Source organism: Musca vetustissima, unplaced genomic scaffold (assembly GCF_032173495.1).
Source record: "Musca vetustissima isolate MV318-11 ecotype Yass unplaced genomic scaffold, APGP_CSIRO_Mvet_v1 utg7068, whole genome shotgun sequence".
Taxonomy (NCBI): domain Eukaryota; kingdom Metazoa; phylum Arthropoda; class Insecta; order Diptera; family Muscidae; genus Musca; species Musca vetustissima.
The window spans coordinates 5,026-77,114 of record NW_026886644.1 but is presented as its reverse complement, the minus strand read 5'-3'; the positions used below and the strand labels follow the sequence as shown (position 1 = coordinate 77,114).

General features: G+C 33.2%; 1 protein-coding gene across 1 annotated transcript; it reads right to left on the bottom strand.

Annotated features, from left to right (window-relative positions):
- Positions 1 to 27,842: 27,842 nt before the first annotated feature.
- On the bottom strand, positions 27,843 to 48,455 carry LOC133334110 (hepatic leukemia factor-like; the record flags this gene model as incomplete). The annotated part of the gene is made up of 5 exons (XM_061542405.1): positions 27,843 to 28,082; positions 28,153 to 28,394; positions 31,653 to 31,878; positions 37,758 to 37,912; positions 48,414 to 48,455. Coding segments are annotated over 5 exons (752 nt in total), but the record flags the coding sequence as incomplete, so codon positions are not given.
- Positions 48,456 to 72,089: the final 23,634 nt, after the last annotated feature.

Here is a 72,089-nt window from a genome sequence, read left to right as displayed (position 1 = left end):
ATATCAAATTAGAGCAAATTCTGTTAAAAATCGCGCTCATAATACCGGATAATTCTAAAATGGGGGTATCATTATATGGGGGCTAAAACGTGAGCCAATTTTAATAATTCTCGGAAGGAGGAATGTCCTGCCGAATGGTAATTCAAAATACAAAACAAAGTTCCAAAATCGGAGTTACTATTATATGGAGAAGTGGACAAATATTGAGAATTTTTGGTAGTGAGATTTGACAGCCAATAAGAATTCGAAAAAAAAACCAGTAAGGAAAGTAGTAAAGTCGGACGGGGCCGACTATATGATACCCTTCACCACTATGGGTATATTAAACAGGACTATTAAGATGAAATTGGATGAAATAAAATATGTGATATTTATCTAAATGTGAATCTACCTAAATCTATCCATAAAGTATGTAAATCGACTTCAAACAAATATAAATAGGTCATCCGTTGGGCTATGTCTGTACTTCTACAAAACGCAACTACGTAATTCTATGCTCAATTTTGTAAGTTGTACAAAATTTGATTTCAATCTGACTAACATGAGGAGTTTGATGCCCTATTTACTTGAAATCGGGCGAAAATATATATGGAAGCTCTATCGAAATATTAGGCGATTTCAAACAAACTTGTCACAGGTTAGGTTATACTAATTTCAGAAAGTTTTGTTCCTATCAGCCTATTGGTTCCTTGGTGCATCAATTACTTAAAATCAATCTATAATAAAAGGAAGCTCTATCTAAATCTGGACCGATTTTCACGAAACAAGACAGACATCACTCTAGGCTCAATTCAGTACGTTATGCCAAATTTCGTGCAAATCGAAGGATATATAGGGACTTTGGTGCACCATTTACCTAAAATCGGGCGAAACTATATATGGGAGCTATATCTAAATCAGGACAGATTTTCACGAAACTTGGCAGACATCATTCTAGGCTCAATTCAGTACGTTATGCCAAATGTCGTGCAAATCGAAAGATATATAGGGACTTTGGTGCATCATTTACATGAAATCGGACGAAACTATATATGGAAGCTATATCTAAATCTGGACCGATTTTCTCGGAACTTGGAAGACATCACTCTACGCTTAATTCAGAACGATTTCGTGCAAATCGAAAGATATATAGGGACTTTGGGGCACCATTTAAATGAAATCGGACGAAACTATATATGGGAGGTATATCTAAATCTGAACCGATTTTATCAAAACTTTGCAGACATTACTCTAGGCTCAATTCAGTACGTTATGCCAAATTTCGTGCAAATCGAAAGATATATAGGGACTTTGGGGCACCATTTAAATGAAATCGGACGAAACTATATATGGGAGGTATATCTAAATCTGAACCGATTTTATCAAAACTTGGCAGACATCATTCTAGGCTCAATTCAGTACGTTATGCCAAATTTCGTGCAAATCGAAAGATATATAGGGACTTTGGCGCACCATTTACATGAAATCGGACGAAAGTATATATGGGAGCTATATAGAAATCTGGACCGATTTTCTTGAAACTTGGCAGACATCACTCTAGGCTCACTTCAGTACGTTATGCCAAATTTCGTGCAAATCGAAGGATATATAGGGACTTTGGTGCACCATTTACCTAAAATCGGGAGAAACTATATATGGAAGCTATATCTAAATCACGACCGATTTTCACGAAACTTGGCAGACATCATTCTAGGCTCAATTCAGTACGTTATGCCAAATTTCGTGCAAATCGAAAGATATATAGGGACTTTGGGGCACCATTTACATGAAATCGGACGAAACTATATATGGGAGCTATATCTAAATCTGAACCGATTTTCTCGAAACTTGGCAGACATCACTCTAGGCTTAATTCATTACGTTATGCCAAATTTCGTGCAAATCGAAAGATATATAGGGACTTTGGGGCACAATTTACATGAAATCGGACGAAACTATATATGGGAGCTATATCTAAATCTGAACCGATTTTCTCGAAACTTGGCAGACATCACTCTAGGCTTAATTCATTACGTTATGCCAAATTTCGTGCAAATCGAATGATATATAGGGACTTTGGTGCACCATTTACATGAAATCGGACGAAACTATATATGGGAGCTATATCTAAATCTGGACCGATTTTCACGAAACTTGGCAGACATCATTCTAGACCTAAATGATTAGGCTGTACCAAGTTTCGTGCAAATCGAAAGATATATAGGGACCGTTTACATTAAATCGGTTAAATATATATATGGGAGCTATATCTAAATCTGAACCGATTTTTCCCAATTTCAATAGGGTTCGTCCTTGGGCCAAATAAGTGACTTGTGCCAAATTTCATCCAATTCGGATCATAAATGCGACCTGTACTTTGTTTACAATTTAACATGGACAGACAGACGGACAGACGGACAGACGGACAGACGGACGGACGGACGGACGGACATGCATAAATCGACTCAGAAAGTGATTCTATGCATATTCTCAAAAGGAACCATGGGTCTATCTCGATTATTTTTGCCTGTTACAAACATATGCACAAAGACATAATACCCTGTACCACAGTGTGGTGAAGGGTATAAAAACAAATAACAGCCAATTCCGATGAAGAACGCAACCAAGTTCCACCTTAAAAGTGAGCCTATATTGATATATTTTTGGTAGAATGTGATATGCTAAACAATGAACCAATATTAATAATTTTCAGAAGGAAGATTTGATACCCAAAGGAAACCAAACGAGTCAAAAAGTCCCAAAATGTCGAATATTTGGGGGTACTGTTATATGAGGACATACCTCAACATGATCAGATTTATACCATTTACAGTACCAAACATTCTAAGGTATTAAGTATTGTGAGCTCTAATTTCAAGAGGCAGAGGGACTAGAAGTTAATGCTGAATGAGTATATTTTAAGGCCTTCGGGGAATATTTCGATGTGTCTCAAAAGGAATGGCAAATTTATGGTGGAGGGTATAAATATACGAAATTAGAGTCAATTCGGTTGGAAAAAGTTTCCAAAATTCCGACAAATTGGAGGTAAGAATCCAAAATACAATCCAAATACAAAATACAAAGTTTCAGTTGAAAAACGTGCCCAAACTCCACAAAATACCGACATTTCGAGATGCTCTAAAAAGTGCAGCAAAATATCGATATTTTTGCACGACGATTTTCTATCTAATGAGAACCCAGCCAATATGGTTAAAACCCGTTCCCAAAGAAAATAATATGTGTAGGTATCGTTATAGGGAGACTATACCCAAACATGGACAGAATTTTCCATTTTCAGTACCAATCATTATAGGAATAATAGCAATGTTTGCACAAAATGTCTAAGCTCCATCTTAAATATTCAAGGATTCAGCAGGCGGACATGGCTAAATCGACGCTGGTACGATGTTGAAGATACAGAAATATTATGGGTATCGTATATTTAAATTCGTCGCCACATTAATATATGTATCTAATCACGGTATTTAGATGAAGATGCCACGCAAATGAACCTCTAAAACCGTTATTTTCATGTTTAATATATACAATAATTAGTTACGTATGTAAATTACACATATATTCCACTTCCACTTTACTCCATTCAATACACGGTGCAGTAAATGTTAGAGAGCGTTTTACAATATTGTTGCGGTTATAACACCAGACACACCAATTCGCTTGAGTTCGGTTTTTAATATGGCTGTTACGTCACACACTGAGCACAGCGTAGCTTTGAAAACACTTTCACAGTTACATACACGTTGTTACCACTCACTGCCCTCCGATGCGATGTGGTGGTGGTGTGATGCGTCATTGTTGTGTAAAACAAAGAGAACTGTAATGCGGTTGATTGTTAAGGCGGTAGGCAATCCCATTAGCATCGACTGTGAACGTCGAAACGAGTAGCATTGTGAAATATCATCGCAAGTAATTCACTTTGGCAACAATATTTCGCTTCACTATGTTTTCTCTTTGTAGCACTTTTGTGGGAGGAAATTGACAGAGTAATTGGTTTTGATCTCTTCTTTTGCAAAGTTTTTTTTTTTCTTTTCAATGACATTTACCGGTAAATATAGTAAATGACAGTTACTATCAATAATTATGTTATAGATTTTTTAAGTACGTGCTATATATGGGCTTCACATTGTAGTTGTTCGTATATAGTTATATTTACATATGGTAACATTTGAAAGTAGTTACATATCGGTGTGTGTATGTATATAAAAATAGTTTGACATTCATGTTCAATGAGTTGGATCAGTACTACATAATAATGATGATGTCCTAAAATAGGTTTGGCTATTACAGATAATAATATCGAAGTCATCTAAGGTATATGCAAGTTACGTTTTATTTTTCAAAGGGGTAGATGCTTTATATATCCTCCACCATAAGGTGTTGTGTCGATTTAGCCATGTGCGCCCGTCTGCATGTTGAAATTACGAAAGAGCTCGCAATAATCTAGATACAAAAATTTTGCACAGATATTGCTTGTACGTATTGGATGTTTTATATATCTGTCCACTTTTTATGGTAGCTCCCATAAAACTGTACCTCCCAAAACCGGTGTCGGTATTTGCCTACAAACAATAATTTATTATTTATGTTTCGTGGTAGCGCCCAATAGAGGGCATTTAGGGATTTTGGCGACGTCTTTTAAACAAATTAGACAGAAAATGTTTCTATCAAAAATGTTATATATTGGCCCATGTTTCCATATAATTGTGCTCCCAGTATCGCAGCAAAATATTGGTCTTAGGGCCTAGGCCCACCTCTTAGTATACCGATATCATATCTTGACTAGCTGAGCCGATCTAGATTACACTTCTGCTTAACGAAATCACTCCTTGTGCCGATAATAATATAGAACCACAATGGCAAATAAGTGTCGACTCCCTACAAACTATAGCAACAACAAAACTTGGGTATTAAAGACCACCATCAAGAAACCCATGGTACGATCAGGAGTGTCGTAGTTCTACTGATATGATATAACGCAGCAGACAACTATCGGGAGAACAGGAGAGAGGAGAAACGTAGAAAGAACTGGAAAAACTTGAGCTAGATGTACAGGTGTCAGAACGAAGTCCGAAAATTTTACCTATGAGTAAAACACCAAACCGAACGCATTGGTGCAGATACATTCTCGTATAGAGATGAATATGGAAACCTGGTGACAAATGCAGATAGCGCGTTGAGGATCTGGAAGGAGCATTTTGCAAAGCTTCTGGTATCAAATAGTGGCGGCGAAGAAGATACCCCAAAACCAATGAGAGATGACAGTATATAGTGCATACCAACTAGCCAAGATAAGGTCAGAGTAGCAATTAATCAGCAGAAGAATAATAAAGCAGCAGGGCCGATGGGTTACCAGCCGAACTATACAAGACCGGTGGTCAGATGCTGGTCAGGAGCATGTACCAGCTGATTCGTACAATTTGGATAGAGGAATGCATGCCCAATGATTTGAACCTCAGCATCCTGTGTCCTGTGCACAAGAGCGTGTGTCCTATGCGAGAGCCAAAGGTGAACATAAATGGCAGTCTGTGCACCAAACAACACATGTTATTCGCCTACGGCGAATAATGGGTCAAACATTGCGAACGGTAACAGCCACCTTTGAACGAACTGAGAATGAGTCTACCAAATTGGGACTGGCAATAAATGGCGAAAAGACCAAGACGTCCAGTGTACTCGGACCAACTGTGGAACTTGAAAACTACAGTTTCGAGGTAGTCAAAGATATTATATACCTCGGTACCGCCAAAAATAATATAAGGGTACTCCCAATTTTCAATATTTGGGGTTCTTGAGCTCTTTTTATAACTGAATTCTCTGAAATGTTATACATTGGGTTCTTATTGGGTACCAAATTACTCCACTAAAAATTATAAATATAGGTCCAGTTTTTCTGGTAGTCCCCATATAACGGTACCCCCAAATTTTTGGTATTTTGGGGGTTCTGATCGTATTTTTCGACCGAATTGACTGTAATTTAGTACGTCGAATTCTTATTAGGTAGCAAATCTCTCCATTATAAATTATAAATATAGGTCCATTTTTTCGGGTAGGCCCATATAAGGATACCCCCAATTTCCGGTATTTTGGGGTTCTTGAGCACGTTTTCAACCAAATTCTTTGTAATTTGGTTTTTGTAGTCGTATATATGGTAACAAACCTACCTCACAAAAATTATTAATATTCGCCCCCTTTTTAGGGGTAGTCCACATATAACCCCCTTTTTATACCCTTTACCACACTATGGTACAAGGTATTGTGTCTTTGTGCATATGTTTGTACCAGGAAAAAATCGAAACCATGGTTCCTTTTGAGAATATGCATAGAATCACTTTCTGAGTGGATTTATGCATGTCCGTCCGTCCGTGCATGTATTTTTGTTGACAAAGTACAGGTCCCATTTATGATCCGATTTGGATGAAATTTGGCACAGGTCACTTAATAGGCCCAAGGATGAACCCTATTGTAATTTGAGAAAATCGGTTCAGATTTAGATAAAACTCCCATATATATTTTCGTCCGATTTTAACTTATTCATGCACCAAACTCCCAATAGTGATCTGATTGAGACAAAATTTTGCACAGAGTATTGAATTAGGTCTAGATAGTTATATGCCAAATTTTGTTGAAATCGTTTCAAAGTTTCAAACTTTTGAACGAGACGGACGTGTGTTTTTTGTCAAAAAAATAAAATATAAAAATTGAATTTTTTTTCATTGAATTTTTGTTCTGAGCAAATTTTCATTGCGATTGGGAAATGAATATTTATCCATTGAGCAAGGACGCTCGCGTTCTTGCAGAGAATATTCCTCCCGATAAAGCTAGCAAAAAAGCGAAATCCAAGACAACTATTGGCAAGCTCTTGCACGATGCTTGTTTTAATGATAATGAATCTGATGATCGAATTGCGGGATATCGCGGTGAAGACATTGTTCAGCCAGACTCATCACATATGGCTTCCAAAAGCAACGATGCAAAACCCACTACCCTTGTAACCAATATTGAAGAATTGCCTTCAATTGACGTCAACAATTTAATGAATGCTAACTCGGAGCAAATTCGTGCAATACCTACTGCAGCAGAAACGGTGTGCAATATGGATCAGGAGGAAAATATCCCGACTGAAGACGAAGATTTTCAACTTGTGCAAAAGAAACGAAAAATTGCAACTATTACCAGAAAACCTAAGGTAGATATGTCCAATTTTGGACTTCATGTTCCAAAAAAATCATCCGAACAGTTGGTGCTGTCAAGCAACAGATTTTCCATATTAGGTGATTTGGATATTAAATCTGACAAAGCATATAATAGGCCTGCTCCTTTGAAAGAAGTAGTAGATAAACCTGATAGGAATAGAAAATCGTTCTGTCCCCCTATTTTTCTTTTTGGCATAGACTTGCATAGTTTGTTAAATGATTTAAAGGCTAGGAACATCGAATTTAGAATTATTAATAAAAGCAGACACAAAAGCAAACTTTATCTACAAGATCCAAATGTTCACACCGAATTAATGAGCCTTCTACGAGAAAAAAAGTTGGACTCGTTTTCTTATACTCCAAAAGAGTTGAAACGACAAACCATAGTTCTCCGCGGACTTCTTCATGAAACTCAAATTGATGATATTAAGGCAGACCTAGATATGTTAGTTCCAGATACGGTGCAAGACGTCTCTAAATTTACCACTTCTTACTCTAGAAAAAATGATATTGATACAGGGCTTTATCTTGTAACTCTACTGTCGGGTAAATCGGTATCAGAATTGAAGTCGCTGAGGTATGTATTGAAGCAAAGAGTCTATTGGGAATTGCCGAAAAGAAACTTGGGGGATGTCCAATGCTGGAGATGCCAAAAATGGGGTAATATGTCGCAAAATTGCAATAGAGAATCTGTTTGTGTCAAATGTGGTGAAAACCACGCCAAAGGCGAATGTAAAATCGTTCAAGGTGATGGGAATCTACCCTACTGTATCAACTGTGGGAATCGTGGTCATCCCGCAAGTTTTAGGGGTTGTCCTGAATATAAAAAGTATGTTGAACTGAAGAAGAGAGCTAAAACAGTTGCTTTGGAAAGAAAATCGAAAGTAAATAATAATGTTTTTAATGCTTTATCCTCTATTATACAGCCGGATATTTCTTATTCAGATGCATCCCGTAAGTGTTCCGCTAACCTAACTTCAGGCTCTTCACAGAGACCGAGACTTATTGAAGATTTTTTAAAAATCGCTAAAGAAATTTGTCCCCCTAAGACGATTTCATTAGAAGATAAAATTTTGAATTTCCTAAGAAATTATAAATCAATGTCAAAGGATGAGGCTATACAACAGTGTGTTAGTCTCTTGCACGAAGTTAATATCACTTATGGTCCGTAATATGTTAAATCTCATCACATTTAATGTTAGGTCATTAATTGAATATGGCCGTAAATACGAATTGTACAAGTTAGTCAACACCCATGATATAGACGTTGCATTCATTCAAGAAACGCACTTGCGACCTGGTGCAAATATTAATTTTGAGGGTTGTCAATTTCTCAGAGACAATACCTCACAAGGGGTAGCTATTTTGCTAAGGAAAAATTACAAGTTCAGTAAAGAGATTATTTCGGGTTTTAGTTTCCCTAGTTTATTTATCTCGATTGATGTTTATATTAATGGCGCCCTTAGAAAAATTTTGCTTGGCTCCATTTACTTACCGGGGAATTCTGATCAATCGCAGATTTCACGTTCTCTGATTTGTTTAGGTCAATATTCCAGGGATTTTGATCTTACCTTTGTTGGCGGCGACTTTAATGCCAGAAATGTTTCATGGGGGGATACCATGAATAACATAAATGGGAATAGTTTTTATGATCACCTCCAACAACATCCACATTTCTTTACCAGAATATCTTCTTCTTGTCCTACTTTTCCTAATGGTTCATCATATTTGGATCATTTTCTTATCAGTTCTAATGCTATAGACTTGCCCAATCCTATACATTCTACTTCCTGTTTACCAAGTTTTTCAGATCACTATCCACTCAAGCTTAGCGTTAATCTTCCAAGTGTCGAAATTATTTTAAAGCCACTACCTACTTTTATAAGCTACAAAAATACGAATTGGAATGATTTCAAATATGATGTAGCTCAAGGTATTTTGGACCATTATCCCAATGCTGATAGAAATTTGACTAACGATGAAATCGATCAGTATGTAGATCACTTTACTTCTGTGGTTAATTCGGTCTCTGAATTTCATTCTGAAAAATTTGACTTGAAAAAAAGACAATTTACAGTATCAGATAGGATAAAACAGCTGTTCAAAATAAAATATAATTGGCAAAAGGAGCTTAAACGGATTTACCGTATCTCCAATAACAGGCGCAGTCCGGAATATCTGAGATTATCGAAACAGATCCAATTATTAAGTATAATGATAAAGAGACAGGTAGAACTTGAGCAAGTTTCGAATTTCCAAGATAAACTTAAAAATATTAAACCGGGGCCAAAGGCGCATAAGGAAGTTTTTAAGATTATTGGTCATCACAGATCCCGTCCGATAGACAAACTTGCCGTAGATGGTACTGTTATAAGTGATGATTCTGAATGTCTTACGCTTTTAAAATCTTTTTTCTATAACATTTATAATAACGCTGCTAGCCTCCCTTCTGTAAGTGAAGATTTTGTAAACGGGTATATTGCAAACGTTCCACAGAACTGTCACGTATTTTCCAGTGATTCAGATGCTAGAAATCAAACGGAATAGACAAACTTTCTAATTTCACAATTCTTAAGCTTCCAACAAAGGCCTTTGAATTTCTTACCATTATCTTTAATAACTGCATTTCAAACGGCTATTTCCCAGAATCTTGGAAAGTCTCTAAAATTGTTCCCATAAAGAAAAAACCCAATAATGATGACATATCTAATTTGAGGCCTATATCCTTGTTATCTAACATTGGTAAACTTTTTGAAATGATTGTACGTATTAAAATGGATGTAGGAGTCACTTTACCGTATATACCTAATTCACAGTTCGGGTTTCAGAAAGGACATTCCACAGTTGATGCAATGACTAAATTCACAAATGATATCGTTCTGAACCTTCGTGAAAAGAAGTGTACCGTTGCAGTTTCCCTAGATGTTGAGAAGGCCTTTGATCATGCCTCCCACTATGGAATATTGACCAAAATGATAAGAATTGGATTCAGCCCTGAGGTTGTTAAATTATTTAAGAGCTTCGTAACAAACAGAAAATTTTGCGTTCTATATAAAAATCAAGTGTCCGAATTGTCACATATAAGCTCTGGCGTCCCGCAGGGATCTGTGCTAGCACCGCATTTGTACAACATCTTAATGTACGATTTCCCTCATACCCAAGAAAACGCTTCGGGTATTCTGTACGCTGACGACTCACTTTTGTACTCACACCACGAGTCACCAGTTTGTGCTACTGACAATATCTCACAATACCTGCATAATGTTAAGCAATTTTATGATGAATGGGGAATCAAAATTAACACTTCCAAGAGCGAAGCAATTTGCATTAGAAATGCATCTGGAAAATGTAAACGTTCTGTAGTTCCCGAGAGTAAGAATTTAAAACTGGCATTAAATGGCATTGAAATTCCCTTTAGAGACAAAATTACGTACTTGGGAGTAGAGTTTAACAAACTATTTAAATTTAATTCACATGCTAGAAAAGCATTAAATAAGGCCCGAGGAATTTTTATTTTATTTTTGAGAATTCTGAACAATAAAGCTTTGATTGCAAGTACAAAATTAATGTTGTACAAGACATGTATAAGGCCTGTTATTTTGTATGCCTTTCCTGTCTGGTTTAACATATCACCAATTGTTGTGAAAGAGCTAGAGGTTTTTGAGAGAAAAATTTTGAGACTTTGCATCGGAAAAAATTTTATATGTGTCAATAAGAGATATTCGAATAATTTTATTTATGAAAATTCAAAATTGCAACGTATGTCTACCTATATCTGTACGATCTTGGATAAGTTCAATGCAAGATTAGAGTTTCATGAAAATGTGCATATGAATGAAGCATGTAATAGTCAAGTGAACATTGGTTGGTATAACACAAATTATCCATCACCTATAGGGTATAAGTACGAGTCCGAAGCGGGTATTACCCAGTTTTACGAAAAGGCACTGACCGGTACGCATCGTGGGTAGTTATTGATTTACCTACTTTTACTTTTTTGTCTGTTCATTGTTTTGTTTTGTTTTTGTTTTGTATCATTAGTTTTAAGTTCATAAACCCTGGATAAATTATCCCTTCTTATTGTATTAGTCTCGGGAGCAAGGATTTACGTAACTTTAACTGATGTATACCCACATTTTATGTCTCATTTCATGTAAAAGCTAGGTGCTGTAATGTCTGTCACTGCATTACGATAATACATTATAGTCATAAGTCCTTCATATTATGTATCTTATTTATATATTAACATTGTTTAAAAAAAGACTCAATAAATATAAACTTAACTTAACTTAGATATAGCTCCGATTTATAGTTTCGTTCGATTTAATGTAAATAGTGCACCAAACTCCCAATAGTGGACGACTAATGCAAAATTTTGCACAGATTACTGAATGTATGTAAAATTTTGTTGTAATCGGTACAGATTTAGATATAGTTTTTATATATAGTTTCGTCCCATTTTATGTAAATGGTGAAGGGTATCATATATATATATATATATATATATCACATAATTAGGTTCTACCGATTTCCTATCCATGGTCTACCATCGATATCATAACCGTTATAAGTTACAACAAGAATCTTGAGAGCATATTTTGTATATACCCAAATATAAAACTGCCAAATGTCTTTAAACTTCGTTGAAAATGTTATTATTATAATTTCCTGTGTTAATATATTGAGTGTTTAAACTAAACTTAATTATTGTTTCTGTCTTTGTTGTTGTACAAACCAAGCAACTAACACTCTTTACTTGCAATTTTATACAAGTTTTTCTCTTTAAGACCTCTACCATGGGATGAATGGTATATTAATGCAGGTATTCTATTTGCAAACACAGTGTATATTACGCGATCTCGAATCATTTATTTAATTGAATCCTCAGATTTTTGTCTTTCTTGAATTGCAAGAATTGCTTAGCATCTATATCAACTTTCAACAAACCTTTCCATTTTTCCAAGATTTAAGTTCATCTCATAATGCAGGGCATTACAAATTCGTTGTTGCCTTTTTTACAGTTGACAAGCTTTTTTATTGCCCCTGTTTAGTTTCCTTGTTTTGTTACGACTGGTTGCGGTTGTCTGACTCTTAACAAATTCATCACCTTCATTATGTTTCTGCTTCTGTTTCAAGCTCAAGTTCAATATTTCCAGTCTGACAACAACTGTAACATGATGTTCAAGATGATGATGATGATGGACTTGTTGTTATAGTTGTTGTGATTACTACAGACATTGGCATTACATGCAAACTGTGTGTGCGTATTGCAAATAACAGTGTATGATGATATAATGCCAATTACAAGCTTGTGTTGTTTTTTGAGTAATTTTGTTGTTTTCCTCATTTTCCAAGGCTAACAACCTTATATTTTACAGACAGTAAATATGTATGAACAATGAAATGTTTGCAAACAAATCGGGAGATATACAACACTGTGACGAATATAAAATAAATCGAAAAATAAATAAATATTCTTGTTATATATTTGGAATTTTTCTTAATAACTAGGGAATTGTACTGTGTCATTCAACTTGTATAGATTTGGGTTGTGGCTTTTTTTAATGGGAAATACTCAATCCTTATAGCAAAACGCCTGGGATACTAATAATAATACTTAACCCAGATAACATCAGACGGTTTTTCTTTGAAATTTAAATTCAATTTCATATATAATTTTTGGTTTTGGCATGAAGCTAGGAGTGTATAGAACAAGATTCAACAATTAAATAATATAAGTTTTAGAAATTCATTGGGATAACCTAAAATAGTTCGGTACTTTCATATGTGGGATGCTTCCAAATAAGGACCAAAATTTACAACTTTCTTCTAAGAACCTGAAATACCAAATTCCAGCCACTTCTTCTACAAAATGTGACTGGGACTATGAATATCCATGTCAAAATATGGACCTATATTGACCAATTTTGGCGAAGATTTTCTTTAACTATCAAGATTCTGAAATGCAATCTTGCCTCACATCGATAACGAAATACGCATAGAAATATAGCATTACATATCTATATCAAAATATCGAAATGCCATACCCACTTTCATTGGGAAATGCACCTAGGATTGTGAAAATAACTAAAATGAGGAGATATTTTAACATGGACCCCATATAAAGGTACCGCCCCATTGTAGGTCCCCCATGTAAAGAGCCAAAATTCGGAATTACATTGGCAATATTGGGCGGAATCATTCTTTACCCGCCAAAAAACGTGTAATGCCTATAAAAATACCTGCAATGGGACGGGACCATTATATAGGATCCATGTTAAAATATGAACCCATATTTTTTGCACTGTTCCACACAAACAGCTATTTTCCTTTCAAGAGCCAGAACTGCGCCCAACTCGATTGACAAATTCAGATAAAATGTAACCAAAGAATAGTCCACCATTCTGGGCAAGCCAAAATTGAGTATTTGGAGATATCATAGTGTAGAAAATATTCTTATAAAAATTATGAATATTCGTCCACTTTTAAGGGAATGTCCCACCAAAAGTGGCGGTATGTCCCACCCAAAGTGGTTGTAATTATATTATATCTTAAATATTGTAAGATATGTAAATGGAGTGACTCATTTAATGTAGACACCGCCTTCGGTGTCAGGCCTGAGAGATTATGTAAGAATTTTTTTGGTACATTAAAAATAAGGCACGTTCTCAGAAGCTGTAAATTATATTCAACAATATATATCGTAAAATCCTTACATTGTTTAGCCAAATTCTTATCACAATGTTATTATTGATAAATTAAACATAGCGTAGAGATAACTGGAATACTAAACATTTGGGGGGCTAAGTTATTTGTACTATCTCTCTGGCGAAAATAAGTTTTGTTGACCAGCATTTTTCGGGTTTATTGCTGATAATGATTCTATAAAATAAACTATATCTTTGTTGTTGTTGTTGTATGCATACATCTTGACTACTAGAGAAAATGTAATAACAGTGTGGTTTTCCAGCAAATGTGTTTCTGACACACCCAGTACTTTTTATATACAGGGCCTAAAAGTATGCAATACTTTCATGTTGTCATTTAGGGGTTTTTAATTAAATAGTGTGTAGTTGTGGTTAAATTATTGAATTATTTATTGAGTTTTGTCATTTTGTTTACAATAACCCGAAATATTTACCGAAGACCATATATGCCGAATATTCCCAATTTTATAACATAGCTGAAGCCGAGGCTAACCCATTTAGGACTCCGGATTTATTAAAGTACATAAGAAAAATTGAATAATTTTGGATTTATTGATCTGTCGTTGCAAACTTTTCATGTTATTAACCTCCAAATGTAAAAAATTTGTAAAACATGAATTTCAGTTCCAAAGTGCTCTTGAAATTATTGAAGTAATCACGACGACTGGGAATGTCATCAATTTGTCTACTTCAGGAGATAGCACAGAGTATGGCAAATTGAGTATCTGACAAACATATCCTTAAAAAATTGGAACTCATTAACTTAATTTAATATTTGTAATTTTAATCATAACTGAACAGTTATCAGTCGTAAACCTGTTCATTATTTCAAGATAATGCAATCACATGCAATCTTTATCTGCATACTTTTGTCGGTCAAATCCATAACAAATTGTAATCCAAATATATATATATATATATCATGGTTTAATGAAGGATTGAAGTGGTCACCGGGGTACTACGCTACTTTTTTGTGTAAAAAGGTACTGAAAAAAGTGCTATTGTACTGAATTTCCCATCCCTGGTATGCGATAATTCTTTGGCGAATGTTCGTTTGGTAAAGAATTTATCGCCATAAATTCATTCTTAAAATGAGCACAAACGAAAATAATGTATTTTCAATCATTCGCGAGCGAATTTTGGCGCACCCTGTTTTTCAGGCTCTCCTAGAGAGTCAAATTTTCCTACCAAATAAAATTAATTTCAGTTTACGTTTTGGTAAAGCTCTCACATAACGATACTGACCATTTTTCGGAATTTTGAAGTACTTAGCATCATTTTCCACCGAAGTAGCTGTGATTTGGTACGGTTTCGGACTCTGTCGTCGAAGTCGCTATAATATGGTACGGCATCGGACTCTGTCATTGAAGTCGCTATAATTCGGTACAGTATCGGACTCTGTCATTGAAGTCGCTATAATTTAGCATATAGGATTCCTGGTGAAAATACAATCCACAAAAATCTTTAAAATAACCCTTGAAGTGTTTTGAATAAGATGAGTTTTGTCATTTTGTTTACAATAACCCGAAATATTTACCATATATGCGGAATATTCCCAATTTTATAACATAGCTGAAGCCGAGGTTAACCCATTTAGTACTCCGGATTTATTAAAGTACATAAGAAAAATTGAATAATTTTGGATTTATTGATCTGTCGTTGCAAACTTTTCATGTTATTAACCTCCAAATGTAAAAAATTTGTAAAAACTGGGTGAGGCAACCCAGATCTTTTATGTTTTTTCTCGATTTGCAACTAAGCCACTTATTTCCCGGCCTTCGTGCTAAAGAAAAAGTAGAAACCTACAAAATGAGGAGAATGTCCCTTGTGTATAGTTTTTCGAAAATTTATTTTCATCTAACGTTGAATGATGCTGACATTTTGAAGCTCGATTTTTTTATTTTCTTTTAGTTGCAATCACGAATTTCCAAAAATTAATGTTATGATTGTTGTAATCGCGAATCTGAGTAATTCGAGTAATAAATTTTGTGTATGCAGAGTAATATTCATCCGAAAGTGTAAATTTAGTGCAAACAAATTTCTAAACAACCTATTTTACCGACAAAAATGTTATATCTGTCATTTGATTCATATGGATACCTGCGATCAGTAAACTTTTTTACGTGCCGGATAAAATAAAATCTTTTTCGTTAATCATTTCTGTTTCAATAAAGGACCTGATACGGCTTTTGAACTTTTGCGAAAATAAGACTATAAAAACTTCAGCCGAGTGAGAGATATACCTAATTTATCACAAAAATAGTGTGAGCTGGGTCAACCATGGTTCTTATTTTTTAGGTGTACACCGAATTGGATGTGCGTTAAAAGCTTATGTACTTTTCGAAAATTCAATGCAACATGTTATACATCTTAACCGTCAAATGAAATGTGGGAAGATATAAATGAATTAGATGTAGATAATGGATGAAAACCGCAAGCGCATCCAACGACTTTGAGGATTACACAGTACATTTAGGTCGCAAGTCCTTTCCATGTTTTGACGTAAGTATTGAAGTATTCCAACCGAACTGACTGTACATAAGCATTTCCCTATTTGTGTTAGTTTAAAAAAGTTCACAGAAAATTAGGTCCATGTTTTGACATAGTCAACTTCCGGTTTCTTCGGAATTTTTAAACCGAAGTGGCTGTATATTTGACATTCTGATTTTTAGTAGGTAAAATATTTATTCATACAAATTTTTTAAAAAATGACTCGCCTCATGACAAACCCTATGGGCATTTTCAAACCGAAGTTGATGATAACGGACAGAAATCCGTTAGAAAATTTCAAAGTATATCAATATTCCTTACAAGGATACCAACTGCTTGTAGGACTTTTAATAACCACACCTTCAACAAGAATATAATGTGGTCGGTCAATTCGTTCACATGTTTAGATGTTATTCGAGAATCTCAATTTTTAGACCGTTTATATTAAATGTGTCAATCCGTTTGTAGCACATCGAACTATAAAGTATATATATATATTTTTTTTTTTGATCACAATAAAATTATATGTCGATTTAGACATGTGCGTCTGTCAAAATAGATAAATAAAGGAGAAACCGCCATATGAAATGTCTTACAAAAAGAGAACGCAAAGAACGAACTTATTGATACAATGTAAGTAAGGGCACCAGTTCCCATGGTTGCCCAACATTACAATGAATGCATAAGCATTTGCATTCTCTCGCGAATGTTGGCTTTGTACGAAAAATTTACGAACGATAAAATTTCCCTACAAGCGTCGTCGATTCATTCTTTCGCGAGCTTTTGTTGCTGAAGAATATTCTTTTGAAAACACACAAAAAACAAATGTTCGCGAATTCTCGCGAGCACTGTTAAAAACAACAACAAACAAAAAATATCATAAAAACACACACAAACAACGAAGGAATGTGTGTGTAGCAGAAAGTGTGTTGAATAACAAAACACATGTCCAACAAATATTGAGTTCACGAACGTTTGTTGTTATTGTTGTTGCCGATTTGAGCATTCGCGAGAATTCGGGAATGTTTGTTTTCATTCGTGAGAGATTGGCAGAAAAAAATGTCAACCACCAAACGAAACGAACTTACGTTTTTGTGTGCTCTCACTCTTTCGTTATGTGTATGCGACAGGGATGGAAAATGAAAAATGTGAAAAGGTACCAAAAGAGAACTTTTTTTAATAAAAGAGGACTTTTTTCAAGAAAATACAAAAAAAAAAAACCATTTTATTCAGTTTCATAAAGATCGATTTTCATGATATCACTTAGTGTGTCTTTCTGATGGTAATAATGTGAGAATTCTTGCTTTTTCGATTGCATTTGAAAATGTATGTCATTGACTAATTTTAATTTCACTACCTCTTTCTCGAAAGACAATATATCACAAACTAACATGAATTTCAGTTCCAAAGTGCTCTTGAAATTATTGAAGTAATCACGACGACTGGGAATGTCATAAATTTGTCTACCTCAGGAGATAGCACAGAGTATGGCAAATTGAGTATCTGACAAACATATCCATAAAAAAATTGGAACTCATTAACTTAATTTAATATTTGTAATTTTAATCATAACTGAACAGTTATCAGTCGTAAACCTGTTCATTATTTCAAGATAATGCAATCACATGCAATCTTTATCTGCATACTTTTGTCGGTCAAATCCATAACAAATTATAATCCAAATATATATATATATATATATATATATATATATGTTTTAATGAAGGATTGAAGTGGTCACCGGGGTACTACGGTACTTTTTTTGGGTAAAAAGGTACTGAAAAATGTACTATTGTACTGAATTTTCCATCCCTGGTATGAGATAATTCTTTGGCGAATGTTCGTTTGGTAAATAATTTATCGCCATAAATTCATTGTTAAAATGAACACAAATGAAAATAATGTATTTTGAATCATTCGCGAGCGAATTTTGGCGCACCCTGTTTTTCAGGCTCTCCTAGAGAGTCAAATCTTCCTACCAAATAAAATTAATTTCAGTTTACGTTTTGGTAAAGCTCTCACATAACGATACTGATAATTTTTCGCAATTTTTAAGTACTTAGCATCATTTTCCACTGATGGAGCTGTGATTTGGTACGGTATCGGACTCTGTCATCGAAGTCGCTAAAATTTTGTACGGTATCGGACTTTGTCATTGAAATCGCTATAATTCGGTACAGTATCGGACTTTGTCATCGAAGTCGCTATAATTTAGCATATAGGATTCCTGGTGAAAATACAATCCACAAAAATCTTTAAAATAACCCTTGAAGTGTTTTGAATAAGATCTAAAGTAGATATCGGATATAAGCACATCTCATATAGGAAAAAATTGCATATAAGAAAAATTATCAAAAACACCGAGCCTTTTTACATCTCATCAGTGTAAAAATTGCTTCATATAAGAAAAACGCGTATAAGAAAAACACTGATATAAGAAATGTTTGTCAAATACCAAAGCTGACAAAGGTATTGGAAAACGTTTCATATAAAAAATATGGAAGATTGTTGGCCGATTTATTAACATTGAACATGTTTTAAAATAATAAAATAAAATACTTTTTAATTGTATTTAAAAGAATATTATTTATATGAATAGAAACATATGTGAACTGATTTTAATTTAGTAATTTTGTACTTTTATATGCGTGTGTACGCATATAAGAAACAACTTTCTTATATCCGATAATTCCATATAAGAAAAAAAACGCATATAAGAAAGAAATCGCCGGCTTTTTTTGAGTTTCTTATATCTGATATCTACTGTACATACATTCCATACAAAATCCCGATGTCCTTCATCCCTTAGCCTCCCATGAAATAAAAAAATACACAAATTTAAGTTTTTTTTTCTCAAATTACAATATTCGTTTTTTTATTGTTTTCTCTTCGGCTTTTCTATTCAACAAAATAATAATAATAGTTACTTATAATTATTTAAACAAAATAATAATTAATATTAATAAGAGTTTTAATGAAAAAACTGCTCTATTTTTCACAACTAAATCGAATAGTAAAAATTAGAATAATAATAATAATAAAAAATAATAATGTAATAGCAAAACAATTAATATTGTTGATGAAAAATAAAACTAAAATTTAAACTAACAACAAACACGTTTTTTTTTTGTTTTTGCACTACTACACACTACTTGAATTGTTTCATCATTCAATTTTTTTTTTAGATTTTTTGTTATTTTATTTTTTTATTTCTTTTCCTTGTGGTTGATTTCATTCGTTTTCTTTCTCTGGATAGGTTTAGAAAATTATTCATTTATTTGTAATGTTTTTTTGTTTAATTTATAATCAATTATTAATGATTTTCTTTTTTTGTATTATTATTTCTTTTTAACAATGTAAATTTTATTGTGAATAGTTTATAACTGGTTGCAGTTGTGTTTTTTTTTTCTGATTTTTTCCATATTTCTGTTGGGGTTTTTTTTGCTTATCCTTTTTTGTTGATTTCTTTTTTTTACTTTTTTTCAAAATGGAAACACAAAACTTTCTACAACTGAAGAGCTTGGGCAAAAATTTCTAAAAATGAAACTGAATTCCCTGGAAAAGAAAGATTGCGTGAAAACTAAATTCACTCTAATGAATGAATAAATTAATTAATTATATCATCTAATAACAATTCTACTATGTAATATATGTATGTATATAAAAAAATAAACGTTTTTTAGTTTGCATAATTTTTCTGGCTTTTTTGTGTTTTTTTATGTTTTTTTTTCTTTGTCAACTACAAAATAATATGATTTAGTTTTTTTTTTGTTTTATGAAAATAGGAGGTCAACTAAGTTAGAAAAAAATCATTAAACAGTAACATTGTATATTGTTTTGTTTGTTGTTGTTTTTCTTTTTATTATTATTTTAACTAAGGTACATATTTTATTTTATAATAATTATTATTTTTTTTTATTTCTCGGCTTTGTTTGCTTCAAAATGTTACTAGCAAATTTTTTGTTTTGTTTTTTAGTTGTTTTTTTTTTTTATTTAGTCTACAATGAGGTCTACACTGCTATGCGGTGTTTGAGTGTTTTGTTTTATTTGTTTTTTTTTATTATTATTATATATAATATATATTATATTGTGTTCTTTCTTCTTTTCCTTGATAGTTTAGAAGCTGATTTTGCAATATTGTTTTATTGTGAAGGGAGATTATTTTTGTGGGGTGAAATTGGATATTCTACTAAGATACAGCAACAGGTTGGGTAAGTGACAATATAAAAATTTGCAATAAAATAATAGATTTAAAATTATAAGTAAATATGAAAAAAAAATCAAAATTATTTGAATTATTAATTGGCGAGACACCAGAGTGAAGGTTACCATTTTGTTCATGTTTCTAGTAAGGGACAGGGTGTTCGAATTTCTACTGATGAGCTGAAAATTTAGCCCGATAAAAAATGTAACCAGTATGGGTTTCTCTCTACCCTTTGTATGTGATTTCTTTACTTCTAAAATGCTGACCATTTTGTTTGGAAGTTATGAGTGCCAGATCTTCTCGCCTCCATATTTAATAAACATCCTTAAAAGTCAAGACATACTAAATTTTAGTTTTAAGTGGAGTATATTTTAAAAACGTTGATCCTACATTTTAAATATATCGGCCTTTCGGATCCATCTCCACATATTCAAAATCCAAATTATTTAATTAAAAGTATTTCAATTTTGCTAATTTGCCAGGAGTGTGACTATGATCTTCAAATACAAAAAATAGGTTACCATTTTACGAATTTGGTATTTTCACATACACAAATACAGGGTGGAGGTATCCATTAGGAATTTTTCCTTCCTCATTTTATATATAAAAATCTGGAGGATTCAAATATTCTGTTTTAACATTTAAAAATAACTCCTTGTTAAATTAAAATTGTACGCATACATCAATATAATTCTCAAATTTAACCAGCCTTATTGATAAATGGCAATCAGAATTTCCAAGTTTTAATACATTTCATTTGATAATTCCATTTGAAATTGAAAACGTTTCAGTTGGGAATCGATAATCTCGTTTGTAGTTTTAAAAATATTTTCATTTGTAAATCAAATTATCACATTTGAAATTAAAATTACTCAATTTCCCATATAATTTATTTGATATTAAAGGAATTTCATTTGTAATTTAAAGAATTACATTTGTAATTTAAAGAATTACATTTGTAATTCAATTTTTGAATTATAATTGTATTAAATCCAATTACACTACATCGAATTATTTGAAATACAAATGAAACTATTTACATTTTAAATGAAATGTTTTGCATTGCAATTGAAATAATTTAAATTATAGTGAATGTTAATGGATTACAATTCAAATTCACTAATCACAATCGAAAATGAAATTTATTTTTTTTAATGTTTTATACATAATTTAAAAAATTTTATATTGAAATTCAAATGCTCATTTCTTATAAAAAAAAGTATTAGTAAAGGGTAATTTTTTTGAGGTTAGGATTTTCATGCATTAGTATTTGACAGATCACGTGGGATTTCAGACATGGTGTCAAAGAGAAAGATGCTCAGTATGCTTTGACATTTCATCATGAATAGACTTACTAACGAGCAACGCTTGCAAATCATTGAATTTTATTACCAAAATCAGTGTTCGGTTCGAAATGTGTTTCGCGCTTTACGTCCGATTTATGGTCTACATAATCGACCAAGTGAGCAAACAATTAATGCGATTGCGACCAAGTTTCGCACTCAGTTTACTTTATTGGACATTAAACCAACCACACGAATGCGTACAGTACGTACAGAAGAGAATATTGCGTCTGTTTCTGAGAGTGTTGCTGAAGACCGTGAAATGTGGATTCGTCGCCGTTCGCAGCAATTGGGTTTGTGTTATTCGACCACATGGAAGAACGATCTGCCACAACGTAGAATTTTCAGTGAATGGGCCCTAGAAAAGTTGGCAGAAAATCCGCTTTTTTATCGACAAATTTTGTTCAGCGATGAGGCTCATTTCTGGTTGAATGGCTACGTAAATAATCAAAATTGCCGCATTTGGAGTGAAGAGCAACCAGAAGCCGTTCAAGAACTGCCCATGCATCCCGAAAAATGCACTGTTTGGTGTGGTTTGTACGCTGGTGGAATCATTGGACCGTATTTTTTCAAAGATGCTGTTGGACGCAACGTTACGGTGAATGGCGATCGCTATCGTTCGATGCTAACAAACTTTTTGTTGCCAAAAATGGAAGAACTGAACTTGGTTGACACGTGGTTTCAACAAGATGGCGCTACATGCCACACAGCTCGCGATTCTATGGCCATTTTGAGGGAAAACTTCGGAGAACAATTCATCTCAAGAAATGGACCGGTAAGTTGGCCACCAAGATCATGCGATTTGACGCCTTTAGACTATTTTTTGTGGGGCTACGTCAAGTCTAAAGTCTACAGAAATATGCCAGCAACTATTCCAGCTTTGGAAGACAACATTTCCGAAGAAATTCGGGCTATTCCGGCCGATATGCTCGAAAAAGTTGCCCAAAATTGGACTTTCCGAATGGACCACCTAAGACACAGCCGCGGTCAACATTTAAATGAAATTATCTTCAAAAAGTAAATGTCATGGACCAATCTAACGTTTCAAATAAAGAACCGATGAGATTTTGCAAATTTTATGCGTTTTTTTTTAAAAAAAAAGTTATCAAGCTCTTAACAAATCACTCTTTAAATCAAATCATCGCATTTGAAATTAAAATTATTCAATTTCCCATATAATTTATTTGTTATTAAAGGAATTCCATTTGTAATTCAAAATATTTCATTTGCAATTTGCTACATTCCAACAATTCCATTGCAAAACATACACTACATCGAATTATTTGAAATACAAATGGAACTATCTACGTTTTAAATGAAATGTTTTGCATTGCAATTGAAATAATTTAAACTATTGTGAATAATGATGAATTACAATTGGAATTCACTAATCACAATTAATACATAATTTAAAAAATTTCTATTGAAATTCAAATGCTCATTTCTTATTAAAAAAATATTAGTATTTGTTTCATTTGTAATTTCCAAAATCTATTCAGAGTTTTCAAAATTTATTTTTTGAATTGCGATTGAAATTATTTCAAACACAAATTGATTATTCGAATTAGAAAAAAAATAAATTTCGAATTACAAATACATTTTATTCATTCATTACGAGTGAAAATCTCCAATTACCATTAAAATTAATTGAATTACAACTGTAAAAGGTGTATCATTTGAAAATATATAAAAGTGTAACATCTGCAATTCAAAACATTGTGGTGAAATTGAATTCAAATTACAAATTGAATTATAAATAAAATTTTTGAATTACAATTCAAATCTTCAATTACAAATGAATTATATAAAAACATTGAAATTTCGAATTACACATTACTCCGTGTCTCTAAACCATGAAATTGTTGGTATATTCCCGTACTGCTAGAATCTACTATATTTGACTATTTTTTTTTTGATATCATAAATGAAAAATCGTTATGGTATATACTAAAAAGTAGTTGATTCTTGCAATACAGGAATGTATTTTTAACGGCACCGGGTTAACCTACTTTAAATCAGGGATGCACGCCCTTGCACTCTAGCGGTCAGCTCAACTCACACGGATTCTTACGCTCATTTGTTTAGTCGTCGTTGAGACTTAAACGAGTAAACATGTCTATGGTGGTGTGCATCATTTTGCGGCTACGTTTAAGCGGCCCAAACACGTCAAACATGTACGTTTGATCGTTGTGAAGCTCCTAGACCACAAAAAAATCAACAAAAATTCATTTCGAATTTGGTTTTTAAAGATAGACAGCGATAGTGACGACGTAAAAAAGACCGAACTTTGTTATTTAATTAAATTATTTTAATTTCATTCACACCGATGGAAGGCACATGTTTGACGTGTGTGGACTGCTTTAGCTTTGTGTACTAGTCTCACAAATACATTTACAAATTGCCATCCTCTCACCGTGTGCATCACTGCTTTAAATCCACTGGGTTGATGAATTCCAGTACAATGTAAACGTACTATTAGGCCAGCTGTTTCAGAAATATGCTGTCAAAAATAAATTATTGTGAATGAAATTCACATCATGAAAACGTCAAAGATGTTTTTATGAACATTTTTTTGGTTTTAATTACATTTGAAAAGGGTGTATGAAGTGTACTCTCTAAACCATAGAATTGAATGCAAGGTTTAGGAAATCCAGGAAGACAGTTGTCCAAATAAATTATTGTGAATTAAATTCACAGTATAAAAACATCAACAATCGAGTTAAACGTAAAAACAATTTTTGTTACAAATAATTGTTCGATTACTTTAAAAAAAAAAAAAAAAAAAAAAACGTAGAGGAAAGCAGTATAACCTCAGCCAAGCCAAAATATTTATTTTTATTTTTCCTGGGAGACCAGCTGGATATCAGCTGCCTCTCAAGTTTGCTCTCAAAATCCAATGTTGTGAATTGACTTGCATTATAAAAACGTAAACAAAGTCCAATTCTTTTACTTTAGACTTAATTAATAGATTAAGAGATCTTGCTCCCAACCATAAATTTGAAAAAATATTCCTGGAAAATCAGCTGTTTCTGAGGAATGCTGTCATCATAAATTATGGTGAATTAAATTCACAGCATGGAAAATTACGTAAACATCAAACGATTTAGCAATGAATTACATTTGAAAATGGTGTTTGTAGCCTACACTCTAAAACAAAGGATTTTATGTTAGTCTATTAAAAAGGTCACCCAGTAAGATCAGCTGTTTCTCATATTTGCTGTCAAAAAAAAAATTATTGTGAATTAAATTCACAGTATGAAAACGTAAACAATCAATTTCAACGTGATGGAGTATATTTTGAAAATTTTGTCTGAAGTGTACTCTCTAAACCATGGTAGGTCTATTAATAAAGTCACCCCGAAACGATCAGCTGTTGTTCATGTTTGCTGCCAAAATAAATTATTGTGAATTAAATTCACAGTATGAAAACCAAAAGAATGTTTTTTTGTTGTATTATTTTTTGAAAATTGTGTCTATCGAGTAATATTTCCCATGGTTGGCAACATTGCACAGTGAGTTCCAGTCGAAACTTCGTACTTTGACAGTAAATCCAATCAGCTGAGCAAAATGGACTACATATTTATTGTGTCATGCTATGCACTTTGACGGTTAATCGGATAGTCAGCTGCGCGAAATGATGTTTACGTTTTCATAATGAAAGTCAATTCACAATATTGGATTTTTATAGAAAACTTGAGAGACAGCTGATATCCAGCTAATTGGATGACTTTATTAATAGGCCTTGGGTGTACCTCACTCAAATCGGAATATTTATTTTTAACTGAGGAAATTTTTGACCATATTGAATGATTTTTCGTTATTGTATTTATATTTTTTACGAATTTTAAAGATTAAAATTTAGTCGAAGATCCCAGAAAATATTGTAAGGAAAGCCAAGATCGAAATTATCAAATCTGAGAAAAAGTGGAAATAAAAAACAAATTAAAAGTTTCCTTAATTAAAAATTGATAAATAAGTATCACAATACAAAAGGAAAAGGAGTTTGTATGTATCTGCTGCCCATTTTGTCTAAGTCTATTAGTGAATATCCCCAGCATGTGTTGGTGAGTTTTATTTTTTGTAAGGGGAGGGTGAGGGAGGAGGAAAAGTGAAGAGTTTTGTTTATAGCAATATCATAGCGATCATTCAGTTTTTTTTTTTCAAATAAATATCTGTGGGTGTATTAGTCTAAATTTATTGACTCCAATTTTATATGTATTTTAAGTATGTATGTGTTTTTTGTATATACGAATGCATTGCGTCTTCACAAAAAATATCCTATGAAATTATCCGTCAGCTAACTAGCCTAGCATATCATGTCTTGTAGTATGTTGCATGGAGTGGAGTGAATTAAACCAATAATCTTAAAATAGTTGTTGATGTTCTGTTGTTGTTTTTTTTTTTCTTTAATGTATATTTTGTATAGCTCTTGTTCTTTGTTTTTATTTTATAATTATAGTATATTTAATAATTCATTTATTAAATAGGTTTTGTTTTCATTTTGTATTGTTTTTTCTGTGTAGTTGTTTTTAAGTATTGTTTGTTTGTATTGTTTTTTTTTTGTTTTTTCTTTATAAGACTAAAAACCAAAATTAAAAAATAATTAAAAATTAAAAAACTAAATTAAAAATTGTTAACATTAACATTTCTTCGGGTTGTTGATTTTTTTGGGTTTTTGTTGTTGGAGGAAAAAAATTATATGTAACAATAGTTGTAGGTAGTATACAGTTTAAATTAAACTTATAAGTGTAATTGTGTTGTAATTGAGGTTATAACAAGAACATAAAAAATAAAATAATAATAATAATAAAATAGTGGTTGTTGTTAATAATAAAACTAAAAATATAGTAGTAGTTGTAAGAATCATAAGGTGGGATATTTGGATTTGCCAATGGCAATTTGATGAGGATAAAGGATGTTCGGGATAATTGAGGAGTGGGAAAGATAAGGCTAGGGCAAAACTTTAGTTACAAAGTATTTCAGTTTCCGTTTCAAAAAAAAATGTGAAAGTGGTATTTTTTGTTTTCTACAAATTTACAAAAAAAAAAAGAAATATACAAGTTATAAGAAAGTTTTGTTGTTTGTGTATGTTAGTTTTTTGTTCTGTAGTTAAGTGTGAGTGTGTGTAACCTTTGTTTTGGTAAATTTATTTTGTATAGTTTTTTTTTAAAGAAATTTGGAAAAAATCTATAAGAAATTTCTTCTCTGAGCCGAGTAATGATATCAGAAAAACATCGTTTAGTTAACTCATAGAAGCCAAAACAAAATACAGAAAATTTTTCAAAAAATTTCAGGACATACAAATTTGGAAATCTCACAATTTGGTTCGGTAAATATTTGGTACAATATAAATGCATTAACAAAGATAAATAAATTCAAAAGCAGAAAAAAATGTTCAACATTTAAATTATAACTAAAATTATATATATTTATATAATAAACCCGGCAATGGATAATATTTGTAATACATTTTTTTAATATAGAAACCAGCAAATTTAAAAAAATTAATATTAATTTGTATTTTTAATGAAAAATTAATAACAAAAAGAGGTTTAAAAAATTAACAAACATATTGTTGTTAATGCATTTATGTTATAACAAATTACATGTTCTTTAAAATATTAAAAAAAAAATAAAATTACAAAAACAAAGGTTATTTTGAAAATAATGTTTGTGTGTGTGTATGTGGGTTCTTGTATATAATTTTGGATGTCATTTAATTTATAAATTTACATTTCATAGCTGTAATTATATTTTTGTTTTATTACTTTTTTTAATTTTAATAAAACATCATTTTTTTCTTTTATTAACAAAAAACGCAGGTGGTGTTGTTGGTTGGTAGGTTTTTGTTTTTTCTCTTTGTATTACTCAACTACATAAGTATTTAGCTTTGTTGTTGTTATTATTATTTTATTTTTAATTATTATTATTATAAATCCAGACAGAAAAGAAGTGTTGTTTTTTTGTTGTTATTAGTATACATAATTTATGTAAACCATAGTTGTTATTTTGTTGTTGTTTTTGTTTGTTTTTTTTATGTGAAGAAAGAAAATCAGCATTACACATCCTGGAATTTAGAGAGACGTGCACGCAAGTCCATGTTCTCCTGTTTAAGCTGTTCCACCTCTTGGTGTAATGTGGCATTCTATTAAAACAAAAAAAATGAAAATTATTTCAAATAAATTAAAATCAATTAAAAATTTTAGTTTACTTACCTCTTTTTCCAAATATCGCGCCCGCATCGCAATTTGATTTTCCTTTTGACGGCGTGCATCCCGCGACCGTTTGGCAGCAATGTTGTTCTTTCGTCGGCGTGCCCAGTATTTGTCGTCCTTGAGTTCATCTGGAACAAATTGTTTGCGTGATTTTTTGATCATGGGTTGCGGTTTGAGCTCTTCATCAGAAAATGCTCGTGTGCGCGGATCGAAATCTCGCCCCGATGATGCAAAGGAAAATGCTGGAATATCAAATACTAAATGTTAACAATGTTTCACAAACTGTCCATTGTAAACTAAAATTATTGGAGTTTATTTAAATGAACAAACCAAACCAAACAAACAAAAGAAAACAACAAAAGAATGGAAAAAACAAATTTCGAAAGAAAGAAAAACATATGTAAAAACGCAGGTCAAATGAAAATGAAAAATAATAATACACTTTCAGTTTCAATTCTCGAATAGTTTTTTTTTGTATTTTTTTAATTAATAAAAAAACAGTTTTGGACACAATAGTAAATTTGATTTTCAATATCAAACTATAAACCTGCAAGGTGAACCTTTCCCTTTTCATACCCTCGTAAATTCCTCGAGCCATGTCCTCCATGCGAACACAAATTTTGTCATTATTAAAAAAATGAAGTAAAAAAGAGCCAGTCGGTGTTGCCGACAGATAAATACCCTCAGCATATAGTTTGCGCAGGTCTTTGAAATAAAACACATATTTCATTATTCGCTTTCTATCAACAAAGTTGACCATCTTTGGGGAGGTACCAGAAGAGGTTGCCCAATATACCTCATCTTAGAATTAATGTAGATTTGACAAAAGTTTTACGATTTGCAAAGTCTCGACATTCCATTGTTTTGATATTGGATTCACAAATTTTGAAAATGTTAACACTTTGTAGGGAAGATATCAGAGCTTTATCTATGAAAGGTATATATGTGACCATGTACAAAGTTTGAATGATATTGTATATTCCGTTCGCTCCATATGTGATTTAAAATGTTGATATTCGATATTCCATTCGCTCCATATGAGATTTAAAATGTTGAACCATTGTGCAGGAGGTAACAGAAAGAGTGGACCAATCTTTGGATATAGGCTAAATAAGAAGGTACCTGATAGGTCTTCGAACTTAATATGCATTTGAAAGAAAATTTACGATGTGCACAATTTGGATCAAATCTATTCGTCTAATATTGAGTTTATACATATTGAAAATGTTGACCATTTTATGGGAGCGTTACCAAAAGTAGTAGACCAATGGGTCATATCTTCGGAATTAATCTAGGTTTGGTAGAGATACTAAGTTGTGCAAAGTTTGGTTGAATTTTTCAGCAGAATTTTGATAATTTTGTGGGGAAGATACCATTAGGAGTGGCACGATATTCCGTTCGCATGACATTATAAGAGAGTTTTTCAGTTGAATTTTCATAATTTTGGGGGAAAGGTACCAAAAGGATCTGACCGATATTCACCATCTTTGAACTTAAACCAAGTTTGAAAGCAATATTACGATATGCAAAGTTCTGGTGAAATCGGTAACTCCCTTCGAGAGTTATCGTGCGCACCAGTCAGCCAGAAGACAAATTAACGGACATTTGTAAATCGACTCTAAATTGTCTGAAAGTTGGCTTAAACAAGTAAGCGGAGCAGTATAGTCGGAAGGGCCGACTATGTGATAACCTGCACAACAACCAGGAAAATCTAACCTTCTGTTATTCTATTTTCTGAGCCTAGGCAATAGTATGGGATATTTGCACCCACTTGACCGATTATAGGTCAAAAGCTCCCCTTCCAAACTCTGGCATAATTTCCAAGTCTTGTTTTCCTGAGGTGAATATCTACGCCATAAAATAAAAAATTTGGTCACTTTAGGTTTTTGGTTGATTTGACCCTAAACAGTCGTCCTAAGTATTTGGTCAGATCTCTTCGCCGTGTTAAATATGTGATGTTCGACATATAACAATGGCCTCTAGAGCGACTAGAAAATCCGACAAAAACAAAGTACGCATAAATATCATCGCAACATCACCAAAAATAATAGGCGTCTTCCTTGACCATAATCGGATTTTCAATGTAAAATTTCAAAGCGATCAGCGTGACATTTCCGCCTTTTATGGTAATACTAAACATATTACTCCTCACATCCCACATATAATTGGTATCAATTTAAAGGTCAGCAACTTCAGATATACTATCAACTTCTCGGGTCTATGTTCTTCAGAAGTAAATATATCGAACCAGAATACAAATTTTATAAATTTTCACAAAAAAGTCGGGGTCCATTTGACCCATTTTATAAATTTTCATAAAAAAGTCTGGGTCCATTTGACCCGCTAAATATTGACCGATCTTCATCGAAACAGTCATTCCCTTCTTGGTGTAGAATTTCGTTGTGTTCGGGTCATAATTGTGGCCTCTAGAATGAGCAGAAAAACGGACAAAAATAAAGTTGTTGGCCCATTTCATTCCCTAAATATTAACGGATAATTACCAATAGGGGTCCTTTTGGGTCAGAATCCATTTTATATACAAAAATTTCGTGACGATTGGTCCATAACTGTGGCTTTAAAAATACTTGGGGCTGCACAAAGCTATAATACCCCGATAACATAGTTGTGTGGGGTATAAAAACGAAAATTTAGGGGAAATGTTATGTGCAGGCTGCTCTAAAAAGTAGACCGACATATAACATTTATATCACAATACCAAACATCCTAAGAGCAGTAGCAATGTAAATATGTGCAAATTTTAAAAGCTTCATCTTTACCGATTCTAGGTATTTTAAAGATTAATATGTGCCTTAATAATAAATCTTTAATCTTTAAAATTCGTAAATTTTATTTTGACATAGTTCCATCTAGAATTTATGTTTATACGATATTTTTGTTTTATTTGACCCTTATGGTTTTGCAGTATCTAATATCTGCTATACAAATTTCAAATCAACAACAAAAACAAAATTACAGTACCCTTTTTGTTATTCTAAGCTGTAACAGTTTATATATCAATTTTAACATTTAGCATTTGATAAATTTCAGTATAATTTCTTTGAAATAAGTATTTTACAATAGATACAATTATTTTAGAATATCAATAAAAAAACATATGCAAATAGAATGCAGGACTCCGATTAAATTGTCATGAAATTATAAAAAATAGAAAATTTTATTATTTCATTTCGATATTTAATTTTAAAAAAATGGGTTATATAAACTAATTACTATTGTGTCCATACCAAAATGTTGTTCCAATAAAATTTTGAATTGTAAATATTAGTACAAAAGAAAAAGAAACTATTTTACAGAAAATTATAAAAAAAAAATACAAATAAAGGAAGGAAGAAAAGGAAGTTGGTATAGAAGTAAACTCAAAATAATAGGTGGGATAAAAAGATAATCTCCGTTTCTAATAACCTGTTGTATTTTCTTTTGCCATTGTTTTTTCTTGTTTCTTTGTTAATTTTCTTTGTTGTGTTTTGGTTGGTACTCACTTGACTCAGCTGGTGATGGTGGATTTAAGGTATCCGGACTTATACAATCTGACGGTGACGGTGATCGTTCACGTTTTGTCGTTATGTGTCCGAGTCCCAGGGACAGACCAGCTGCATGACTTAGGGAATCTGAACGATGACCCAAACTACTCGAATGACCCAAATGGGTACCAGGCAAGCCATCAGGTATATTGTTCTCCGATAAAAATTCATCTAAATCGGCATACTGTACAAATTGAAAATATAAAAATGCATATATGTGGAATTTAGGATTTGAATGTCTATATGTGTAAAATATTAAATATATGTATTGAAAATTATAAATAAGAGTTTGTGAAATAAATGTTATACAAATACAAGAAGATTTTTGTTTGAGTTCATGTTGTTTGTGTGTGTGTGTGTGTTTCTTTTCTTGCAAAAATAAGTTATTCAAATCAGGCCATCCATAAGTGTTTAATATTTGAAAGGTTAGATGAATATTTTTACCACGATGACACCACGACATGTCTTACAGGGGCCAATAATTGGAATTGAATTTGTTGGCAGAACCTTGAAAATATCCATATACACCTAAGTCTGTTTTTACACGGTAGATTGGTTCCAGAAGAAGCCGTGTAAAAAAAAGGGAATTCTCCTAAATTAGTGCTATTCGCATTTGCTTTGACCAGTAAAAAATTTTTGTACGCGCTAAAAGACCGTGTAAAAACAGACTTAGGTGTATTGCAATCTATATGGGAATATGATGACACAATATTTAATTTTTTCGCCATAAAGCCTTCAATCTATTAAAAGCGCCCATTAAGGAAAAGACTAAATTCGGACGGAATTGACTATATGAAATCATACACCACTGTGTCCCTACAAACATGAGTTGGCTTAAGAATCTTATTGAAGCCTATAACACTATGCGACAAAATCGAGGTCATGGCCTGGGGGTTGGAAAATTCCTATTGGAAATGAAAGACCTTGGTGAGTATATGAAAACCGCCTTAAGGAAAAATTTGCCATAGGTCAAAGTTCGACGACCCTATTGTACTTGAAGGGATAGCTTCATATATTCGTTTGAAGCTAGTGTATGTATTTTTATACCCTTCACCACACTGTGGTACAGGGTATTATGTCTTTGTGCATATGTTTGTATCAGGCAAAATGAATCGAGATAGAACCATGGCTCCTTTTGAGAATATGCATAGGATCACTTTCTGTGTCGTTTACGCATGTCCGTCTGTCTGTCCGTCCGTCCGTGTATTTTTGTTAACAAAGTACAGGTCGCATTTATGATCCGATTTGTATGAAATTTGGCATAGTTCACTTATTTCGCTCAAGGACGAACCCTATTGAAATTGGAGAAAATCGGTTCAGATTTAGATATAACTCCCATACATAGTTTCGTCCGATCTTAGCTAAATGATGCACCAAACTCCCAATATTTGTCCGATTGGGACATAATTTTGCACAGAGTACTAAATAGGGTCCAGACTGATGTCTTTGAAATTTTGTTAAAATCGGTTCAGATTTAGATATAGCTCCCATATATAGTTTCGTCCGATTTTTTGTGAATGATATACCAAATCCCTAATATTTGTCCGATTGGGAGAAAATTTTGCACAGAGTACTGAATAGGGTCCAGAATGATGTCTGCGAAGTTTTGTTATAATCGGTTCATATTTAAATATAGCTCCCATATATGGTATCGTCCATTTTTTTTGTGAAAGATGCACTCCCAATATTGTCCGATTGAGACGAAATTTTGCACAGAGTGCTGAATTAGGTCCAGACTGATGTCTGCGAAGTCTGACTGAGCAAAATTTTGTATAACGAGTGCAATTGTGTGATGTGTGATAAGGTTTGTTGAATCGATTCTGATTTTGGTTGACACACTTATATGGCAGATATAATAAAATATGGAACAATTTTCTGCGAATACGTTTTTACTACCAAGAACCCGCAATGCTAAATCAAAAAACAAAAAAAAAAAAAGAGGAAAAAAGAACCGAGTCTCTAGGTTCTATATTCCTCGATTTTTTTTTTTTTTTTTTTTTTACGTAGTTGGCATAACTACATATTGTTTTTGAAAATAATTCAGACTAATTCTACAGTTCTACAGGGTTTAGGGACAAGAAATGGGTAGAATGAAGAATAGACCAATAAAACATTAAAATGTCGATTTCGTCTTTGAGGACCCCAACTAAAATCTTATGAGCAGCATTTTTATAGAATATTGCGAGGATGAAAAATAGCATCTTATAATAATTGGAGTCCGATTCAATAAATTAAGAACGAAAATTAATCGAGTTAGAAGGACGAAAAGTACACACAAGAAATCGTGTTAGAAGGTCGACATATTATGTAAAATTTTCAGTTTTGCCGAAGAGACAGACGACTGTGTGATTCGAAGTGCTTCTTCAACGAAATACTTTCATTGTATTTTGTTCATCTTCGATCGCATTTTTTGGAAATTACTCTGCAAAAATTGACACGCACCTAAATTTTTGGTCGGTTTTACGGTCAGGTTTTTATGCCATACTGGATGTATGATGGCATAAGAAATGACAAAGGATGTGTCTATCTCAATCAGTTTACGCATGACATCTATGTTCTGTAGCTCAACGGCAGTTTTTGGACAACCCTCGTCTCTTAGCATTTATACCGGTCTCTCAGCAAATGAGCGAAATGTGTTCTAATTAGAGACACAATCAGTGCTGCCATTTAAATTTCATGAAAAATCGTCAATTTTTCAGAAAAAAATCGGCATTATCGGCATTTGTATTTTTAAAAATCGGCAAAAAATCGGAAGCATATAATTTATAAGTAAATTCATATTTTTTTGGTTTATAACAAATCAATATTGTTTATTACATTAAAAAAAGATAACAAATTCAATTCTGAATAACATAAAAGATTCATTTTTCTACAAAAAATGTAGATTTTTCTAAAATATAGTAATTATTATGTACACTAGTGAGATCTTTCAGATCATAAAAATAACTTACAAACTAGTACATATTTTTATTACACAATTTTAGTAATTTATTTAGTTTGAGGTAATATTTAAATAAAGAATCCCTTCCAATGAATCATTCTCAAGTGAGCTTCTAATTTTAGTTTTGTTAAGGTTTACCTGACTAAAAATTCGTTCCACATTTGCTGTGGAGTGTGGAAGAACCATAATTCTTTGTACAAATTTAGACAAAACTGGAAAAGCTAAATTGGAGTCCCCACGTTTAATTTCGGAAATTTTTTTCCAAAAACTTTTTAAATTATAAAAGCATTTTCAAAAATTTCTTCAAAATTCAAAAGTTTAACTCCCTAAACTCGGAGTCTAAATTTTTGCCTTATTCGATGTAAAATGTAAACTAAACAGAGTACAATGCTGACAAAAAATGCAGATATCTAAGCCATTGAAAACGGCAGCGGCGAGTCGCCGATAGTTATAATGATTTAAAGCTGCCAATTTTATATGTTTGTATGGTAACGCCGCATTAAATTAAAAAGTTAGACAATTTGTGTCGATTGTTGAAATATCGGCAATTCTGAGGCAAAAATCGGAAAATCGGCATTTTCCATTTTTAGAGTGAAAAATCGTCAAAATGCCGATAAATCGGCAAATATGGCAGCCCTGGACACAATAAGTAATATACTCCATCGAACGTTTGGGATATATTTTTTAAAGATTTATCACTACTATCGAAACAAATTGGAAATTATTTGAATAATTTAAAACAATATTTCCTATAGTTCACGATATTATTGTGCTGACTGATAATACCGCGAATGGGATTAATTTCGTTCCTAAGATCTTCTTAATTATATGTTTATGGCTTGATTTAATAAACCTTTTTGCTTGATTCGAAAAGAACACATTTTGTTAATTCTTAATGTTATTTACATTGTAATTTTTTTTAAACATTTATTAAAAGTATTAATGTTTATGTGTTGATAATTTCAGAAAAAAATTGTATTTAATTACATGAAACAAAATCGGATGAAACAAATTGAATGGTTTGCCACTACTACAGAAGCATCAAGTTTAGTAACAATTCACATGAACACAGTACATATGTGTATGTGTGGTGTGAGTCATTTCTCTGTTAGATGAGATTTTTATTTTGAAATTTACTTATTTTAGAAAACCAAAATTTGAAAATTATTTTTAATAAAACAGTTAATAATTTTGTATTATATATATTTTTTTTAAATGAAACAATTTATAGAAAATAAGTAAATTTCATTAATTATATTTTCAGGTCATTTAATGTTTTGTGTATATTGTAAGTGGTTGTTTTGTCTGTAAATGTGTGTATATGTCGATTTCACAAACAATCGTATAACAGTTTTGGTCATAAAAATAGCATAGTTTTTACACAAAATTGTATTTTTTCATTTAAAATAAATTATTTACTAATTAGAATAACGCATTCCAAACTTAAACAAAATATTTCTAAAGAATTAAAAAAAAGTAACCAAGGCGTTAAATTCGATCGAGTCGAATATCATTTCTAAAAAAGAAACGAAACACGCTCCAACAACGTATTGAAATTAAATTTGAAAAAGGTGATAATCTGGCAGTCACAGTTCGCAAACCTCACATATTTTTGGGTCGTCGTGAAGAACGATGTCGGATTGAATGCATCAATTTGTTCAAAATTCAAGATGTTGGCACAAATTAGTTGTGTGATGCACCCCGCTCAATAACAACTGATAATATTAATGCTATTGCCCAATGTGTTGAAGAAAAACCAGGATTGACCATTCCTTTTGACCTTGACCACACACTTAGAGTGACATGTCGTGAGATCCAGGCATCATTGATCAATTCTATATCTTCGCTAAAGAACGGAGTATGGCAATCTCGAAAAATACAATCCCTATGCTTCAAAAAAAGGGGCATCATAGATAACGAATTAAACAAAACAGTATCCTATAGTGTGGGTCCACTTGTGTAACGTAGCATGAGCGATTCCGGGTTGTACACTCCAATTTCATTGCCTAAACTCTTCGTACATATTCGAAAAACGAACAAGAGAAGACGAATTATTGTGCACCATTGCCAAGGGGAGCTTTCACACATCGGGTCAAACCAGCTTTGTTTAGACCTACCAAAACATGGAATTAATATGGCACCTAATGGCGATAAAGCTCCACCCCACAACGAAGGGTGTCCAAATACGGATGTGGTGGCATAGGACATTTCACCGTGTGGGAACACATAATGCAAGGCATAATTTTATATCGAGGGATAGAAGAAAACTTGCAAATTTTTTCTTTCAGCATACATTTGATATTGCATGATCATAATTAGACAATCGCTCCAAAAATATCTCCCACGGATTAGAGCAAAGATACTTTGGAAAACACGACGGTTATAAAATCCTCACAGGTGGCGAATCGTGGAACTCTGTTTAAGACACCCAAACATATCAATTGATCGTAAAGTCCCCAAAGACTGTACTATAAGTGGTCGCCTTTTGTGGCTACTGTCTTTTTGACCTTCCAAATTAAGGAATTGGTGGGTCATCCGCCGTATATAAGCACCTAATGTTGTCTTCATTTATTTCCGCTTATCGACGCCGAAATGTGCAGCTGTAACTTTAAAATCTCATTTTAGGGTGCTTTAATCGGATTGGAAAATGATTTCGAAAGTTCACAAACCAAGCTGAAGAATAATTTAAAAACCAACTAAATTCTTGATTATAAAAAATATTCCCACTTTCATTATTAATTCTTAAAATATATATCAGCCCACATATTCTACTACAATTTTACTTTAAGTTTGATATTTCGAATTGCAATATTCTCCAACAGCATTGATTTTTAAAGTATATTTTTTATTTTCACATATTTTATACACATTAAGTAACGACAATTTTTAAATCCCTATTTTTAATCTGCCATTTTTATGACCGTAACTGTATAAGAAATATAAAATATGGGGTAATTGCATTGTGCGCGATATTTTGCATTTTATTTCAGTATATATTTTTTTAATGTAAATCCCCATATTTTATAGAAAAAAAAAATCACATGTATAATGTATTTAGATATAATAAAAAAACGAGACACTGACGCAGCCACTACAGAGCGAGCGATGGTGATGATACTAACTTGTGTTACCTTAAGATCAGCATCGTAGGGCAGAGTTTTCTCCCATAAATTGGGGCCCAAAAATGCAGTCTGAGCCTCAACATTCCAGAGATCACCTTCTTCTTTGTATTTGTCATCGGGACAAATTACCTCTTTGCTATTCGATGTGGATTTACCTGAAATTAGAGAAGAAAGAAGAAAAAAATACAAATTGTTATTATTAACACGAAAGAAACAATAAAAATAATACATGCAAGAAAGAAATGCTAGCAAACAAGAAATTCAACACTATTTCTTTTTCTATTTCTATACTTGTGTCCGACGACGACTACGACTTTGACCATTGTTTTGTGTGGCATTGGCCTTTTTTATGTTCTGTTCTGTTTCTGTTCTTATTAATATTCTACACTTGTTTATACAAAATGTATTTATTTTTATTGTTGTTGTTGTCTTCTAGTTTTCAAGTTCACGTTCAAGTTCTCAAAAAGCTTTGCTCGTTTTTTTCCGTTTTCGGTTTTTATAGTTAGTTTTGTTTTGATAAATTCAAGCGGTCTCTTGACACCTTTCATTTGTATTCTAATTCCCTAGACGTTATCATTTGTGTTTTAGTTGTTCTTAAGCAAATATGACAATTGTTTTTGTTTTTTTTTTTAATTACATTGTACTCGTTGTACTGTACTGTACTGTATTCGTTGGTATTGTTGTAATTCTCCTCTTCACTCTTTAAGTTATAAGCAATGTATTTTAAAGTTCGAATGCCTCGATAAGAGCCTCAACAATGTCCGTACACTTGATCAAATATTTGGAATATAAAAATAGCGATATAAAATATAATGAGGAGAAACTGAAAGAGGATAACAGTTATCAAAGTAAATAAATTGTTGCAAATTATAAGTGCGGCATTTGCTAAAACTAAAAAAATTATAGAGTTAGGAAAAATAGTGTAAAGCTATAAGAAAAAGCTTTTCAAGGAAAGTTTTATATGAAAATAAAATTTTAATAATTCAAAGAAAGGAGAAAAAAATAGAATTCCGATAATAGGATGCTGCTGTTATTTGAACATTTTTATTATAAAGAAAAACTTGAAACATTGAAAAATATGTGGTATCGGATTTACGGAAAAGGTCATTAAAGTATCGAAAATTACGGCTAGCCCCAAAAGGTTTAGGATTTTAAAGTATCTGACATTGTCATTGGAAAGGTTTAGACGAGGACGAGCTGAAGAGAGTCTTGTCTTTATAGACGACCTGAAGGGCGTCTTAATAGACGAGCTGAAGGGCGTCTTACTAGACGACCTGAAGGGCGTCTTACTAGACGACCTGAAGGGCGTCTTACTAGACGACCTGAAGGGCGTCTTACTAGACGACCTTAAGGGCGTCTTAATAGACGACCTGAAGGGCGTCTTAATAGACGACCTGAAGGGCGTCTTAATGGACGACCTGAAGGGCGTCTTTATAAACGAGCTGATAGCAAAATCTTTATAGACGAGGTTATAGGAGTGTCTACAGACCTATAATAGTGTCTACAGTGTCTACTGAAGGCAGTATTTACAAAAATTCTTAAAAAGTCTCCTCAGACGATCTGAAGACTATATATATTTCTGGCCAAGGTTGCAGCCTAAATATTGCCAGGATTCATCTGACATTTCCCTTGAAAATGTTGACATTTCTTAGCAAAAACGTACTCAGTATGGTGTGACATACGAAAAATTCTTGTGTTGTTTACAATGACTTAAAAAAGAATGTTCCGAAACAAGTTTTCCGAATAATTTGAAAAACCAGCAAGAGAAACCGAATTAGATATCGGTTCACACCAGCGCCCTTTTGACTTGCCAAACAATAACCTTGGCCCCAAATGCAAAACTTTAGTTAATTCACGAAGACATCCCGAATAATTTTCAGTTATTTTATGGACCCAACCAGCAAGACACCACGTTGTTGTTGATTGGACGGCTTGAGTTCTTATGATCATCGAAATGTATAAGTCTACGATGTAACGGCATTGTGGAATGCCCATCGGTGCACGATTTGGTCAAATTTTCTAAACAAAAGGGCTGTAATTTGCACACAGGGATTTTTGAGGCTGGCATACATATATGGAGATAATTATTAGTGCTAGTCGGTCCATGCATTAACATTGCCCCTAAAAAAGTTGTAGGATTTATTTCGAATTTCTCCAGCGAAGTGGATGAAAATGGAGCATATATAAGGGCCACCACATGGAGCTGAAAATTTTTAACGGATTGGTTATTATTTTGCATTCACATGCCCATGTTTTGATATAGCCCACGCCACATTTTCTGTACTTTTAAGGTAAGGCTGAATTTCGAAACTATTATGGGTCCAAGTTTTTAATTGTATACAGAGGTATATCCTAACGTTTGATATGTAAATGTTCCTAGCCTAAATTTCGGACCTTAGGGTTTGAAATTCGGTATTTAATTTTCCCAGAGTGTAACACTTTACAATGACATTATCTCCATATACATGTACCGACTTTTTACAGAAATTTGGAACTAAACATGGATTCAAGTTGTATGGTATATTTTTTATTTCGGATATATTATATGCTATTTTACTATTATTTACTACTACTTAACAAATTCATAAACAAATCTATTTCAAACATATCAGACCATTTCCTGTTCTGAAAGTAAACCCTATGAAGAGTTATAATCTTCTCCATATATCCACAAGATACCACCACACAAAAACTCCCATTACACCTTAATAATACTGTTGTTGTTGTTAGAAAATATATAAATACACACACACATACAACGAACACCATCTCATACAAAGTCCAAAAGTCATGAAATTTTTGCACATTATTTCCGCATACGAAATGAAAATAAAAAATAAATAAAAACAACAACACAGCCATCAACTGGAAGGGAGAGTTCCAAAGAGAAAAAGAGAAGGGGGCCAAAAATAATAAATTACACACCTCCCAAAAAATTCAACAACAAAAACAACAATTGTTAAAAAAAAACAGTAAACCGGTTAGATTTTTTTGGGGGGTTTTATCATTTCGCTGTTTTAGGAGGAAGAAAGAGCTAAAGAAAGCATGACACGACATGATGTAAAAAAAAGATACATTCGCAGCGAAGATACACGATCACCAACAATGGAGGGGGAATGGTGTTCAGCTGAGTTCACCAATATTTTTGGTATAAAAGTCATACACAAATACACACACACATATGTGTACATGGTGTCTGTGTGTATTTTACATTATAACATAATATCCCGCATTAAGTCACAATATCAAGCAAAGAAACATGTAGACAAAGCAAAACAAGGAAAGAAAGAAAGGTTGAAACAAAACAAAAAAAGAAACTCCATCCCAAAAAATACAACCAACATTTGTAAAAGCGAAAGTGAAATTTTTGTAGCACAAGCTTGGACTGAGCGTCTGTGTCTCCATGTCCAAATGACTGTTGGTTGGTTTGTTGTATTCTCTTTTGTCATTAGGTATGCAAGAGCCGACATAGACTAGCAAAATATAATAATGCGAATAATGTCTGGTTTTGTTGTTCTTCACCGGTGTTGTTGCTGTTGTGTTTAACTGATTCATCCGTCCATCCATCCATCAATAGTTGTCCCGTGAGACAACTAGCAACAGTTTTCAATCTCGGCAAACAGATACACATAATTGAAGCTTAATGATCAAATTTAAATGCTTTTCATGTTTTAAAGAAATTTACAATAGCAACATCAAATGGTTTTAATGTCTTTGATTTTATTACTGTGGCTGGCCATAGATTAAATAGACAGACATACATATATTTTAAATATCAAAATATTTTAGGAATTATTTCGCTATAATAAGAACAAAAAACCAGAAATTATTAAACCGCACTAAAACCGTTTACAATATCCTAGAGTGTCGATATCGGCATGATTATACTTGAAAATCATACAGCGATCTTATGACTTAACTTCTTGTGACTTCTTCCTTTGATGCCACCAGAATGATAAGGGTGTGACCCAAGATAGAATTCGTGAGGCAATCAAGGACATGGTACAGCTTTTTCTCAAAAAGTGATCCTCCAATTGAAAATTTTATTTTACAAATTTGGTGGATCATTCTTCACTTCAAATTAGAAGACCTAGAGAGACTGGCTCGCAATTTTGGCATCTAGAAAACTAAGGTCATTTTAAAATTAAGTACATAAGTGCAAAAAACATCATGGTACAAGTCAAAAAATTTAACACGTCGATAGCTTCTCTTATCTATCTCCAATGTTACTATCTCAGAAACTATTCATTCAGACGACTGTAAAGCGGCTCAAATTATAGTTCCAGAAGAAACTGGTCCAAAGGAAATATTCCGCAAAAGGAATGATCGGAATGAGAGGTACGGACTCATTACTTTATACAGTTTCTTTGGCTAAGTCGTTAATTTTTGATCACGTCTAGATCTTACCGTTAGTTACCATAAAGGAATGAACCAGTTCATTTTTATGAACAAATTCACGAATGCCATATTTTTAATCATAAACAAATGCCTCCGGAGCATGTGCAACAATATGCACGATATTCTAGCTCTAGACCAAAACCAAGATAGAGCTGTTGAACCTTACGAACGTAAGAAATGGAGTACTTCTGAAGCGGTTGAATTTGCAAAATGAACTAAATCATTAATTTTAGTTCATTTGTTAATTGGCACATGTCAGTTAATCCGGTAAATGTCTCAGATGATCAAAATGAGCATAAAACAAAACGAAGTAGATGAACGAAAGAAACGAACCTATAGTTCCATTTGCAGGAATAGTTCCTTCGAACCAATTCGTCCCGGAATGACCCAACTCTACTATGCTGACCAGAGGAAGAAATAGCTCGGTGAAAAATAAGTTTAATGAATTAAATCGTGATTGACACTCGCTCCAAGTCAAAGCTCGTAAAGGTTCGGCCACCGAGCATGAATGGATATGCAAAATCTTAATATGGCATATAGAGGCATCCTTGGATATTTCTTCCACCAGCACACATTCGATATTGCAGGGCGTAAAAAGCATTTCTTTTTGGGTCCCGCACATTACGAAAATCGCTTAAAAAATGCCCGCTTCAATTGGTGCAAGGGAATTTTTAACATGTCTCGTTTGTCAAGACAAAGCACTCTTGACCGCTAAAACTTCGAGATTTATGGGCCATCCGCATGAGTGGTATATAGCAATTTTTATTCTGACTTCAGAGAAATTCCAATATCCGAACAAAAGAAGTCCAATCATTGTGCACCATAATAATGCGATTTCCCACACATCAGCTCCCAGTGTTTTTTTTTTCAAAAAATGGGAATCCGCCATACAGCTCTAATATTTCCCCCATTAACTAATTTTCACACCACAAGATTCTCTTGTAGGGTTTAAAAAAAGCTATTTTTGAGGCTTTAGTCAGAGTGGAAGTAGTGCTTCGACAATACACAATTTTATTATTAGGTCAAAAATTGATATAGTAGTCCTATGGCCATCATTTCCACTGGGGAATCAATGACACCAATCCAAGAGGTAAGTCCATATTTGATTTTGTAATTAGATATAATCTAAGGATATATAATAGGGACAAAACAGCGAAGTTTGTAAGTAGAACGACAGGCGATGACATTGACATAACCTCAAAAACATTGGCGGCTCTGAGGTCATGAATTGGAGGGTATCTGATAAATGCTCCTTTTCGAATCATAGAATGATACTTTTCCATATTCCCATTTCCAGAGAATAACAGAACCCTTACAGTAACCCTCGGAAAACAAACTGGAAACTGGCTAAAACAGTATCCGCGTTCCTTGTTCGCAAAGATCTTAGAACAGTCGAGGTGGTACTATAAGGCTAAGTCTCTCAATCAAATGATCTAGCATCCTTGAGAAATGCTGCTCAAAAACCATACACAAAGCCAGTAAGTCGAAACTTAGTACACATTGGTACGTTTATAGAGAGCACTGAAATGGGCACAAAAGTAAAATCAAGAAGGCTAAACTATAGTGAATCAATCGATGGAGTATATGAAGCGGCCAGAGTAATTTCTAAAGATCCAAAATCTATAGGTAGCATTAAGCGAATTGATGGAACATGAACAAACTCTGACACAGAGACTCTAGATCTTTCTTCATCGACCCACTTCCCAGGTTGTATAAACAGGGAACCGACATATGGACATGACCGAATCGGTATATAATTTTATTGGGATTAAAAATACGAATATACCCTTTATGTCGTTTATAACGAGTTCATTTATTTGGTCGTTACAGCGACCAATTTCTCCGATCCCTAGACTGTCGTTTTAACCGATCTCCACTGCACATTATTTACCGAGTCTGCGGTGAATATTTCGAAGTGTTGCAAAAATAATGTCAAATTGTATGTAATTCTTTACGGTAATAATGCCAATAGAGAGGACAGTGATTTGCAAAGATCTGAGGGTAGTCAAAACTATGGGGATAAGGATAACCACCATAATAAACGACTGATGAAAAGAGAACAAGTTATACACGATATCGATATCTAGAGCCATTGTAGATCATCATTATGTCAATCCTACAAGTTTATCTGATGTTATTGATGCCAACCATCTTCTCTAATATATAGGATATTCTGTCATGCAATAACAATCATTTCCGAATTGACGGAACACATTTCATTAAAACAAATCAAAAGGAAAAACCCGTTGATGCCTTTAGGCGGGAATTTTTCTTCAGATTTCCTGTGTTCAGTCAAATAACATCATCATCATCTACCATATTAATGACATTTTGGTATTAGGTTGATGATGATGATGATGACGTCTGGTGGCACTGGTATTAACGAAGCAGTAAATATCGTTTGGTTTTTTTTTCTTCTTCTTAATGATCATTGAAGACGTTGTAGTTTTTCTGTGCACTTTGTGTGCCCTGGAGTTAGGAAGTCTCGTCACGTCGTTCAGTCTGCTGGTTGAGTTACTGTTCCACACGTCCGTCCTTCGTTCGATCGTTGCTTTGTTGGGTTAGTTGGATGGCTGGCTGAGTAGTTGACTACCCGCTTTCATGTAATTTCAGTATCTGCATCACAAGATCTTTTGAAAGTTTCCGCTTTCTTATTCACTCTCACTTTCAATTTTATGCTGCTGTGATTTTTTTCTTCTTCGGGTTTCCCCTTCCCCCACCAGCAACTTCACTGGAGCAGTATTGTGCGCTTTGCGATTAGTTAATGTTACTGGAGTTTTAGTTTTTTTTTACCTTGCTGTGCCGAACTTTGACGTAAAACCGGCCTGTAATACTTAGTGTACGTGTGTGCGACTGCGCACTCAGTTTTGTCAGACTGGGAAAAGCTTTCTTTTGCAAAATATTGCGAATTTTTTTGTGGTTTTTGTTGTTGTTGTGGCCATTGTTGTTTTTATGTCATACATATTTATGTTTGCTTGTGGCCACTTTGCAAAGACGTTGCTAGTTGCTGGTGTTTTTGTTGTTGTTGTTTATGTTAAAGCAGCATATGATTACAGTATTCATGTACTTGTGCAGAATTTATGTACTAACTTGTCTAACAAACATGGATAACAGAAAAAAAACAACAAAAGAAAAAAAAACTACGACAGGCCACCGGTTGAGTAATAATAATTTTTATTAGGTTTATTTTTGTTTTGTGTTGTTGTTGTTGTTTTTAGTTGTATTACCGCCACACATGTTTGAGAACGTGTTTAATATGAAGTAATAATTGTTGACGTTTTGTTGTTTTCTTCTTCTTTCTTTCTTTTGTCATATCATTTCTTTAAGAAATGAGGATTTATGTCATTGTTTATGATGGCGTTGGCTTTGCGCGTTCTTTTTCTCCAAATGGGGTAATCTATAGCTTGGTCTTTGTTTTGTTCGGCGGGTTTTATTTTTGTCTCCGGGTGTTATGACAGGCTTTAAATTAAACAGCACGTATTGCTGTAGCTCTGTTTTGATTGAAGAACACTCAATATTGAATTAATGTTTTCTTTTTGGGGCTAAATTTGGTTTGAAATTTTAGGGGTTTAAGTGTTGTAAACATTATTTTTTGGTAAGTCCCATTACAATGAATCACATTTCAAGATATAAGATTTAGGACTTACGAAAAAAAAAAACTTTAAATTGAGAGAATGAGAAACCCGAGTTGCGCCCACTACTTTTTACTTTCCTACTTTTTTACATCGGAAATGTATGTTTCTCAAACGAATGCCAAACGGACACCTATAGGAATAGCAGAATACTTGAGATTTAGAACTACTTCTGTGCAAATTGATGTTTGTTAAATATATATCAGGGAAGGGTGTGTTAAGCTACTATTTACAAACTGTTATAAATCTACTATTTTGTTCTTTGCTTTTGATAATGATATTACAACAGGTTTATTGCGGCACTCCAGGTTAATCAGGTTGTAATAGGGTACTATTTCAACATCGGTAAACAAAAAAATATCCCAAACAACATTAGATATCTTGATTTGGTAAAAAAACAACTGATATATGGAATATGGACATACAAAGCAGTAGATACGAAGCCGCTGCCTACAAATTACTAGTAGTCTTAATAAAGCTAACATCAGGAAGGCGCAAGTGTCTGAATTTCTACTGCGTAGTGCTCAGTCCTTTACTTTTTCGTGAAAACAAACCACGCAACTTCTCTCTTTATTTTGATATTAATTTTAATCCTCTTCCAGTCCCAGTGTTACTCCTCTTCCACACGACAAGTTATTCCTATTTAACTGTCCTGCTTACCTGTCTCCAAATTTTTTATGAGTGCAGCTGATACAGGATTTGGATACAGAGGAACCAGACAAAACTTAATGAATCCCAATCATTCATTTCAGGACATACAAAAAAATATAGCCGCGATATGGAGATTCTAATCAAACGTCTTCCTATTTGTTATGACACAGCGGATCCATGTTTTTCTTAGTCTGCGATATGGAGGTTCTAGACAAACGTCTTCTTCTTTGTTGTGTCACAGCGTATCCATCTTTTTCATAGCCTGCCCTCTGATAGGTGGGACGAGACCTGGCGCCTTCCGAAATTTCCATTGGAAAGATCAGTACGGTTTGACGTACGTGTTATGTTGTTTACAGGACTTTCACGACAAGAGTTGTCCGTTGAACCTAAATCTTTGTATGGCAATGAAGTATCAAAAACTGACCAAACAAATTATGGTACACCATAATTTGTTTTTCCGAAATTTTTGGAAAAATACGAACAAATGGCAATTTCAGCAACCATACACCTATAGGTCATCCGTCCTACAGCCCTGACTTGAGCTTATTTTTTTTGAGGTCTCATTCCCGCACATAAAGAAAACAGGGGTGGTCAACGTAGTCAGAAGATGCTGTTGAAGCGATCAAAACCACGTTTTGGAGGTGTCTCAATCACAGTGGAAAAAGTTGAAGCGACAATTGGATGGAAGCGCATGATAATAGATCATAAATATTTCTATTTTGCTTATTGGACCAGAAATATATGTAATAGCTCTCTGATAATCAGAAATGCCAAAAAATGTCTACTTCGCTTGGAAAATGTGTCTAGGACCGTATTAACCTATATTGTGAGGATGTATTTTACCTACCGCCTATGAGCCAGCAAGGTGGTCCTCCTCTTCGCTTTAGGAAATGCGCCTAGAACCTTTCAAATCCCACATACACTTACATTGATAATTTTCTTGTGAAAATGTTTTTTCACTCCTCCAGAAAGGAAAAATTTGCCTTTTTCGGTCAAATTAGTTGAAAACGAGACTAGGACTTTTGAAGTGCCTAAAATATGGTCGGGACTCTATACGGGGGTTATGCCAAACAGGCTTCAATATTGAAAAATTTTTTGATACCAAATTTGCAACTTACTTTAGAAAAGGAGCAATTGACCAAATCCAAAGTAACAATATTTCGTCCATTCTTCGGCAAAACTGGACATGTGGTTAAACGGGACCTATGCCAAAACATGGACCGGATATATATTGAAAAAAAAATCAGAGAGAAGGTATTTTATCCTCCCAGAAACAGAAGGTATTTAACTTCCTGCGATAAAGTTTTTCTACCCTTCCAGAACCGAAAAAGGCAAATTGCAGCCAAGTTAGTTGAAAATGAGACTAGCACATTTGAAGTTACTAAAATATAGTGGGGACTCTATACGGGGGTTATGTCAAAACATGCTTCAAAAATGAAAAAAAAATTTCCGATACCCGATTTACGAATTACTTTAGGAAAGGGATCTTTAAACGGGATAGGAATGAATAATTTTAAAAATTAGTGGAAAACTTTCAAAATATTTAAAATGAAAAAGAACCTCTACATGGAATTTATGATGAAACTAAATTGATTTTAAAAATATCCTCGCTTAGGAAAATATACATTTTCTATGGGGATAAAATGGATAAGACAATACGAACATTTACTGCCATTTTTTGTCCACAATCGCTGAGAGATTAATTTGTGTTAATCAATTTTTTTAATTAAATTTAAAATCATCGTTTCACATAACCCAACAAACATTGTGGCCAAATATTTGCAAATACAACTTTGCATTGTATTCCAATTAACTTTCAAAGAAACCATTAATCATTAACAAATTAAAAAAAGCAAGCAAATTGCACAAAAAAAAACACAATTAAACTTAAACAAAAGAATTTTGAAAATAAAATTATAAAAAAAATAGAAACTCAAACAAAAAAAGAAACAATATAACAGAAAAAAAGTATTACCGTTTGTTTTGCAAATGAACCCCAAAAATGGAGATTTCCTGCCTGGAAAAACAAAAGAAAAAGAATTCAAAAAAAGAAGATAAGTGAACAGAAATCATTGGAGAGAAACAAAAATGTGAAAGAAACAAAAACAAATATTTTTCGGCACGCATGTTTGTTTTTGTTTAATATTTGGCAAAAAGCAAACGGACACACAAAGGAAAACAAAGAAAGAAACAAACAAAAAATAAGCAAACATAACGTCATTCAGGTTAAATGGGTTTGAACCTTTAAAAAACGATTCAGAAGATGCTGGCTAAAAAGATAATGCTTGCGGATGATGATGATGGTGGGAAAGGGTAGCGACGAGCGATTAGCAATGAGAGGCAATGATAAAACAAAGTGTTAACGAAGAATGAAAACAAAGACAAGAAATTAAAACAAAGTTTGGTTTTTGGAGACACGCACAGCACCCAAACAGATTAACTCAAACCACACAGAAAAATCTTAAACTTTTACTTTCAAAATAACACTTTCACTATAATGATTATCGGGGTGAAACAGAATGAATTTGTTGTAGCATTAAAATATATTGAGAAAATATATATATATGAGAAAATGGTAACTCCGATGATGAAGATGGCTAAAATGTGATAATTATAAAAATAGAATGGGTTCTTAAAATAAAATAAACTTCATAATAAATACAAGAAAAATTATAAATAAATCTGTTTCCTAAGTAAGCCTCTTAAAAAAGTAGTTTTTTAATTACAAATATATTATTTTAAAATATAATTTCCATACATTGAATAGTTTTTTTGGGACAAAAAATATAAGTATAAAAAGCTTCAATTGGGCTTGACAAAAAATATATACCATCTGTCAATAAAATTATACTACTGCACTTATCCTGACCGTTTTACACAATTTTGGTCCAGTGTAGAGGAGAAACTATTTTTATTAAATTTATATATTTTTAAAACGGCACAGTTACCCGAAAGAGTGGATCGATGGGCTACATATTTTTACTTGGTCTAGGTTTGATAATAATATTACGTTGTGTACAGTTTGGCTGGGACACAGCAATCCTCCAGCTTTAATCCTTTTTGAGAGGTATCAGATGGTGGGGACCCATGTTTCCCGTCTTTTTAATCAGTTTGGACACCCCATTCGCTTGACGTTGGATTTGAAAATTTTGACACTTTGCGGACCTAATTTTAAGATTTATGAAATTTACGATGTGCAAACTTTTAATTAGATTGGACACCCCATTCGCTTGACGTTGGATCTAAACATTTTCAAAATGTTGACTCATTTTGGAACCAGGTACCAGCAGGTGTGGACCGGAAAATAGTCCTATGGGCAAAGTTTCAATGAAAATTGATATTCTCTTCCATTCATATGTGATTTGCAAATTTCCAAAATGTTAGCCCTTTTTGGGGGAGGTACTATAAGGAGTGGACTGATGAGGCCCGCAGAACTTGTTCTAAGTTTAAAAAAAAAATATTAAAATGTTTGTATAAATTTGGTCACGTAGTGACGGACATTTGCAAAATGGACTCTAAAAAGGTCTAATAACAGACATTTTGATGAGGCATATTCTTGTCATAGCAAAGTGTTTTTTGGGCCTTCAAAATATGGAGGCTATGTCAAAACATGGATCATAGTTGAGCGTTTTCTAAAACTTTTGCTTGGTACTGAAAATGGGATATATCGGTCAAGGTTTTAGTATAGGCCCCATATAATCATATCATATATTTCAAGCAAATTTGAGGTAAATCGGAATAATTTGGTAGAAAATCATTCTATCAAAATTGGCCAATATGTAGCCCAAATTTCAGGGTAGCTTCCATAGAACATCACCTTTATTATTCGGTATTTTGAGGATTTTGAATGCATTTTGTATCTGAATTGGCCATCATTTTATATTATGTGTTCTCAGCGGGTTTCAAATCTTCTTATTATACATTAATTATATAGGTCCATATTCAAGGTCCTTGGACAATTTTCTTTGGTTTTATATTTTATTTTCTCCGGGCAGAGAATGGATAATGGCCATGGCATAGCACCAAAAAATGTCACGATTAATTTTAAATATTGAAAATCTCCACCTTTCAAGGTCCTTGGACAATTTTCTTTGATTTTATATTGTATTTTCTCCGGGCAGAGAATGGAGAATGACCATGGCATAGCACCAACAAATGTCACGATTAATTTTAAACATTGAAAATTTCCACCTCATGGTGGAGGGCTACTTCGAACTTCAGATTTTAGAAATTTGCAAATCGAACTTGTAAGAAACATTTTTGAAGAGCTTTAAATTGGTATCGATCAACCTGACCTATACTTTGAGATTAGTATTTTATTCCTTAAGGGGACCCCCCCCCCATTCTCGGTGTCAAAAAATTTATATAGTTTTTCGAATCTACACTAATTCAAGAATGTCTCTACAAAATTTCAAGTGAAAAACTCAAGAACTCTTGAAGATATAGTCGATTTATTGTGTCAGCATCAAGTGACGACAAGAGTGACTCTCAAACTTTAAACGAATTTTTTTCGAATCAATATGGCGGGCACGATAACTCAAAAACTAATAACCCAATCGATTTCAAATTTTGGGACGTTTCCTGTGAGTATATAGCTATCGTATGATTAACTTATTTACTTTTTTTAACTTAGTTTGAGGTCAAAAATAGGCGATTTTCCAAAAAAAAATTGAAAGTTCCGCCATTTTGTTAATTGTTGTGCGAAGTCAATAATCCTAGTTCATACGAGAGCCAGACATGTACTCTTTCCAACACCTTTGGAATTTTCGGATTCCGATGTTCCAGTGAGGAGTTATCATTCCCGCCATCAAAAATAAGGACTTTTCTTTGATCACAAAAAACAACAAAAAAAATTTTTTATAAATTATTTGTTTTCCTTTTTAAATCTTCAAATATATATCTTCAAAGTTACAAACCTTAACAAACATTTACCAGCCCATTTAAAATCTTAAAAATAAAAAATCGAGAATGGGGGGTTCCAACAAATTTCTATTTATATTTGCCTCTTAGGCCTACATTCGCCAACACGATATGTCTATGACAATGATAAAATATGGCATTATTCACATTACGAACAAGAAGTGGTCTCATTCATTTTGACATAGAGCCTGTCATTTTGGGAATTTTTCAGTGATTTCATTTCTTTCATTTCTTCTTCTTCGTAACCTTAAATGAAATTTCTGAAAAGAAAGTAAGGCCTATCTCCGACCAAATACCACACGAAATAAATATATAACAATCGTTATATATGACTGTGTGAGCGTGTATGTGTGCTAAAGAAGAATAATCAGAAAAGAGTGAGCATGAGGTTTAACATGAAATACACGGCTGCGCAGTCAAGTTTTGGAAAGACGAAAAGAATGCGAGAGAAAAAAAAACGGTTAACACATCGAAAAATTAGGTCAGTGGTTTAAAGTCAATTCACTGGGGGCCAACAAGCCAGAAAGAAACAAAAAAACACACACAAAAAAAAAAACAACAATAAATACCGAAACTGAGATTTTGTCGTTTTGTAGATTTTATTTTTTTTTTCATTTTTTAATATTATTATTTTAATTTAATGTGAAATATTCTTAAGCTTCCATTCAAGACAAGTTTTGTATATATTTTTTGTATAAATTTCTCTCTTTGGTGAATTTGATTTAAGTCATTAACTCTAATTTACATAATTTGTTTGAAATAAATTAACAAAAGTTTAATATAGTATTTTATTGTTGTTGTTAATGGTGATGTTGATGATTCTGTGCTGTTATTACTGTTACCGGTATTTTTTCTTCGTTTTATTTCTCTCGTTTATTTTCTACCTGTTTTCACTTTCATTGCCAGTATAAGAATGGTTTGAAATGAAACCATAATGGATTTTTTTTTTCGATGTGGGACTACCTTAACACAATTTATGATGGGTGTTTTAGTCACTGGGTATGTATTTTGTATAAAGAACAAATGTATTATTTGACTTTGGGGACCTATGGTAGATTTTATGCGTGTTTGATTTGATGGTAAATATTTTATAATAATTGGACCTAAACAGTAAAAATTGTCTTATTCCGATAATTGTTAATAATTTAGCAAGTAATCTTTCTATCGCTCTCATAGTACAAAAATTTCGGTGAAAGGAAAATTTGTAACAATGCAAAGAAATTCATGTCCTTCTAAACCAACACAACAGCCAATCAGAAGGTGACATTTTTCTTTACTATTTTACTCGACCAAATTTGCTTGGTGCCAAATAGGTGAACCACGTTTCTTTTTGGATTCTCTAAATTTGTTTGTAATTTTCCCTAGGATGTTTGGTATTGCAATTGGGATATATCGTTTTGATATAGCCCCCATATAACCTATCCCCCAATATTCGGTATTTTAGGGATTTTTGACAGTTTTTTAAACCGAATTGGCAATAATTGGGTATTTAGGATTCTCGTGGAATAGCACATATCCGCAGCAAAAATTAATTATAGTTTCAGGGTAGCTCCCATATAACCGTACCCCAAATATTCGGTATTTTTTGAGGGATTTTGGACACGTTTTCCAACCGAATTGGTTGTAATTTGATACTCAGTATGTAGTACATATCCCTACCAAAAATTATTAACAATGACCCAAGCTTCAGGATAGCCCCCATGAAACCGAACCCCCCATTTTGGCTGTAATTTGGTATTTAGGGTTCTCATTGAATAGCACATATCCGCAGCAAAATTATTAATATTGACCCAAGTTTCAGGGTAGCCCCCATATAACCAAACTCCCTAATATCCGCTATTATGGGGCTTTTGGACCCGATTTTCAATCAAATTGGCTGTAATTTTGGTTCTCTACCCATACCAAAAACTTTTATTATTGACCCAAGTTTCAGGTAAGCCCCAATATAAACGTACTCCCCAATAATCGGTATTATGGGGATTTTGGACACCTTTTCTAACAAACTTGGCTGTAATTTTGTATTTTGGCTACCCCTCATATGGGAATTTTTGCCACGTTTTTCTCAAATTATCTGTAATTTGGTATTTGAGTTCTCATAACTGGATCGCCACACCTTCGCACTGAAAATATTAGTATTGACCGAAGTCGGCACTTTGAGAATTTTGGACACGTTTTTCTACCCAATTGCCTGTAATTTTGGTATTTTGTGTCGAATCTTACTACCGACAAAATATCAATATTGATCTCCTTTTAAATATGGCGCCATATAAGGAAAGCCCCATTCTTAGATATTTTGAGAATTTTAAGAAGTTTTTTTCTCACGCATTTTGCGGTGTGTTCAAGGTCTCATCATAACATGACTATTCTCCAAGGAGCCCCTATTACATTTAGATATTGTAATTGTCATCCTCATGGTGGAGGGTATAAAAAATTCCGGCAGGGCCGATCTTAACATCCTTTTTACTTGTTTTCAATAGAATTGCCTGTAATTTAATATATGACAAATTGTCAATATTGGTCCAGTTCTTTCGTATTTTAGCACATTTTTATACCTATATTTACTTTCATATTTTGAGTTCTCATTGCTTAGAAAAACTTCCTACCAAAAATGATTAATATTGTCCTACGTTTCAGTGTAGATCCCATATAACGGTACCCCCACTATTCGGCTTTAATTTGATTTTTTAGGCAATCCTTGGGTGAAAAAGTTTTTTGATTATTTCTACTCTCTGAGAGATTTCAAGCCTTCACATTTGTACTAGCATGGGAATATGAAGTTCATGGGTAGTGTGTAGAATATTCAAATCGCTAGGCTAGTTTTTTTCAAATGTTCATTCATTCATTCCTGAAGACCATTTGCGATTTCTTTTTTCTTGAATTTTTTAATGACATTTTTTTATTTGTATAATTATGTTATCTTGCTGCTGTTAAAATATTCATAATTAGTTTATGTTAATATTTTTATACAAATTTATATTTGAAATGTGGTGTTAATTCTGAATACATTTGTTCAGATAGAATTTGACGTCATATTGTTTTGTTTCTGGTCATTTATTTATAAAAAAAGAAACATACTATTGTTTAAGCTTTTTTGTTAGGTGTTTATTTGTTGTTAATTTTTAGACCATGCCGTAAATAAATGTAAAAAATATAACAATTTATGTATATATGTGTGTGTGAAATAAAACTTTCACTTAATTTTTGTGTTAATTTTTTTAATTGTTAAAATTTTGAACTAAATATTTGAAAGGATAACAATTAAAGAAGTAGGTCTGTAGTTGTTTTTTTATATTTCTTGGAAAATATAAACTCAATAAGACACAATTAAAAAAAAACATTTTGCAAAAATTATATTACTATTATATTATTAAAGTTATATAATTATACTCTACAGAACTATGTTGTCAGCGTATTATAGCTTTGTGCAGCCCCAAGAGTTTGTAACGCCGCGAAATATTGGTCCTAGACCGATCGTCATATATCGAATAGCTGAGTCGATCTAGACATGTATGTCCGCCCGTCTGTGAAATTTTGCATGTAGAACCGGTTCTGCCCAATGAAGACCCCTATTGTTTTTTGGTAAAGATCGGTTAATATTTAGGGGATGAAATGAGTTTTTACATGGAGAAGGGGATCCGACCAAAGAATAAGCATGCCTGTTTTGATAAAGATCGGTCAATATTTAGAGGGTCAAATGGACCCTGACTTTTGCGTGAAAAATGACAAAATTTGTATTCTATAGCGTGAAGGACATAGACCCGAGAAGTTGATCGTATATCCAAGATGAGTCGTTGGCCTTTAAATTAATACCAATTATATTGTCGTATGTACTCGGATGTGACAGTTACACGTACATATTTACAGGTGCCACACAAGAGGGCGGAAATATGGTGCTGATCGCTTTGAAATTTTCCATGAGGGTCCAGGTATGGTCAAGAACAACGTTTATAATTTTCGGTGATGATCAGATAACAATATTGGGATGAATTCCACCAAAAACTTTTTTGTGATTTTTTCGAGTCGATCTATAGGCCACAATTGGAAGCCGAACATCACAACACAACCCACGGTGAAGGAAATCTGTACTGAATATTACAAATATTTGTTGACCTCTGGTCTACCAAGACGGTGCAAATATCGCGAAATATTGCCCAATCTCAAAATATAGAACCGCAAAAAGTTAGATTTCCATGGAAGTTGTGTAGGGTATCATATGGGCCGCCCCGTTCGACTTTAGTGCTCCGCTCACTGGTTTTTGTATATTCCCAGAAAAAAATGGAAATTAAATAAAACACAACTTTAAAATAAGCAAAGCTTATAAAGCCAGTTAGCCCAAAAAACCCCAAATTCAAAAATTCACTAACAAATCTAAAAGGTCATTACACTATCTCGACACACAATTCGTTACCATAAGAGCTAATACAGCACAATTTCATTGGCAAGTGATGAAGGTAGATAGTTAACAGACAAACAAAAAAATCTAAACTAAAACATTTTCATTCCAGCTGTTGATCGCGTGAGTTCAAATACGCTGCTGCACATTTACAATGAACTAGATTTTGTTACACCAACTACTCAATCCATCGCCCCTTACATGGCGCTGCAGAAAAAAAGCGAATCCGCAAATGCAACGAACAACAAATAATAGAGTGTAATACAAAACGTGATTAGATTTAGCCTCGTTTGATATCAAGGCTTGGAATGAAAAGGTGGCACAAAAAACGAAACAAAACAAAACTCGAAAAAAAAGAACTGAATTCGGTTCGAATTTGGTCATAAGCCTTCGCTTGTTGTGTTGCGTATGCGCACAACTAGCCTGCTGTGTGCAACAAGTGAAAATTGATTTGTGTGCCGGGTTTTGTTTCTGTTTTTGCATTGATTGCAGTTGTCGTTATTGCTGTTTTTCTTTCTTTTTTCTCTTTTTTTCCATGCACATAATGCATTATGTAACATAATAAATGTTGGAAAAAAGTGTACACAATTTTTTTTACTCTTGCACTCAACCATGACACAAAATTATTATGTGCAGATTTTCTTTATTGAATATGTGGAGAAATGGAGAAGCGGTTTTCAATCAGTTTTTGTCAAATAACTAAAATTTTTATATGTATTTTGTTTATATATTATGGTCCACATAGTGGTAGAGCCCGACTTTTTAAAATATTAGCCACAATTTTAGCCCATGACATTTCAAATGGCACCCAAATATTGCGAAAGCAACATCATCTTGACTGGCACATTCTCTCGTTACTCTTGAAAAGTTTGTCACTTTTTTTACCAAAACGTACTCAATATGGTTTTACGTACTACCATCTGTTTTACCTGTAAGTGCGATGATTATTGAATGATTTTAAGTCAGTTTTTTTATCTTTCAATGATCAAAGGAAAGCCAGGAGAAACCTTTGCGAAGCTCTTCGCGGGTTTTAAGCAGCTAATCAGTCATATTGGCCAATGTGGCTTTGTTAAGCATAATGGTAGGTACGAAGGTTTTTCCCTTGACTTTCCTTTTCATTGCAAAAACTTCGATCCTTGAACTCGACTCGAAAGAGGAAAAATAGTAACTTAAAAAATCTGTTCGCCAAAAAAATGAAATTAACTCGTGATAGTTTTTATGTGAAAAATGTTCACAAATTTTGACAAGAGTACATCCATGAACATAAATCTTTGTATTTCGAAGAATTACCACTCCACAGTAATGTTCGCAAACGAAATAGGTCGTACAAAAAGGTCATTGTGGTACAGAACTGCGTGAACTGATATGCCAAAATCGCCATGTGACATATCGTGAGATTGAGACAACCATGGGCATTTCTTCCACCAGCATACATTTAATATTGTTGTCGTATTTTTTTTTTAGATAAGACACATGTCTAAAGACGCCAATAAATTTTGCAAAAATATGATTGCAGTTCTACGAAAGATGTTTATAAATCCGTCACCGATGACAAATCATGAATCTATGAGTAGAAGCCCTAAACAAACCAGCTATCGTGTGAATTTTCAATGAACAATCAAAATCGAAGGAAAATTGTTCGTAAAATAACGAAACTCTTCGGTAGACCTGATCGTGTGGCGACGGTTCCGTTGGAGCAACCTAGAACGGTCAGTTCTATGAGGTACGCCATGATTTGTTTGCCCGAATTCTTTGGCTATCATTCGCCACGCAGCGCTTTTTTACCGATCAAAACGTAGTTAATTCGCCATGCAGCCTTCACTTGGCACCCTATGAACCGACAAAACTCTACCAATGAAGCAGTAAAGAAGTATCGGAATAAAGTTGTATCGGAATATAAAGGCGAGTATGAGGTAAACATAATCTATATTGAAGCACTCCTTCAGATATACAACCCACATTGACCCAATTTTAAATTCATTTCATATGCAGCGAATGATTTGGTTCCACATAAATTCTATATCGATTCGAAGATGATTCCCATTAGTATACTCCTACTGGCTTCATGCGCTTTAAGATTTTGGGGGTGGTAAATTTCTATAGGGGATAAAAGTCTTTGGTGGGTATATGAAAACCGCCGCATAGGTCAAAGTTCGGAGATATGCCGTGAATGTTTTCCTTTTTTATAATGAAGAATTGTCGAATTCATCCAAATCATTTGTAAAAGCATATAAGGTCAAATATTCAAAAAAAAAACCTAAAGGTGGTCAAATATTCAAAAAAAAAATCGTAGATGAAAAATCTGCTCTGAAAAGGAATGTTCTGGTGTGATGCCAAATGTCCGAACCTTGACACGGTTGAATTTAATTCGTAGATGCAATTTCGCAACAATAGTCGACATAAATACAACTTATCAAGTAAAGACATTTGTATGCCTGATGAGCCGCTTAACCAGCGGCGAAACGCGTCGCATAGTGGTGGGAATGTAGTATCTCTCTGGCTTTCCTTTTCATTGCAACTCCGATCATGTAGTCCATCTCCAACGAAACATAAGTCCGTCACTATAAGAAAAATCTGCTCTGAAAAGGAATGTTCTGGTGTGATGCCAAATGTCCGAACCTTGACACGGTTGAATTTAATTCGTAGATGCAATTTCGCAACAATAGTCGACATAAATACAACGTATCAAGTAAAGACATTTGTATGCCTGATGAGTCGCTTAACCAGCGGCAAACGCGTCGCATAGTGGTGGGAATGTAGTATCTCTCTGGCTTTCCTTTTCATTTCAACTCCGATCATGTAGTCCATCTCCAACGAGAAATTAATATAATAAATGATCAATATTGATTAAATTTTTAGAGTAACCCCCATTAACACTGTTTTCAACCTTGCTTTTCAAATCTTCCTACCAAAATTGTCCATTAAATAGCCCCCATAAAAAGTTCCGATCGATTTCAGATATTTTCAATGTCCATTTGGTTATGGAGAATAAAGATTGGAACTTCACGTCGTCTTTACTTGCTTTAATTATTCGATATATTCTTATATCATATAACTATAAAAAATAAAACGTGTAACCGATTACCCACATTTATAACATCACCAACGGCATGTTACATTGCTGATAAATGCAGTTACAAACCACAAGAAGACAACAAATACGAATAAAAGAAAAGAAACGAAAAGTGTAACACTTTCATTCATTTCTTTGACTCTTGAGTGTTACTCTGTCGGTCTGTATGTATGTATGTACGTCTGTCTTTATTTGTTATTATAATTTCTTTGTAAAATATAATCATGTTTTGGCCAAGTTATATTAACGTAAACATGTGTCTGCAAATACACACACACGCACACAATGCATTATTATGCAGTTTCTGATTTATTATTGTTGTTGTTTTGGACCAAACAACAGCAACAATGCTATAATTATTTAAGTCTACAAACAAACCCTGACAATATTGTATTTTTGCTTTTTGCACTCTTCTCTTTTTTTTCTGGCGTATTTTTTTGTTTACCACTGACAATGTTTTGAATGAAACTGAAAACGAAATTATGGTTTGCAATTACATTCCGCATTTGTAGGTAACACAGTCTCTTGATTATTACGTTATCTTTTGTTGTTGTTGAGGACTTTTGTATGCTGAACGGAATTGAATGAAAGTGATTTTAGTTTTGTTTACGGCTGTGTTTTGTATTTTTGTACGTTTTTTTTTTTCTTTGTGGGAAAATTGAAAATTACAATATTTTCACCATAAGATGTAGGGGATCTTAATTCGGATATAAGTCGATATAAAGGTCTCACTTCCTCTTAGATATTTTAGACACTTTTTCCAAATCACTTTAATTTGTCTTTCTGATTTCTTAATGAGTAAAAAAAATGTTTGCAATGTATTTTTTTTTTTTTTTGAAATATCCCCATATTTTCGGCATTTTTGATTGGCCGATGTTGCAGTTTTCAACCGAAGTGGTGGCAAGATTGAAGTCTTGAAAATTTTCAATTTTTGTTATTTGAATTTTGACCATTTTTTTTTTTTTGCTCATTTGAAAGTAATCTTTAAAGTGATTACTTATACTCTTTCGAGTCGAGCTTAATGATCTAAGTTTTGCAATGAAAAGGAAAGCCAAGAGAACAACCTACGTACCCAACATTATGCGACGCGTTTCGCCGTTGGTTAAGCGACTCATCAGGCATATTGGGATATGTGGCTCTACAAAGGCCGTATGTTGATAACTTGTATTCATTCCTATGCACATTTTCCCTCTGCTGCAGCTTTAATTTTGCATTTCGGGTTCTAGGTGGGTAAAGAACTTCCCACAAAACGTCTGATAGTTGGCTTCAAGTCGGTTCACATTTATCTATTTTTTTCTGGATTTCAATCTATAAAAGATCCTACGTTAAACATCGTACGTGTTCCAAACATTCACACATACAAATCTTCCATGTATGTATTTTTGCGCATTCCCCAATTGATCCGTGGTATGCCACTACTTGGCAAGAGACCACATAGTTTTTCACATGACTTCGTCCATTAGACATAATCACTGAAGAGGTTTGACGAGCTTATGACCAAGACATGATGGTCGGTCAGGTTTGAAAGGTTTTCTTTTGCGACTGGTTAGTGTGCCTACAACTTAGTAGTAGTTTGGACAGGTAATAGTCATTCGCCGTATATGGATACATAATATTTTGTTGCGCAATCGCAATGAAAAATAAACCAACCAAGTAACATCAAAAAAAACCAGAAAAGAAATGCAATGGAGAAAAAAAGAAATAAAAAAATGGTTACAACAAAATAAAAAAATAAAAGGAAGATATGAAAAGAAAATGCTTGCGGCAAAATGGAATTGTCATGTTGTATTACCTGGTACATTAGAGTGTTCTAAAAGAAATAGATCCCAGTAAAATTTTTAATTTAAAATCCCAGTAAAATTTTTAATTTAAAAAAAAGACGGGCGATTAAAAAAAGAAATTTTTAATTAATAATACCCTTCGAAATATTCAGCAGAGATCTCATAAGTATATATATTTTAATCCGTCCGTATATTGAAAACCAGTGAGCGGAGCAGTATAGTCGGACGGGGCCGACCATACGATACCCTACACAACTACCACGGAACTCAAATTTTATGCGGATGTTTATTCCGAGCCTGGGCAATATTTCGTGATATTTGCACCCTCTTGCCCGAGCACCTCTTCCTCACACTGACATATTTTCCGAATATTACGAGTATTCAGTACAGCTATTGTCCAGATTCCCTTTACCGTGGGTTGTGTTGTGATGATCGGCTTTCATTTGCGGTCTACAGATCGACTCGAAAATAAAACAAAAAATTAAGTTTTCGGTCCACTTCATTCCAAAATTATTATCTGATCATCACCGAAAATTATAGCCGTTGTCCTTGACCATACCTGGAACCTCATGGAACGTTTCAAAGCGATCAGCGCTATAGTTCAGCTCTCTAGAGTGATAATGGGTTACAATACGAATACGGAGATACCTGTAAATATTTAGGTGTAACTCCCACATCCGAGCACATACAACAATATAATTGGTCTTAATTTAAAGGTAAACCACTCCTCTTGGATATAATATCAACATCTCTGGTCTATGTCCTTCAGTGGTAAATATATATGATATAGAATACAAATTTTTGTCATTTTTCACACAAAAGTCCGGGTCCATTTGACCCGCTAAATATTGACCGATCTTTATCAAAACAGGCATGCATATTCTTTGACCCGATCCCCTTCTCCATGCATAATATTGAATATTAGGCTCTAAATGGAGAGAAAATCTTGCAGGGTACCTCCAACAATTACATCCACTTCAAACCGCAAATGAGGACGGTACCATTAGTAAATGTATGTTATGCCAAATCGAAGAAATATATTGACAATTTTCTGCCTAAGACCATAAACATATCGAAAATTGGGTCGGACCATCATATATAATATATTTAAAAAAATGGATCTATATCTAAACATTTTACGAAGAAATAGTCAATTTACAGCTTTATCGGTTTGCCAAGCGTGACTAGAACCGGTAACCTTCCACGAAATGGGAAGATACCGCTATATAGAAACCTCGTAAAACATGGACCTATAATAAACGATTTTCTGAAAATATGTTTTTCATCATCCAAAAACCTTGAATGTCAAATTACAATCACCATAATTTAGAAATTTCGCCTAAGGCCAAACGTGGAATATATGTGAGAGTACCAAAAAAATAGTAGTGAAATCCTAAAAACAAAATGTTAGAGATCTATATTAAATATTACGAGCTATAGGTCCTATGCAAATCGATAGATATATAGGGTCTTTGATGCACCATTTGCCTTAAATCGGACGAAAATATATATGGAAGCTATATCTAAATCTGAACAGATTTTCCCAATTTCAATGGGGTTTGTCCTTGGGCCAAACAAATGAACTGTGCCAAATTTCATCCCATTCTGATCATAAATGCGACCTGTTCTTTGTTTACAATTAAACACCAACAGACGGATGGACATGCATATATCGGCTCAGAAAGTGATTCTATGCATATTTTCAAAAGGAACCATGGGTCTATCTCGATTATTTTTGCCTGTTACAAAAATATGCACAAGGACATAATACCCTGTACCACAGTGTGATGAAGTGTATAAAAACTCTACCCCTTATAGGGACCTTGAAAAAAAAACTATTTAAAATATCCACGCCTTGTATAGGCTTTGGAAAAATTTATTTAAAAAATTCATGCCTTGTATAGGCTTTGGAAAATATTATTTTAAAAAATCCACACCAATGGAACCTACATTTAAAATGGATGAAATCCTTTTGAATTTTATAAAAACATTATTTTATTTATTTATTATTATTATTGTTTTTTTTTTTTAAATTTCGAAATTAAAATAATAAAATATTTATATATGGGACATCCTAATATAAATCATATGTTTCAAGTCAAAATGCAATACATACACATGTGTACACATAAATAAAAAAATACTTAGTACAGTGTGTGTGTCTGTTCAGCCACAATAAATCAGTGAAAGTGTAATCTGAGAGGTTGGTGTGAGTTGTTGTTGTTTTTTTTACTACAGTCGTTGTCTTCAATTAATTTTGAACCTGTTCACATTTGTACCCAATAAATGTGCTATCCACATACTATACTCACATACCGATTCTCTGATTTATTCCTGGTTTATTAGATGATTTTCAGTTGATTTTTTATGTACTTAGTTCAAAATTGATTCGTTTCATTACAATTCAATTTATTGTTGTTGCTGTTGTTGTATTAAAATGTGTTACTGTAATTTTTTAACTGCATATTGTTTTAGTTGTTGTTTTCATTTCTTTTGCTTTGGTTTTAGTGTTACGCATTTCTAATCGAATTTAAAAAAAAACTTAAAAGGAAATAATTTAAACAAAGCACGTTGAATAAAAAATAAACACGCATAGCTATTTGGTGTGAATGCGTAAAAAATTTTTGCGCCTTTTTCTTTTTACTTTATTTAAATTAATTGTTTTTATTGTTGTTATTATTAGTTATAATTTTATTTTAGTGGCGAAAATCATTTAAATATTTATAAAATCAAAATAAATATTCATAAAATTTGATTTGGAGGCAATATTTTCGTGGCAGTTAAGAATGTATGGAAACCACCACTTTTGAGACAAAAAATGTGGGAAAATTTCTCAGAATTTACAAAAGCTATACGGAAGCAAATTGATTTTATAAGCAAACTAGTTCATAGTAACAATTCTGCAAATGGAACTATGTTTTGTTTTAACAGTGATAACATCTACGTTGCAGGCAATAACCGTTATGAAGGAAAAGTACACAGGAAAACTTTAAACTGCAATTTGATTTTGAACATATATAATATGTTGTTCCGAAGCAAACTAGTTCAAAGGAACTATTCTGCAAATGGAGCTATTGGTATTAGTTCCGCACTTTCGTTCATTTTGTTCCAGCCGTTCATTTAGTTCCTCCACATCTGTAATACTCTCTCTGTTAAAACAATATAACTCAGATCAAAATAGTTAAAATAAAACTTATGAGTATTATTCTTAAATTAGAAGACGGATTATCAAATGAGTTGTTTATTTAGAAAGTGGTTTTGGTTTTTATATCAATATTGGATTTCTAGAAAAGTTTACAAAACATATTACGTTATATATGCTATCATTTTTAGGGGCACAAATAAAAATAATACCACTTAAGAATATTTTTGAAACAAATCAAACCCACTTTTAAAATAAATGACTCAAATGTTAATAATTGCTTGTCAATCCGTTTTTCATATAGCACAAGAATTGTCATGGATGGTACTGCTGAATTATTTTAATATTCAATATGCGAATCTTTAATGAAATCTAAATTGAACCAGTGAACTAGTTCACAAAAGTATCAAAGGCTTCAGGAGCCAGATGTTTCAACTCTAATTGAGTTAATTATTCATCAGGTAGTTCTTGATGATCAAGTGTTACAAACATTGGCAAAACTAACTCGGTTAAGTTCATTTGCAAACTGGTTCAATGGTTCGATTCACTGAAAAGGAGCTTTAAACTAATTCAGCCCGATGCATACAGTGGCGAAAAAAACAATAAGAACGGGTAAACTAAATTAAAGAGTATTTACTACTCCTTAAACTAAAACAAAATTAAAGAAAATCACCAGTTTCGATTAGATTTAAAAATTATCGACACTAGGTTTTAATAATAATCATTTCAATATCTGAAAGAAATTTGATTCACACAATTTTTCCGGTACTGTATATTATTCATTACAGAATTTATCTATTGTCACACTGTCCCAAAACAATTGTTCTTTATTAGAAATACCTCTTCCAAAAGTATTCAAAATGACTTCGAAAAAACGATTTAGGACCGTTGAACAAATGAACTAAATAGTGATGTAGGCAGTGAAATGTGAACTAGTTCTGTCGAAAGAATTGAAATTTTAATTCATATATAAATTGAAATTTGCAATCCTGTCGTAACCATTTTCTTCTCGGCCCAACATATTTCGACCGGATTACCCTGTATAAAATGTCGAGATAATAAAATGCTGTACACTTTGCAGAATACACAAAGTTTACTGCAGTAAGGGTACGTTATATCCAATTTAAAATATTAAATATTATTACTGATCGTGGGTCGTTCGTTTTAAAATAATTTAAGCCTTGGGCTTTACACAATTTGTGAAAGGAGAAAATCTTGTCATGAAATTAGGATCCATATTTTATAATTGACCCCATTAGCTTTAAGTATTTTGTAAGGTTGTAGTCTGATTTCTCAAGTCAGTAAAAATCCGGCTAGAAGCATTTTTACAACCACGTAACTGTAATTTAACAGTTTGGATTCTAAAGAAGTGACTCTGTCAGTGACCTGGCATAGCCACTCCCCTTTTTTACCCCCCACCATAAGATGGATTGTATATTAAATTTGTCCAAAACCTCGAAATATTCACCGGAGATCATATGAAGTATATATATTCTTCATCAGAATAAAATTCTTTATCCGTCTGTTGAAATCACGATAGAGATCGCAAAATTGAAGATAGAACTCCGAAATTTTGCACAGACATTGCTGGTACTTCGTTTGTATTGCAAATGTGATATGGGATTTGGTGTAGACCCATATAACGGTACCATATTCGGTATTTTGGACACAAAATTCAGGTTTGCCCGTATAACGGTACCCTCAATATTCGACATTTTTGGGAATTAAGCATTCTTACGGTACGACTTTTCCAACTTATGTGGCTGTTATTTAGAATTTGGTCTTTCCAGACAATGCCTCCTTGTAAAAAATGGTCAATATAAGTCAGCATTCCCACCAGTTTTTTTTTAAGATACCTGTCTTATTTTTTAGCAAAAATTGCAGCAATTTAGCAATTCTCGGAGAAAGTGAAATTGGGGGACATATATTTTATTAAAATATTTTTCACCAATATGATAGGCAAAGAGGTGTATTCCTCGTCAATGTAATTTTTTTCAATCCATCAAATCCATTGATTAAAAAATATATTAATTTTTCTTTTCTACAAAAACATGCTATATTTTTTCTATTAACAATTTTCCTCCATTAAATGTTACGTCACAAAACTCTGACCCACTAACGCATTGGCGTGCGCTTTTTACAAGCAAGACTTAACGTTTTTGCAAAAAAAATTATCTATTACATTTCATTTTATAAAATAATTACATATTTTCTTACTTTCTTCTTTTACTTGCAATGAAACCAACAACAACAACATCAATTAATATGCCATACATTACACCATATTTGCCAGGCTTTGGAGACTTTGGTTCGTAAGCCAGTTCGTTGTTAGTTTTGCTTTTTTTGGCTCAACAAAATTACGTTAGCTTTGTGGGTTTGTTGTACATTTGGCACTACACACAATTTTTCATCGCTCAAAAATGTGCATATGTGTGTGTGTTTTCTTTTTTGCAAAGAAAATATTGGTCACTTCCTTATTTTCTTTTTTAATTAGTTTGTGTTTAATAATATATGGTGTTTCATGTTCAGTTAACATTTTTTCAAAGTGAGTGTTTTTTTTTTGCATGAAAATAAAAAGCGAAAGAAAAAACTGGGTTAACGAAACTAAGTCAAAGATGGCGCGTTTTTTTTCCTACCAACCAGACTTCAAATTACTGTGATTAGTGTAGTTTAGATGATAACCACTTTCGGTGGAAAATAAAACATAAAACATCACCACACCCCGTAATAGTGGCATAAATATTATGATGCTATGTTGCTGGTTGTATGATGCCAAAAATGTAATTAAAGTGGATGCTTATTGGGGTTCCTTATATATATTTTATTATTATATAAATGGGAAATGTATTTTTTATATTAGCATATAAAATAAGGATTATATGGGAATGGCACGACAACATCACACCGCAAATATGAAGACTCATATTTTTTTGACTAAATCTGTTACCCTATCAAAAACCTTGACTTTATTCCTTTTGGTCCAAAATTCGGTAAAGTTTTATACCCTCTACCATCATGATAGAATAAGAATACATTTTTATTGCTAATTGGATGTTTGGAAATGAAAATTTGATACATCGATTCATGTCTCCCAATGCTACAATTAGGAAAATTTTTTCCCAAAAAAAAAAAAAAAAAATGTAAAATTTCATTAACGTCACAACTATTTTCCTACTTCGCTCTACTTTACCACTATTTGTATTAATTTTTTATTCTACTGCTGTTTCTGTTGCTAACAACCTTCTACTTTCCACTCACTCGATTGTGACTAGTTTTGCATTCCATTGTTTCAGACACTTTTCCGACCTTCTTGGTGTTACAAAATTCGCATATTCGTTTTCCAAATTATTTCGATATAAATGCTAAATAAAATACAAACAAGTGATGTCTTGTTATTTAATAACTTGCGATTTCTTCTTGGATAAGAAGAACGCCGATTCGACACCTCAATGATAGAATTTGTGAGATACCATATTCATTTGGTTGATTTTATTTATACTTTATAAACGCCATACATCCTGTTAAAAATCCCCTGTATAATAGAAGATGAGCTTAAAGACCGATTTTTTTCATGAGTTTGAGAATTTAGATCCGAATTTTCTATAAAGGAGCTGAAGCTCGGACTTAAAGTTTTAGTTCGTTTATAAATGAACTGAAGGTCCAACAACATCTGTTAACATCTGTTAGAACGATATAGAAGATAAAATTTTTCTATAGAAAGTCTACTGAAAGTCTGTCTTCTTCAATGGCTGAATGCCTGCTTTTTTTACAGAAGAGTGGAAGGTCAGAATTATTATAGAAAAGAACGGCTTCTCCAGACCTAAATGCGTGCACTTTCTATAAAGAAACGGACGGTCGGACTTCTTCTATAAAATAATGGAAGAGCTACATGCCGGGTTCTTCTATTCTACACAAGTGCAGAATGTCTGCTTTCTTTATAGAAGAGCTGAAGGTATGCAGGTCCAAATTGTTATAAAGATCCAAATTGTTATAAAGAAGAACTGCTCCTCCAGAACTAAATATCTGTAGCTTCTAAAGATGTGCTCAAGGTCGGACTTCTTCTATAAAATAACCAAAGGTCCGACTTCATCAATATAAGAGGTACAGGTTGGGTTATTCTATAGAATATATGATAGTCTGACTTTTCATATATAAGAGCTAAAGGTCCGACTTCATCTATAGAATAACTGAAGTTCGATTTCTTCTACACAAAAAAAGAATGGCTGCATTCTTTTTCTGTAGAAGAACCGAAAGTCTATCAAAAGAGCTGCAGGTCGGCTTCTTTTGTAGATGAGCTGAATGTCTGACTTCTTCCATAGAAAAGCTGCAGGTCTGATTCCTCTGTAGGCAGTTTTTTATAGAAGAGCAAGTCGATTTTATTTTTTTATGAAAAAGCTGAATGCGAATTTTTTTCAATGAAAAAGTGCAATGAATCCTTCTTGTATAGATCTAAAACTTAAATGTTTCTACAGACGAGCAGAAGGAAATCATTGTCTAGAGAGCAGATGGACGGAAGGAAAATACATTTTTTTTTTTATTTTTTTAAAGACATATTATTTTAGGCCAAAATGGTGATTTTTCCCCATCAAACAAATATAATAGATCATATAAGGTATTTTCTTTATTTTTTAAGGAACAAATTGAGGTTTTCTTTAATAAAAAATAAAAAAGTATTCTGAGAGAATACTCGAAGACAATATAGAAGACCATAAAAACATCCAAAAGTATATTTCTAGTAGTGAATATAGATCCGTACTAAGCATTGGTCAAAAAATAATGAACACAACATTTGTCTAAATTTAGTTATTTTTTTCAAAAAATAAATAAATAAATAAATAAAATTTGCAAAAAATGCGACGCGTCGTACAAAAAATACACAATTTTTCTTATAAGTTTTATCGAAAAAAAAACACAAGAAAAACCCTAAGTACATTTGCGAACGCTTAGACCCCGATTGATTTTAATTTTCCAAATCCTAAAAAAAATAAATAAAAAATGCAAAAAATAAATAAATTAGTTTTGCTACTCCACTTAGATTCATTTAATCAATATACAGTCGAGTCGCTTATAACGACTGTCGAAAACCGGCTAAATTGATCTCTATGATCAATATGTCATTATAAACAATATCAAATAAAGGGCAGAACTTTTCTTGGGACTTTGAATACAGTCTTCTTAATGTCCCAATATAAACAAAAGCAATGTTCCCCCAATCGATTTAATTCTGTCTTTACCATCTCCAGCATTTCTTCCAACAACTGATATCTTATCCAAGAAAACTTCCTAAATGGCATCTTATTAAGCACTAAAATGGATATAGGAAACAACAAAAGTACATATTTCCAAAAAAGAAACAAATGTGGCATACCCACACACAAACACATACTCCCTGACAATCACACAGAGCAATATGAAAATGAACCAAAAAAAAAAAAAAAACATTGCCGAAAAAGTGAAAGTTTCACGTAGTTTGTGTGAAGCACTCACAATCATATCACTCAAGCGTTGGACGACCAGCGGCAAGGCAAGTTAAGCAAACGAAACTATCCACAATCTCTCGTCGTCGTAGGTACAACTTATATTTATTTATTTATATTTTTTTTATTTTTGGGAAGGTTGCTATGCCGGCAGTACCAAAAAAAAAGACGAAAATAAATAAAACCCACAACGCTCCAAGAAGTGCTGGAACGCATGCGCAGCAGCATTATATTCCACAACAACAAAAAACAACACATTGATGGTTATTACGTCTGAGACTTACAACAACAGCGTTGTTGTTGTAATTTTTTTTTTTTTTTTTATTTTGGTCAAACGAAATTATTGTCATGTTTTCGGGCAACATAATGAAAGTAAAACTGATCCAACATGAAAGTAAATGTTGTTCTTCTGCTCTGGGTTGGCAGACAGACACCATTACTACAATATTTTTATTTTTTGTTTGGGTACTGAAATGCCGGAACAATGCGTTTTGAAAAAAAACCAGTAAGGAAAGTAGTAAAGTCGGACGGGGCCGACTATATGATACCCTTCACCACTATGGGTATATTAAACAGGACTATTAAGATGAAATTGGATGAAATAAAATATGTGATATTTATCTAAATGTGAATCTACCTAAATCTATCCATAAAGTATGTAAATCGACTTCAAACAAATATAAATAGGTCATCCGTTGGGCTATGTCTGTACTTCTACAAAACGCAACTACGTAATTCTATGCTCAATTTTGTAAGTTGTACAAAATTTGATTTCAATCTGACTAACATGAGGAGTTTGATGCCCAATTTACTTGAAATCGGGCGAAAATATATATGGAAGCTCTATCGAAATATTAGGCGATTTCAAACAAACTTGTCACAGGTTAGGTTATACTAATTTCAGAAAGTTTTGTTCCTATCAGCCTATTGGTTCCTTGGTGCATCAATTACTTAAAATCAATCTATAATAAAAGGAAGCTCTATCTAAATCTGGACCGATTTTCACGAAACAAGACAGACATCACTCTAGGCTCAATTCAGTACGTTATGCCAAATTTCGTGCAAATCGAAGGATATATAGGGACTTTGGTGCACCATTTACCTAAAATCGGGCGAAACTATATATGGGAGCTATATCTAAATCAGGACAGATTTTCACGAAACTTGGCAGACATCATTCTAGGCTCAATTCAGTACGTTATGCCAAATGTCGTGCAAATCGAAAGATATATAGGGACTTTGGTGCATCATTTACATGAAATCGGACGAAACTATATATGGAAGCTATATCTAAATCTGGACCGATTTTCTCGGAACTTGGAAGACATCACTCTACGCTTAATTCAGAACGATTTCGTGCAAATCGAAAGATATATAGGGACTTTGGGGCACCATTTAAATGAAATCGGACGAAACTATATATGGGAGGTATATCTAAATCTGAACCGATTTTATCAAAACTTTGCAGACATTACTCTAGGCTCAATTCAGTACGTTATGCCAAATTTCGTGCAAATCGAAAGATATATAGGGACTTTGGGGCACCATTTAAATGAAATCGGACGAAACTATATATGGGAGGTATATCTAAATCTGAACCGATTTTATCAAAACTTGGCAGACATCATTCTAGGCTCAATTCAGTACGTTATGCCAAATTTCGTGCAAATCGAAAGATATATAGGGACTTTGGCGCACCATTTACATGAAATCGGACGAAAGTATATATGGGAGCTATATAGAAATCTGGACCGATTTTCTTGAAACTTGGCAGACATCACTCTAGGCTCACTTCAGTACGTTATGCCAAATTTCGTGCAAATCGAAGGATATATAGGGACTTTGGTGCACCATTTACCTAAAATCGGGAGAAACTATATATGGAAGCTATATCTAAATCACGACCGATTTTCACGAAACTTGGCAGACATCATTCTAGGCTCAATTCAGTACGTTATGCCAAATTTCGTGCAAATCGAAAGATATATAGGGACTTTGGGGCACCATTTACATGAAATCGGACGAAACTATATATGGGAGCTATATCTAAATCTGAACCGATTTTCTCGAAACTTGGCAGACATCACTCTAGGCTTAATTCATTACGTTATGCCAAATTTCGTGCAAATCGAAAGATATATAGGGACTTTGGGGCACAATTTACATGAAATCGGACGAAACTATATATGGGAGCTATATCTAAATCTGAACCGATTTTCTCGAAACTTGGCAGACATCACTCTAGGCTTAATTCATTACGTTATGCCAAATTTCGTGCAAATCGAATGATATATAGGGACTTTGGTGCACCATTTACATGAAATCGGACGAAACTATATATGGGAGCTATATCTAAATCTGGACCGATTTTCACGAAACTTGGCAGACATCATTCTAGACCTAAATGATTAGGCTGTACCAAGTTTCGTGCAAATCGAAAGATATATAGGGACCGTTTACATTAAATCGGTTAAATATATATATGGGAGCTATATCTAAATCTGAACCGATTTTTCCCAATTTCAATAGGGTTCGTCCTTGGGCCAAATAAGTGACTTGTGCCAAATTTCATCCAATTCGGATCATAAATGCGACCTGTACTTTGTTTACAATTTAACATGGACAGACAGACGGACAGACGGACAGACGGACAGACGGACGGACGGACGGACGGACATGCATAAATCGACTCAGAAAGTGATTCTATGCATATTCTCAAAAGGAACCATGGGTCTATCTCGATTATTTTTGCCTGTTACAAACATATGCACAAAGACATAATACCCTGTACCACAGTGTGGTGAAGGGTATAAAAATTTGCAAATTCACAAGAAAAGAAAAGAAGTCTCTCTCTCACAAGTGAAA